The sequence below is a fragment of the Suricata suricatta genome, chromosome 9 (assembly GCF_006229205.1).
Source record: "Suricata suricatta isolate VVHF042 chromosome 9, meerkat_22Aug2017_6uvM2_HiC, whole genome shotgun sequence".
In the NCBI taxonomy this organism is placed as follows: domain Eukaryota; kingdom Metazoa; phylum Chordata; class Mammalia; order Carnivora; family Herpestidae; genus Suricata; species Suricata suricatta.
This window is the reverse complement of record NC_043708.1, coordinates 14218280-14283856: the sequence shown is the minus strand read 5'-3', so window position 1 is coordinate 14283856 and position 65577 is coordinate 14218280. Positions and strand designations below refer to the sequence as shown.

Sequence of the window (65577 nt, the reverse complement as noted above, 5' to 3'; positions counted from 1 at the left end):
AGGCTGTACGCCAGCCCCGCCACCTCGATGCTGTTCCTCTTGTGCAGGTGCGCGCGCCGCGCGGCCGTGAGCGGCTCGCTGACCTCCTGCAGGGAGTGCGCCACCGGCAGGCTGGCCTCCTGGAACGTCTGCACCGAGTGGTGCACGCGCCTGGTGATGAGGTCCGGGTTGCTGCTGCTGATGTACGGGTGGCGCGACAGGTCGGGGGTGCTGTTGGCCGGCCGCGGGGGCGGGTAGGGCGGGGGCGGGCGGTACACCTGCGTGCGCATGATGTTGGGGGCCGGGTAGTCCTGCGCCTGCAGCTGCGCGTTGGTCAGCTCGGGCACGCTGACGGCGCCCGCCACAGGCCGCCGCTCGGCGGGGTGCGGGTAGGGGGAAGGGCTGTGGAAACTGTAGTTGAGGCTGAACGGGTAGTGGGCCGATGGCGGGGAGGCGACGTGCGCGTGCTCCCGGATCTCGGGCTGGCTGTAGACCAGCGCGTCGGGCCGGCTGTAGGCGTACGAGCTGCCGATGTTGAGGTTGCGCAGCGAGCGGCTCTGCCTCTCGGCGGGCACCATGCCCCGGTTCAGCTGCTTCATGACCGTCTCGTAGTCCGGGGTCGGGCGGTACGACGGCGGGATCAGGGCGCTGTGGCGGTGCGACGGCACGTAGTCAGGCCTCATGACGTCGCTCCCGGTGATGCTGGGGTTGGAGGACATGGGCGAGGGCTGCAGGTAGGGCTGCGGGTTGTTCAGGGAGTTGGTGCTGTGCGCGCTGTACACGCTGCCGTTTCGGATCCGGCCGCTCAGGTCGATCTGGGCTCGGTCCAGGCTCGTCTGAGAGTGGCAATAGTATCCGTTCTGGTTGGTCGCAAAGAGGTTATCTGGGAAACACATTTAAAACGAAGGAGGTTTTAAAACGGGTTAAGTTGGAACAATGACGCTAGGCAGAAACTAAGATGCGCCCTGAACACTGCTGACATTGACATTGCTGGCTTTCCCCAGACTATCTGAATGACCTTGGGCACATCATTTCCTCCAGCCCAGGTGTCCTCGTCTACAGAATGGTGACAGCTCTGCCCGCTCTACGGGTGGTGCTCAGCATCTGGCCCCGGTAAAGATTAACCAAATCTAAATCCAATATTAGTGCGATTGATTATACTGTCTTTTTCTGGAAATCAAAAACGTGTTTTACTAGAGATGAAAGACTTTCTGGAACTCTGGGTGGCTGGAGGCAGAGATACTGTTCAAGGCATTGGGGCTGCTGACTGCTCCCTTCCCCTGGTGGGGGTGTGGCCTTACTGATGCTGAGCTAGTTCAAGTGGGAACCATCTATAAATACCTCCTTAGAGGAATTCTAGATATACATTTATGGGTTCTTCTAGAATGAAAACAAAAAGAGGAGAACTCTGTGGATTCTGCTTCTCCAGGTCCAACAGTGTCATCAGTTGCTGTGTACCTCACCAGGGGGCAGAAGCCAGGGAGAACCACACTAAACTAGTCACACACACCCCTGCTCTAGCCCCCACGCTCCAGTGAGACGGGGACCCAGAGCTAGCAGACTCAGGAGCGCCACCTCATCTACGGAGGCTGCATATGTGCCCGGTAGGGCTGGACAGAGGCATGTTTCTTCTGTCCAATCTGTGGTCCACCAGAAACAGCATCGCTACTGAGGGTCATTTCTCATACTTCAAAGAGGAGCAGTCAGGTCCTTCAGAGAACGTGGGCTTTGAAAAGTATTCTTTTGGGGATTCATGAGCCATGTGATGGTTGACATGACTAGTGGTTACCGAAGTGAATATACCAGTCTAGTGTGTGGACTTTCCTCACGTGGCTCAAACGCCCACTGGATTCGCCAGGCTGACACCGGTGCCTCCCCGTCCCTGCACTCTTCCCACACCTGGAATGCTTTGTGACCCTGAGTCCCTGGAGTTCCCCTTTCTCACTGGTCCTTACTCCAGCTTGTCTGCACTGGCCTGATACCTGTCTCTCCTGGTCTCCCTGCACCCCTCAAACCATCCCTTTGTGAGTCCGTGTGTGCAGAAGATGATGCTGAGAACTGATGGGGCCAAAAGATGATGGGGATCCCGGTGAGGAAAGGGGAAGGATGTATATGAAAGTCACAATTCAAGGACATGTTACACTATAAGGAGATTAAGTGTGACAGGGGTCCACGCAGGAGGAGGGAAGAATCACTCCCAGCTTGGGCTGGGTTGATGGGGACAAGGAGGAAAGACTCAAGAACGACCTCACAAAAGACACAGTATTCAAGCAGCCTCTGGGGGAGGGGAGGGTATGGGGGCGGAGGGAGGGCCTGCCTGGCTTGCAGCAGCAGCCAGTCAGCCAGTGGCTGCAGGATTCCCCTTCCTCGCCCTGGGGTGTGTGCCAGACATGGTCATATGACTAGGAGAGGTTGAGGGAAAGGGAGCAGAGGATGGAGAGCCAGTTTCCATGCCCCCTCCTCACCACCACCCTGCTCAGCCTTCCAGGTGGAAGAGGCCCTGAACACAGGGGCAGGCAGACGTGGAGCAGAGCCCTCCTGCCAGTGCTCGACAGCCAGGTGACCTGAGAAGTCGCCTTTACCGCAGAGGCCACGAGAGTTCCCACAGCCCGGCCTCGCCGACCCCAAGGAGACGGAGGCGCATGGGCAGGAGGGTACACAAGGGCGCCATGTCAGGGCGAAGGGTATTCTGGGTGACAGGGCAGCTCAGGCAAGGGCCAGGCAGGGAGACTGCAGAGTTAGGGGCCACTGCTCATGCTGTCTCTCTCCCTCCCTCTCTCTCTCTCTCTCTCTCTCTCTCTCTCTCTCTCTCTCTCTCTCTCAAAAATAAATAAAAAACATTTAAAAATAATAAAAATTTTTTAAAAAGCAGCAGGCAAGAAAGGGAAAGGAATAGTAACTCCAACCACTGTTGGAAGAGCGAGGCAAGGCAAACATATTAGGGTATCTGCAGGCCGAGGAAAAGGGCAGAGTCTCGAGGTAACTCTAACAACAGAGAAGAGCCCTTACCCAGAGGTGGGGGCGCCTGGGGGCACAGAACCAGCCGAGGGCAGGGTGCAAGGAGAGAGCAGTGAGGGAGGAATCACCCTGGGGTGCACACTCTGGGGATCCACACCCCGACGCACCGCTCCCCTCCAGCCTGTCTGCCTACCTCCCTGGGAATTCTCACCCGTGGGCATGAGGCCCGCACACCATACGCGCACAGCCCACCTCTGGTCCCTTCACACGTCACTTCTACCAGTTTCCTACGTGAGAGTCCAACCATAGCCCTCCTCTCTCCCCAGTGCCCTTCCTCATTCTGTGCCATGGCATCCACTGTCCCCCAAAACCGGAAAGCCCTTCCCAATCTCCCCAGCAGATTGGGACTCTTTCTTCACGGAACTGCACGCTCTCCTCAAAACAATCACATTCTCTCTGTATTTATTTGTGTACCAGTATCTCCTACTGTTAGATTCTAAGCTTCGTAAGACATGGAACTACTGCTCTGCGTTAACTTTCCTTGGCTTTGCTAGTAGAGCCTTGTACAGAGTAGAGAGTAAATGTCTGTGAAGGAATGCCTGACATGCGGGTGGGGAAGCAGTGCCTTAAACACATCTCACTCTAAATAAAAATTAAAAATGAAGTGTGTTTAAACCTTTACAGTGGGAAGCTCTCAGGCAGGGGAAAAAAAACACCAAAATGAGCTCGGGGTATCCGGTGCCAGAAACAAGGAAGCGCTCAAAGGTCAACGGGTGAGAGTCAGCAGGGCACAGGAGCTGGCTGAAAGGGCCTCCTAGGGGCTGAACTAGGGATCATTTGCGCATCAACATTCGATGCTGCATATCGCTACACGCTTTCGAGAGACTGAACTTAATGGCGGCTGCTTCTACGGATCCAGGATTGCTCGAAGCACAAAAACAATCTGGATGCAGCATCAGCCGAAAACTGCCCTGGCTCCAAGATCTCCAAGTCTTCCTGGATTATTCAGATTGTAATAATTCTGTCCAGGGGTGCCTCGGTAGTTCAGCAGGTTAAGCATCCGGCTTCAACATAGGTCAGGATCTCACAGTTTATGGGTTCGAGCCCCGTGTCGGGTTCTGTGCTGACAGCTCAGAGCCTGGAGCCTGCTTCAGATTCTGTATCTCCCTCTCTCTCTGACCCTCCCCTGCTCACACTGTCTCTCCCTGTCTCTCAAAAATAAATAAAAATCATAAAATTTTTTAAAAAGTAAAAAAATTCTCTATAGCATTTCAGAAACCGGGTACTTTACCTTGGGAGGAAGTGTGTGGCTCTGTATAGTGTCCATTATAATGCAGCTGGGGCTGGGGAGGCATCACGTAGGACTGAGGCTTAGGCTACGGAATGGAAAGTTGGAAACGGTTAAAACGCATTGCTACCTATGTACTATATGCCAAGTGAGTCTCTGCTGGTTTCTTTCTTTCCATTAAAAAACTTCGAAGGAAGTTAAATATATTAGGTGGAAGATAAACATGGAGACCCTACAGCTCGTACCATATTTATCACTTTCAGTGTCTCCAGAATGACAGTGCCAAGTGCCAAGCCCTGTACACTGATGTCAGACACCAGAGATCACAAGGAAACAAGCGTCTCCAAACAGTTAAGAGCAAGAAGGAACAAAGCTTTCTGAATTCTTATACAAACATGTGACTGTACAAAGCTTTTATGTAGTGTATTTAGTCTTCTCAGGCAAAATTAGCTAGCATCTTAAAGATCTAGTAACTTCTGATTACTCTTTGCTAATAGTCAAAAATTGTAAAATTTGGTTGGATCTAATATTTAAATACATGTAATAACATAAATATTACATAAATATAAGGGTCAGCCTACCACTGGTTCTTTGGCTAAAAACAATCGAATACCAGCACACTTTTGTGGTCCAAACTAAAAATTAACACTATCAAAAGCATCCTTTATTAAGGAAGATGACATCACTAAAAGAAAAAAAACAATCGTAATATTCCTTCTTTCTTACCAAGGACACCCTTGAAGATGACCTCCTCCTAATTGGGTTCACTGCAACGGTCGGAGTTTGCCTATAAAAATAAGACATGTCACTGAGACACAGAGTTTCCCTAATTCTGCCCAAGTAGATTAATAAGAAGGTAAAATGGTAAATCTGCTACCGCAAAAAGAAGACAAAACTAACCCAATCATAAATTAGAGAAAAGAAAGGAGACTCTCTTATCCTCACTTGGGGCTTCCCCCCTTTGCAGCTGCCCAGACCACCCCCTAGCCCCGCGCCCACACTCCAGGGTTTGAGCCTCCTCCTGAGGCAGCAGCATCCGCCCAGACTATCAGAGGATGAGCAGGTACATCTTTTCCTGGTCTATCCAGGTAAAATCTCTGGAATGAGTAGAAGCAGAGAGGGAAAGTGCCAAGACTTGATCACCCACAACCATCCCGCAGAAGCAAGATTCAGTACAAACGCATCTCTCCCGTGGCCCTGGGTTAGCAATGACCACCTCCACTAATGGTCCTGGGGTGACCGTCAACAGCCAGCCCAGAAGCCGGAAGCAATGGGAAAGGCCTGTAGTTAACATCTTGCTAACCACCTACTACAAACATAATCAAGAGAGAAGCTTATAACTTTGGTAACTTCATCTAGATTTCCTGGAAGGAACTAAGAGAAAAAAACAAAAAAAAGAAAATTTGGTTCAGTGGGCCTGAGGTACACTCATTTGACTTTTCTATACAAGAAATTTCTCTCTGGTTTTATTTTTTAAAATGTTTATTTATTTTGAGAGAGACAGAGACAGTGCAACTAGGGAAGGGACAGAGAGAAAAGGAGAGAGAGAGAATCCCAAGCAGGCTCCATGCTGCCAGTGCAGAGCCGGACATGGGACTCGAACTCACGAAACTGCGAGATCATGACCTGAGCTGAAACCAAGAGTTGTCAGACACTCAACTGACTGAGCCACCCAGGCGCCCTGACTGGCTTTAAATTTATTTCTTAGAAAGCAATGAAAATATTAAGAAGTATAGACTGACATTTATCAAATAATTTGAGATTTTTAACTATTCCCATCAAGTTCCATCTTTGAATAAATAATTATATCAAAAAGGAACAAGAGACAAAAAATTGTAATTGTATTACTTTTGAACAGAGGCAGGACGTTTTTGTTATTATGTGCAGTTTATTGCAAATAAGCTCTAGGAACCTAAACATACGATTTTTGGCTTTATTGATGACTTACGTAATTTTCTCCAAGCACTTTTGTAATTTTTTTAATTAAAAAAATTTGGGGGGGGGCTGCCTGGGTGGTTCAGTTGGTTAAGCGGTCGACTTCAGCTCAGGTCATGATCTCATGGTTTGTGGGTTCGAGCCCCACGCTGGGCTTTGGGCTGACCGCTCAGAGTCTGGAGCTGCTTCAGATTCTGTGTCTCCCTCTCTCTCTGCCCCTCCCCCATTCATGCTCTGTCTCTCTCTGTCCCAAAAATAAATAAACTATAAAAATATTAAAAAAAAAATTTTTATTTTTAAATTAAGCTCTATGCTCGCTGGGGCTTGAACCCACAACCCCAAGATCAAGAGTTTGCATGCTCTACTGACTGAGTCAGCCAGGAGCCTTTCAAAGCACTTTTCTTTTACTTGATGAAAAATATATGTAAATGTTTATTAACTTATTTTTAAGAGAGGGAGAGAGAAAGAAAGTGTGAGCAGGAGAGGGGCAGAGAGAGAGACGCAGACACAGAATCCAAAGCAGGCTCCAGGCTCCAAGCTGTCAGTGCAGAGCCCAGTGTGGGGCTGGAACCCGTGAATGGTGAGATCATGACCTGAACTGAAGTCGGATACTTCCCAGGTGCTCCACAAAGCACTTTTTCAAGAAAACTTTTCACAATCTGCTTCTGGCTCCAGAGCTTATGTGACATATAAATACTAATTACAAATATATTTTGTGACTTTTGGTTATAGTGTTCTAAGGACTAGTTACTAGAAAATTCAGAATCACAAGGTGAACACTCAATCCATTTAATCAGCAAAATTTACCATAATCTTAGCATCCTAACAATTTGTATCTTGTATTCAAAACCCTGAAAATTATTTTTATAATACTTTTGAGATAAAATAAAACTAGTCATTATTTCTGATTAAAAGCCCTCACCCAATTGGAGCGCCAGATGGCTCAGTCGGTTAAGTACCAAACTCTTGATTTCAGCTCAGATCATGATCTCACGGTTCGTGACTTCAAGCACTGCATCAGGCTCTGTGCTGACAGTACAGGGCCTGCTTGGTATTGTCTCCTTCTCTCTGCCCTTCCCCCACTCACTCTCTCTCAAAATAAATAAATAAATAAAACTTTAAATTAGAAAAAAAATCACCAAATTATAAAGAGGGCACTTATATTTACAACAGCATGGGTGGAGCTAGAATTTACTGTGCTAAGTGAAATAAGTCAACCAGAGAAAGACACATACCATATGATTTCACTCATATGTGGACTTTAAGAAACAAAACAGATGAACATATGGGAAGAGGGGGTGGAGAGAAGAGAGGGAAACAAACCACAGGAGACTCAATGGCTGAGAACAAACAGGGATGACGGAGGGGTGTGGGTGGGGGCTGGGCTGGATGAGTGGTGGGTACTAAGGACAGCACTTGCGATGAGCACTGAGTGTTGCACGTTAAGTGATGAATCGCTGAAGTCCACTCCTAAAACCAATACTGCACTGTCTCTTAACTAAAATTTAAATGTTAAAAAAAGGAAAAAAACTAAAAACCATCACCAAATATTGGGCCTGAATGAAACTAGGGTGGTACTGACTCAGTGACAGTGTTAGAATAAGGGATCATAAGAGCAATCTGAAAAATGGTGCCCCCAAAATAAAAACTGATTATGTGATTAAAAAGGTGATATTCCACCTCAGCAGAGAGAAGATAGGTTATTGGCACAATGAACCATTTATAAAAAGTTCAAGTCTCATATAATACCATCTAAGAAAGCACGTAACAGATGGATTTAAAAATTAAAAATTTAAATATGAAGTCATACATGAACTTACAGAAAACAAATATTCTCATATATCATAGGCTGAAGATCCATCTAAACACAAAACCAGTAAAAGAAATTACAAAGAAAAAATAACCCAAGTGCTCATCAGAACCTTAGCATCAGGTGACTACAACTGCCTTTTTACTGGTTGATTTTTTGTAATTAAATGCCTTCTGTAATAATTTCCTTTCATTATCATCAAAATGTGTTAAGGCTGTTGCTAAAGAATAAGGGTCTCTTTTCCAAAGAATATTCCATCCGCCAGAATTTACGTAACTCGACAAGCACACAATACATGTTGGGCTGCAAAAATTCTGTAGTAACCTAATCGCGGCCTCCTTGGGGTAGCGCCTGTGATGGTGCATCTGGGCACAGTGCTCGGTCTGGGGAACACTCACTAACTGCATTAGAATACCCCTTAAAATCAGCATCCAGAATCTGAAGGCATTTTGTAGCCTTGAAGTTTACTTTGCGTCTGCTTATTCTCCATCATTAGGGGTCAGCAAAACTGGCAAAACTGCATCCTTAGAAGTTCATATTTAGCCACTGTCCAAGTGGACTGAACTTTTAAGGTACTGTAAATTCAAAATTCAGAGATGAGAAGAAAGGGCTGGTAGAAGACAAGGACCTGTCCTGAGCTGCCCAGCCCTGGGCAAAAATAAAACTTAAATGTGTTGACGTACAAAATGCGGCGATGCAGAGCTGAGAGGCACAGGCAGGAACTCCCACACGCGGTATCTATTTGGGCGCCCTTGCCGGGAGCACCCAGCGGGGAGGCGACTCTGCCCACCGCAGAGGCCGCTTCTTGCGAAACACAAACAAATGGAACACGTCCTTCTCCTGCCAAACTGTCTGACCAGGCAGCCTCGCCATCGGTTCTAATAGTCTAGCTCCTCTTCCTTCCAAACGTAGTTTGCTGAGAGATCAGCCATCCTCCCTTAGTGTACAGGAGAAAATGGTGTGACTGCTGGTTAGTGTCTTCCAGACTTTGGGGGCAACTACTGGGTTGATGAAAATGAAACAGCCAAAAAACTCTTAGGGCAAAAAATCACGGGGAGGTGTGCACCGGAGAAGACAAACTAAGTACAGGCCACTAGCCCGTGTGAAATGACTGTTACTCACTGAAGCAGGGCTAAGGGCCGAACATGATCATTTCACGGAATCTGAACACCAACACCATAAGGGATGCCAGTTTTTATCTGGATTTTACAGATAGGGAAACTGATACTTAGATTAAGGGAACTGCTCTTGGTCACATGACAAATAAGCAGCAGAACCGGCACTGGAACCAGGTGGGTGTGTCAGATTATGGAGCACAGGCTCCTAGCAATTATTTGTTCCACCCGCTCCCCAACCCCAACTGATTTGTAAGCTTCGTGGAGCCAAGAGGACATAGTGGTACCAGCGCTGCCTGGCACACAGGGAAGGCCTCAAATGTCTGCCGGACAAATGAGTGACACTGTGGGAGAAGGGCCGAAGCAGATACCAATTACTGAGCACTGACAGTTGAGATTGCTTCTTTTTTCGTAAGTTTATTTATTCTGAGAGAGAAGGAGAGCTGGAGTAGAGGGGGCACAGAGAGGGGGGTGGAGAGAGAATCCCAAGCAGGCTTCACACTGACAACGCATAGCCCTACACAAGACTTGAACTCATGAACCCATGAGATCATGACCTGAGCCAAGATCAAGAGTTGGACACATAACCAACTGAGCCACCCAGGCGCCCCGAGTTCCTATTTCTAAGAGTTGTCTCAATTTTGCTGTGTGAGCTTCCTTTCTTATAGGATTATAGGAATTAGAGGGGCTGATTATAATAGGACCAATTCTGGGGTCTGGAAGAAGGTATGTGACCTAACAGACTAACAGTATCTCATTTAATTTCTAATACAACCCTAAAGGAATACTGACATTCTTCTTGTCTCATTTTTAAGGCTTGGGTGACATCAGAAGATGAATTGCTACTTAAAGTACTTTGTTTATTATTATTATTTTTTAAAGTTTTGTATTGAAAGAGAATGCACAGGTGCACATGTGAGCAGGGGAGGGGCAAAGAAAGAGGGAGAGAGAATCTGAAGTAGGTGCTGTACTGTCAGGGGAGGGGCAGAGGGAGGAAGAGACAGAATCTCAAGCAGGCAGATGCAGGGGCTCGAACTCATGAACTGTGAAATCATGACCTGAGCTGAAATCAAGAGTCTGTCACTTAACCGACTGAGCCACCCAGGCGCCCCTAAAGTACCTTGTTTAAAGGTGGAGGGAGGGAGCAAGATTGATGATGCGTCACGTCATTCTATGAATTCTAAAATATAGTCATCTGGGTCAAGTTTGGACGAATCAAAGCCATCCAAAATACCATTTTCTTATATATCAGGACTGGCTGGGGCTCAGGGGGAGGGCGGGGTGTGTGTGACACTCTAGGAGCAAAATCCTTTCTATACAAGTAAATCATCTCCTGAGCCCCCGGGGCCCCAGGCTGGCCTAGCCATCCAGAATCCTCTGGCCAATTTCAGGCCCGCTGCAGTTTCATCAGATGCCCAACTGTCGTTGACCCATGTGGACCATGAGAACAAATCTACCAATACATCAGGATCATTTATATTAAATGTGACTGAACCGCCTAGGTTGAGAACCTTAAAAGAAATGACCATCGGGGCTCCTGGGTGGCTTAGTCAGTTAAGCATCTAACTTCAGATTGGTCATGATCTCGCGGTTTGTGGGTTTGAGCCCCGCACCTGGCTCTGTACTGACAGCTTGGAGCTTGAAGCCTGCTTCAGATTCTGTGTCTCCCCTTCTCTGTGCCCCTCCCCTGCACTCTCTCTCTCTGAAAAACAAATATTAAAAAAAATTATTTTTAATGACCATAAATTATTTTCAGTTTTATCATCCATCAAAACACTAAAAGCTAAGAATTCATTTACTTCACCTGAGAGCAAGTACTGATAGTGAACTATATTAGTTTCCTACAGAACCAGGCAGGGACCCTCCATGAAAATAGCTCCTGGATATGGCCTTCCTTAAACCTACTGGATGTACAAAGATTAAAAACAAAATATGGAAAATACTCCAAACATAATTATTTTGTTTTTGAAACACTTGTATGTTTTATTTATATTGATATATGCAACTGAATGCCTTATTAATGTAGTTTTACTCATGTTTAGCAAGAAACCACAATATGACTAAACTTAAGAGATCTAAAACTGAATTTCTTTCTTTTCCATCTGAACTTTAAAATCATTAGCAGGTGGTGATTTGCAAACAAACAAACAAACAAACAAAAAACCCCAAACTCCTTTAAAAAAAGGCATTAATCACCAACCTGTATGGATGCCTACTTGGAAAAAGATTGTATTTTGCAGCTTATTCAAAATGATTGATCTGATTCTCCATTATTTTCCAGAAGAAGAATAACGAAGTAATGATGGTTCGATAGTACAAATACTCTTAAACACATGAGCAGACAGAGCGCATGTCTACTGCTTGGATCTCAGAACACTACTTCTGCATGAAAATAATGTCACACATGGCTGGCTAACCAGGCCAGCCCAGGAGAGCCCCAAATGTGACCGCCCCGGACTGGCAGCACCGCTGAGTCTGGCCACCAGGGGAAGCACTTTCACGCACAAATACATCTGGAGCCGCAGGCCAGCATCCAGAGAGGCTTCCTACAAGCACAGAGAAGGCAGGGCTCCCCCTCCCGGTCAGTTAGTGCTTTCCCACATCCCACCACCAGAGGAACAGTGGGACTCAGAACACGCCTGGGTGGTGTCCAGGGAGGAGGGGGCGGCAGGAGGTCTGGGCCAAGGGGCTAATCGTTAGCTGGTTCCCCTGTAAGGTCATCCCTGGTCATTTCCTTTCCTTTCGTGAGTCCCAAAGATGGGCCTGCCCTGTGCACGGTTATTGCTAACCAGTTTTCTTCACACCGTGGGTCCCGATAAAACCGAAAGCGCTCCGATAGTCTTCCTTCCTCCTTCCTGGCCTTAAGGGACAAATGTCCTTTTAAGACTCCCCTTCCCCCAGTTTACAATCAGTAGTAAAAGGAAATCAAGAGGAACAGGCTCTTCTCCCCTCTGACACCCATCTCTGTCTCACCCACCCAGGCTTCCATCGGTCAATAAGCCTTAGGAACGAGGTGCCTTGCCAGACACCGGGCGCTACTGGACAAGACGGACAAACCAAGTCCATGAAGAACAGCAGGCACACGGCACGCTAGCAGCCTGGTGTGGTGGTTAGAGCGGGGCCCCGGCAGGGCCCCAACACTGCGGGTCTCCGCACCTTCATCCACAAAAGGGCAGTGTTAACTGTACCAAACGGGGCTGTTGTAAAAATTAAAAGAAATAATGCTTGACACAGAGGAAGTATCTACTGAATCAGAATCAACTGGTATGAAAGTGGTACGAAACAACTAGAACTGTGAGAATGGCACCGAGGACTTAGCCAACTAAATGCATGGTGGCCTCCAGGACGGCTGCTCTTGAACTGGACCTAGAAGAACAACTAAGAATCTGCCAGAGAAGAGGAGGAAGAGAGCATTCCAGCAAGGCCTAGGGCTGCAGAGGCATCAGCACTGCAGGGACGATGGGCTCCGGGGCCAGGATCAAGGGCAGATGAGCCCAGAGGAGGATCCCGGGAGTCTTGTGCTTAATGCTGCAGCTAAGGACGGGAGGGGAAAGGGACGGGCTCAGATGCGGTTCTGGACCATAACTCCGGGAGAAGTGTCGCACCTTTTGCTCATCCATCCAGAAAACTGGCTGGAGCCGGGTGGGATGGGCCTGAGAACCAGAGGACAGGCAGCTGCAACGGGCCAGAGGACAGAGGACAGTGTAAAGAAAGCTTGTGGGGATGGAGCGAAACCTTCCAAGTCACAGTTTAGAGGTCACTCTGCTGAGAAGTCTTTCCTACGCTGGCAGTTCTGAGTTAGGTACCCTTTCTCCGAAGGGCCCCCACGACACCAAGGACGTCCCAAATCAGGCCTCTTAACATGCATTTCTTTCTTTTTTTTTTAATGTTTATTTATTTTTGATAAAGAGAGAGAGATAGACAGTGTGAGCAGGGAAGAGGCAGAGACAGAGAGAAGGAGACACAGAATCTGAAGCAGGCTCCAGGCTCTGAGCTGTCAGCATGGACCCTGACGAGGGACTCAAACTCACGAACTGTGAGATCATGACCTGAGCCGAAGTCAGACGCTTAACCACCTGAGCCACCCAGGTGTCCCTTAACATGCATTTCTATAGATTCCTTCAACAAATTCGCCAAGGCCTACTGTGGGCCAGCGCCTTGTTCAGCACAGCACTGGGAACACAGGGTTACCAAGAGAGTGTCGGCCCTCTGCACTGCTGTGGCGCCTACCTGCTGAGAGGAGATGCAGGCAGTAAACAAGTAAACAAGCAAATATGCAAATTCGGGTGGTGCCAAGTACTATGATGAAGAATAAAATAGGGCAAGGGGATACGGAGAGACAGGTAGGCAGGGAGGGGTCTGCTGGGCAGCTAGGGGCAGCCTCTCTGAAGAGGGCCTCCTCTGATCAGACAACTGACGTAGTGGGTGAATGAGGCACGAGAAGGAAAAGCATTCCAGGCAGAGGAAGGGGCAAGCGCAACGTCCCTGAAGGCAGAACATGTTCACAGAGCAGAAAGGACACCAGTGTGGCTGGGAAAGGGTGAGCAGGAGAAGGGTGTGAAGGAAAGAAGGAGGGAACCAAGCAGGGACCAGATCGTGGACAGCTTTGTACTTTCAAGTATGATGAAATTCCAGTGCAGGGTGTTAAGAAGAGTGATAGGATCTGACCCATATTAAACGAAGACCAGTCCGGCTCACTTATAGAAAGCAGGCTCCGGGCATGGCAGGCACCGAAACAGGGAGGGTGTCAGAAGGCTTACTGCAATATTCTAGGTGAGAAACCCTGACGGCTTGGCACTGAGCTGTTAGCAGAGGATGCGGTCAAAGTGGTAAGATTCCAGATATATACTGAAGGCACAGCTTGCTGATAAGTTGGGTGTGGGATGAAAAATACAAGAATCAAGTGGGAATGAAGTAGGCCTGGGGCCTGGGCATATGGGTGAACATGGAGGGCTGCCATTTCTCAAACGAGAAAGGGTAGGGAAGAGGCAGATTTGGGAGCAGGAAGAGGAAGAGCATGTCAGGAGTTTGGTTTTAGACCCAGCGAATCTGGGATGCCTCTTGGGTCCTCAAGTGCAGATGTCAGTACACAGTCGACTGTGCTGAGGGAGAGGACTGAGCTAGGAGTAAAAGCGGATGCACTTCCAGCAGACAGACTGGTAAGCCTGCCACAAGGCGAAGCCCCTGGAGAAGGAACGCAGGTGGGAAAGAGGTCTGGGGAGACTGAGAAGAAACAGCCCAGAAAGAGGAAAAGCAGGGGAGCGTGGGGTCCTGGCAGCCAAGGAGGAGCAGAGTGCAGGGGGGAAGGGGTGGCCAGAGGTTACGTGCTGCTGAGCGTCCAGCGAAAGACCGTCTGTGGTCCTGGGAGGACCACGGGATGAAGGTCTCTGCCACCGTGACAAGCAGTGTCAGTGTGTGGCGGCTAGAGGAAGCGGGGTGGAAGGAAGGAGAGGAAGCAAGTCTATACAACTCCTTGAAGAAACCTGCTATATAGGAGAGAAGAGATAGGGAGCCGTGGACAGATGGTGGGTGGAAAGAAGGTCAAGTGTCTTAAGCTATGCGTCTTATAGCCTGTTTGTATGCTGATGGGAATGATCCAGCAGAACGGGGGATGCCCGGGGGGCCCGAGAAAAATTCATCAGGAAGAGAAGGTATAAATTCTTCAAACGGCAAGACAAGCTGAATCATCTTTAATTACTCAAAATGCCAATAAAAATTTTTTCTTTTGAACTTTCAAGATATAGTGATTCTAGTAAAGAGGTAAAGAAAATCTTAGAGCCATATATCTGTAGCTATTAGCTGTCCAAAGGTAAAATGAAACCATATTTTTGAGAACTATTTTAACATGCAAAGAGTTTATGTCCTAAAATTGTTATTTTTTTAATTTTTTTTAACTTTTATTTATTTTTGAGAAACAAAGAGAGAGCATGAGTGGGGCAGGAGTAGAGACAAAGGGAGATAAAGACTCCAAAGCAGGCTCCAGGCTCTGAGCTGGCAGCACCGAGCCTGATGTGGGGCCGGAACCCACAACCGCGAGATCACGACCTGAGCCGAGGTCAGTCACTTAACCAACTGAGCCACCCAGCTGCCCCTACAATTGTTATTTTCCACAAAGCCTTTCTTTCTAGATGACAGGATACAGCTCAAGATGAAAATGTCTAACCTCATTACGTTCTACGGGCCCATGACCAGGACGTACTCACAGGCTGCGCTGATGGAGTCGGTAGAACTTGTGTCGTGCGACACAGAGTCTCCACACGTACTTCGCGGTTTCCATGTCTTCCTAGCAAACGAAATACACGTACAGTAAGTGAAAACACGCTTACCACTCGACACAGAGTTTGTGTGAGAACAACACATGGCCCAAGAATACATTAGGCCAAAGTCACTTTTAACAGGGGCGCCCGGCGGCTCCGTTGGCCAAGTGTCTGACTTCAGCTCAGGCTATGATCAAGCGGCCCATGGGTTCGAACCCCGCGTCGGGCTCTGTGCTGACAGCTCAGGGCCTGGAGCCTGCTTCAGAGTCTGCGTCTCCCTCTCCCTCGCTGTGCCCCTCCCCCGCTCGTGTTCTGTCTCTCTCTCTGCCTCAAAACTAAACTAAACTAAATAAATAAATAACAAAAACAAAGTCACTTAACACCTGACCCTTTCATTTTCTAGTGCTGCGCCTAACATATAAAGGCTATAATTACGATTTAAATTAGGAAGACCAAAAAAAAAATTGTAAAGGTATGACTCAGGCTGAACAGTTTCAGATGACTTAAAAATTTAAAAATTATGAAACTGCCAACTTTTATTTTGATAATTAGATACTCAAAGACAATTTTAAAAAAACATTTGACTTAGTGACTCAGCATTGCCTTTGTCAGGAGAGCAAAGCAGTTAACTGTGAAATAATATTTGACTTAGCAATGGAAATTAAGATGTTAGTGCTCACTTTCTCCCCTATTTACTCCCTTTAAAGATCACCACACAAGGTAGTATTTATGCAAGGCCTGCCTCATTCAACAATGGTTATTGAGCAACTACTTTTTGCCAAGTGCTATTGCGCAAAATGTTATAAAATTTTGTTTTCTGAAAGTACTAAATATTATAATTTTATTTTTTTTAATGTTTATTCATTTTTGAGAGACAGAGAGAGAGATAGAGAGGGCAAGGAAATGTGAGCAGGTGAGGGGCAGAAAGGGAGGGAGCAGAGGATCTGAACCAGGCTCTATGTGGACAGCCCAATGCGGGGCTCAAACTCACAAACCATGAGATCATGATGTGAGCCGAAGTCGGATGCTCAACCGATTGATCCACCCAGGTGCCCTAAATATAATTTTAATGCCACCTCCCTCCCCAAACATGCACCCAGAAATGCTAACTTGTTAACTTCTAGGGAAAACCTTGCAGGCAGATTCCTCGTGTTTACTCACAGTTTGAAACTGGATGGTCTCCTCTTTACTGGCCAGCTCTAATGCAAAAAAGGACTTATTGTGCGACATGTGAGCAATATCATGCCACCTACAGAACAACAAATAGAAAATAGCAACGTGAGTGTCACCAGAAGATGGAACATACGATTTTTCCTTCTCGCGTTGGATGTGTAAGTTAATATTTGTTAATCATTTTAGGAAGAAAACAGTTGGGGCGCCTGGGTGGCTCAGTCAGTTAAGCATCTGGCTTCTGCTCAGATCATGATCTCACAGTTTGTGGGTTCAAGCCCTGCGTTGGGCTCTGTGCTGACAGGTAACTCAGAGCCTGGAGCCTGTTTTGGATTCTGTGTCTCCTTCCCTCTCTGACCCTCCCCTGCTTGTGCTGTCTCTGTCTCTCAAAAATTAAAAAAAAAAATTAAAAAAAACATTAAAAAAAGAAAGAAAACAGTTGTTTTAATCAGCTGGCATGCATCTTCTCTTTGAAGTCACAACAGCTGGTAGCACAAAGTAAATACACGTAGACGAGGTGAAGGCAAACAGTACTTGAAACGTTAAGATTGATCTATCCTCCTCTGCCAAGTTAGTTCGATCAAAGAGCCCTCTCTGAGCCAGTTGGCAAAGCCTCCTTCATTCATCCAACAAACATCCATTATAACAATGCCCGGAACTGTGTTAGGGATGCGAAGATCAGGGGGGTTCAGCGCTTCCCTCAAAGAAGCACAGGTGGAGGGTGGGGATGAGAGAGAGAACAGAGACGCAAGCAAATACCATTAAGTTTTGCAGGTCACAGGCACAAAGGTGGAGGAGGGGCGCTCTGAAAAGCGTCAGGGTGAAACAACGGTCAAATGCTGGGAACTCCAAGAGTGAACTCCTCTGGGCGTACTCACCAAGTTTCAAACTCCGATCCTGTATTTGCTAACTGTATTTTACCATAGCTTAGATTTTATAAATGAGTATTTTATTTTATTACATAACATGTAATTTTATAAAAGGGAAAAATGGATCAGAAAGAAAAATTTTACCCCTCTTCATCCTTCTCCATTACATTAGATTTATTTATCTTAAATTTATTTGTTTTTTTTTTTTTTGAGAGCGAGAGAGAGACAGAGGATGCAAGTGAGTGAAAGGCAGAGAGAAAAAGAGAATCCCACAAGTGAGGGAGGGAGGGAGGGAGGGAGGGAGAGAGAGAGAGAGAGAAGTGGGGCTCAAGTTCACCCAATGTGGGACTGGAACTCCTGAACCGTGAGATACAGCCTGAGCCCAAGTCAGATGCTTTAGGACTGGTCCACCCAGGTACCCTATCTTAAATTTATTTAAATAAGTAAAATTAATGTGTAGTGATTCAGTGTTTAATTGTTAAACCTAAGGAATATCAGCATCATATTAAAGAAGGCTGTTTTATTTTTTTTAATGTTTTATTTATTTTTGATACAGAGAGAGACAGAGCATGAAAGGGGGAGGGGCAGAGAGAGAAGGGGACACAGAACCGGAAGCAGGCTCCAGGCTCTGAGCTGTCAGCACAGAGCCTGACGCGGGGCTCGAACCCACGAACATGAGATCTGACCTGAGCCGAAGTCGGACGCTTAACCGACTGAGCCACCCAGGCGCCCTTAAAGAAGTCTGTTTTAAAAATCCTATCTAGTGAGATGAAAGAAGCTGGCTGGATGCCTCTAGTTTTCACAGGGCCCCTCTGGCGCCGTCAGCGTCCTGCCCTATTAGTGCAGTCCAGATCCTTTTCTGCCCCTGGACCCCCAACTCACATGTCAGGAGCCTCAAATGAGCAAGTTAGGCCACGAGAGCAACTGTGAAAGGGGAGCGCTAACGGACGGAGGGCAGTGCGGTCTGGGAGCGGGTACCTGCTCCCCACATCAGGTACACCCTCCATGGTCATCATTGCCACAGAGAATTCGGAGCCCCAAAGGCAGCAGTAAAAAAAAAAAGGAAATAAAGGGAGAAACATCAGCTTACCAAAAAAAAAAAAAAAAATCTTCAAAGGCAAAAGTAATTCTCAAGAAGAAATAGAATGGTTTTCAGAGAGATTGAATGGTGGGGAATTAAGTTCCTTTTAATAAAAGAATCCACTTCACGCAGAGGTTGAGAGCCCACACTTTAAGTGGAGAAGCTGAGTTCTTGGCTACGATGGTTAATAACTGGGTGACCTTAGATCACTCCATTTTTCCAGGATTTAATTAAACCATGTGGAAAGCGGTGGTAGTACCGTCTGCTCAGAGTGGTGAAGATCACATGAAAAAATACACAGCACTCAGCCCAGCACCTGGTTAACGGCAAGCACTCAATAAATAGTAAACACGAAGGAACCCAGAACCAAAAATGACATAATGTTTTACTGCTCTATAAAAACAATATAAACTTTTAAATTATCATCAAGAATAGAATCAAAGTGGGGCGCCTGGGTAGCTCAGTCGGTTAAGCGACCAACTTCAGCTCAGCTCATGATCTCACGGTTCATGAGTTTGAGCCCAGCATCGGGCTCTGGGCTGACAGCTCGGAGCCTGGCACCTGCTTTGGATTCTGTGTCTCCCTCTCTCTCTGCCACTCCCCTAATTGCACTCTATTCTTCTCTCTCAAAAATAAGAACCATTAAAAAAAAAAAAACAGACTCAAAGTAAATAGAAAATAAAATCTCAGTAAAATTGGAAATATTTCTATGAAATGACACTTTGGATTTTCTAGGGTATGAATTTTAAGGAATGAAAAGGCAGGAATTGAACAACATGGTCTAATTTTCTATATTTAAGATATGAATTCAAACACAGAATACTGAAATATTGAAAGGGAAATTTAAACCACCTGCAATTTCATTGTTTGAGGTTGGCTGCTATTGGCTATAGATCCTCCTTCCTATATATATTCTAAGATTTCCACAAATGAAAAGCGGCACATTTTTATAATCAGGAAAAAAAATGAACATTATAAAAAGTGCCTGAACGTTCCTTAACCAAAAAAAAATTTTTTTTTTGCTTAGATGCTGGTATTTTAGGAATTTTAGTACATAACTAGAATCTGAGAAAGGCTCTGACTTTCCACAAAAAAACAGTTCTAGAATCTAGAGCTGAAATTAAAAACTCACACCAGGGGTACCTGGGTGGCTCAGTCTGTGGAGCGCCAACTTTGGCTCAGGTCATGATCTCACAGTTTAGGAGTTCGAGCCCCATGTCGGGCTCTGTGCTGACAGCTCAGAGCCTGGAGCCTGCTTGGATCCTGTGTCTCTCTCTCTCTCGCTACCCCTCCCCTGCTCATGCTGTCTCTCTCAAAAATAAAAATAAATTAAAAAAAACAAAGCACGTCAAAACAAAGAACAGCCTCCATTTGGTAAGAAAAGGGTCACACACCTTTAAGCATTTCCTAAGCAGGCCATTACTATAAGCACTGTTTTCCACACATTTGGTTTTGAAGAAAGTGGCTTATAAAAGAACCACTGTAGTCAGGTGTTATCTATTCTAGGAGGAGCTTATTTTCATTTCCTAATGAGACCCGTGGAGAGATCTGTGGGCAATGTTACTAGTATACGTACTAAAATCTATCACCAAGAGGAGCGGCAGAAAGTGCACAGGAGGATGTAAACAAAGTACCTAAATATCACAGGAGGCCTTCCATTCTTGTGCTTCACAAAGATGCCTTCGAGACATGCTCCAATGGATATGTCACTGCCTTGGCTATCCTGAAAGGAGAAAGCACAGAAAGAAGCACTCGGGCAGCAGGTGCAGGAGAAGCGTGACAACGACCCCGGCTCAGAAGATGCTCAGAAGACCTACATGGAGGGTGAAGTCTGAAAGGTCTAAAGGAACCACCTTGTCAAATAGGTACGAAAACAGGACGAGTTGGGCTCCATAAGGAACTCATTTTCAAGAGCATTTCAAAGAACTAATTGCAAAACAGGAATGTGTTTTACTAAGAAACTTTGGTCACAGGACCTCAGCTTTCGAGTTTCCAGACTGGCATGCCTCCCACCTCTGCACCACCTCTATCCCAGGGCCCCCACTGTCCTCTCGGAGCTCCCAAGATCCACTGGGAGAGCCCCAGCCTGCGGCCGTGCTCACCTTCGCCGGGTAGCTCTCTTCTCCGTAGCCGTCCATCCTCTCTACCTCCTGCATGTACAGCATTTCAGCATCGGGCGCCGTGAGCCTTCTGCAACCCAAAGGATGGGAGGTTGATCACAGAACCAAGAATGGGGGTGGGGAGGAGGCTTTGCTAAAAAACCTACATAATCAGTTTGGCATAAGACGTTTGCAAACATTTCAAACTTTTAAGTGTATCAGAAATTACTTCTACCGATCCATCAACGTCGACTGAAAGTCAACTACACGCACAGCACTGTACTGAACGCTGAGGGTTCTAAGCATCCTATCCCTGTACTTCAGGCAGGCCAGGGGGACATGGAGAGTCAAACTCCCTAAAATATCTTCACTAGAAGTTGGAATTCTTTTGAAACCACTAAGTGACTGCTTATCATCCAAAATATCGGCCAATACTAAGCATTGTGTGCTAAATGCCAAGTGGTAAGTGTAGGAAATAGAGGTTAGAAGATGGTAATCCTTTTCTGGTGGCAGAATTAAACAAGAGTGGGCAGTAAGGCAATGCAGGTAAAGAAGGTAACTCAATTGCATGGAGATCTGTCCTTGCCCCCACCGGCCTCATCTCTGCTCCTCATCCATAAGGCACCCCACACTGCAGCCAAGCCATGATGTTCCCTCCTGTCAGCCTCTGCACGTGCTGATCCGTCCTCCTGGCACACGTGTCACTCACCTGTGCACCTGATCAGTCCCTGACAGCCTCTGAGTCAGTGTACGCATCACTCCTTTGTCACCTGCTGTGATATCCCTGAGTCTAAGTCAGATGCCGCCGCTCCATCCATGCAGACCCACCACATCCTACACAACACCTCCCCACTGCACCCACATCACACTGTTAGTATACAATGACTATTCCAATCGGTCGCCCCACCCACCCCTTAAGGATCCAAAGCAGGGAATACATTCTTTGATGGCAGGTAATTGCTCTATTTATATTTCTGCCACAGCACCCAGTCTCATACAGAATAAAAGTACTAAACTATCTTTAAAAAATTTTTTTATGTTTTGTTTTTTTTTTGAGAGAGAGAGAGAGAGAGAGAGAGAGAGCGAGCAGGGGAGGGACAGAGAGAGAGGGAGAGACAGAATCGGAAGATAGGCTCCAGGCTCTGAGCTAGCTATCAGCACAGAGCCCGACACCCATGAGCTGTGAGATCATGACCTGAGCCCAAGTCAGATGCTCAACCGACTGAGCCCCCCAGGCACCCCTAAACTATCTTTTAAAAAGATGCACAAATGAGTGCATGAAAGTAACGAAAGACAGGGTGACGAGTACCTGAGGGATAAATTCTGCTGGTGGAAAAGAAAAGGTTCATTTGCGACAGCAAAAAGTGAAGCCAGAAAGGCAGGGCGGGATCAGCTTGTAGGAAGCCTTTACTCCCAGGGCTAATAAACCCAGGCTAGTGGAAAGCCAGAAGAGACTCACGAGCACTAGGGAAGGCAAGTGGGAGAGATGAAAAGAATGTGGTATTTTAGGAAGACTGATCTCTAGTGAGCAACTGTATGGATACAAGTGGAGAGAGACTAAAAGCAAAAGGTTATATTTAATGGGAGGGGATGAATGATAGGTTATGATTGGATACATCTGGGTTCAAATCCCGTCTCTACCACATGTAACTTTGGACAAGTTATTTAGTCTTTGTGAGCTTGGTTTTTTTAATCTGTAAAAACAGGATATCATTTACCCTAAAGAGTGGAGATAAGAGCGTAATGTTATCTGACATAACTGCAACCGGGTGGCATTGGGTTGACAGTAAGATCTAGCATTCTCTGGGGGAGGATTTTTCTTTCTTTCTTTTTTTAAAATTTTTAATGTTTATTTTTGAGACAGAGAGAGACAGAGGGTGAGTGGGGGAAGGGCAGAGACAGTAAGAGACACAGGATCTGAAGCAGGCTCCAGGCTCTGAGCTGTCAGCACGGAACTGGATGTGGGGCTTGAACTCACAAACGGCAAGATCATGACCTGAGCTGAAGTTGGACGCTTAACTGACTGAGCCACACAGGTGCCCCATGGGTGAGGAGTATTCTTACAGATGACACATACAGATTCACTACCCAACAAGGCCATTACCTACCCCGATGCATGGCCCAGGGCAAGAAGCTCAGCTCTTGGTACAGATTCCCCAGAAGACAGAGATAAGGCTTCCGAAGGGGAAGGAAAGGGGAGGCAAACCCTACACAGGCGGCACCATAACAGGAAACAAGTCTCCCTAGTCTTGCACTGACTTGACGAGGTCACCACCGAAAGCTTTACTATGTGGCGTGAAGAAGTGGCCCCCTCGCCTTCAGTGACTGGCTGGTTTCAATGTTCTCAGCTTCCTCACTGACAGCCAGGGACGGTAAGCGAATTAGTACGGGGAAGGGCTTAGAACAGCACTTGGCACACGGAGTGTGAGGGGACGCTGGCTCCCCAGAGCCAGCAGGAAAGCTCCAAGCTTCACTGTGTCCATACGTATTTCATAGTCAACCCGGCTTGGCTTCCATACGATTGCCATTTCTTAATTCTTAGTGTTACCTGTATTTCTGATGCAGCAAGGCCACTTTCTGGGTTGCTTCCTCCAATACTTTCTCATCTTGTAACCACCCCTGAAGAAAACACACTGCAGTGAGTATGTAAACAAGCCACTGAAATTTCTTAAGAAGAATCACCGCTACTGTTTGTGACTCCTGTCACTAGCAGGCAAAACTCGGACTAGTATCGGCATGTGGGACATTTGCTCAAGCATGTGATCAAGATCTTTCTAAGGAATGAAGTAGCTTGTGCTCAGGGGCAAAAACACCTGCCCTGCCTCTCAGTTCATCCCAGAGAAAAGTCCCAGCTGAGTTATTTCAGGTTGGCAACATCATCCACCAGCCAGTTCTGAGTCCAGCACAACATCTCGTGTATTCCCCAGCTGGCTGTGTAGACACTCAGATGAGCATCATACCACCTCCCATAGTCGTTCCAATGTGGGTTTCCTGTCAATTACATCAGCAGTGACTTTCAAAAGCAGACAGCAGTGCCTTTTTGCCATCTGCATTTTATACTGCTGCTGAGAAGCCGGATTCATTCCCACATAACTGTGAAGTTTCGAGCCTTCGGTTAAAAGCAAAACATCTGTGTGGTTCCTCAGAAGATGGAAGTGAATCCCTCTCTTAGACTCACACCCAAACACAAAACAAATCTCTCTGGCTGCAGCCCAGGGACTGCATACTCTTCATTTCTGTGCATTTACAACAACCACTAAGACTACAAGGAAAGCACTTCCACTTGAGTTGTTTCTAAGAGGTGACTGGTTTTTTTAAAATACTATTCCAGCCCAGTAAATCTACTGTATGGACTTCGTTTCAGGGATTATTAAAGGATATGGAAATAAACTATTTATAAAAAGCGCAATGTTGAAAGAGTCTTACCACAGGAAACAAGGCAAATTTCTGAAGAAAGTCCTGGGATTCATACTGATCAAAGTCACCGAAATCGGCTGTACAAAATGACAAATATTCACATCAGTTATGTTTAATTTGCACAGGAAACATACAAGACTAAATTCAATATGCAGTATATGGATGGTATGCTTTTGACTTAGAGGTCAAATGTGCCTTCCAGCTGTAAAGTGCATATTTTAAAATGTGTTTTTAAAAATATTAATGGGGGGTGCCTAGGTGGCTCAGGTGGTTAACTGTCTGACCTTGGCTCAGGTCATGATCTCACAGTTTGTGAGTTCGATCCTGGCACTGGACTCAGCTCAGAGCCTAGAGCCTGCCTCAGATTCTGTGAGAATCCTTCTTTCTCTACCCCTCCCCTGCTCATACTCTGTTTCTCTCTCTCTCTTAAAAATAATAAATAAAACATTAAACACATATGTTATTTATTATTTAATATTATATATTAGATTCATTAATCTTAACTTGGAAAAATGCCTACTAATAAAGGGAAAAAATAAGTTACAAACTAAATGTATTATGACCTCTTTTTTATGATTAATAAATAAAACCTACCCTGTAATCACATGTGCTTATTTATGCACTGGAAGATGTCAGGAAGAAACCAAACTGTTCATAGCAGTGATCACCTCTAGGAAATGGAATTAGATCAGCTGAATATGTTATAGCAAGATGCGCCTGCTTAGAAACTTTTAATTGTTAAAAAAAAAAAAACGATAGTTCAGCAAAGACCTTTTGAAAACTCACGTTTTAAAAAAAATGTTTATTTAATTTTAGGGCAGAGAGAGACAGAGCACAAGAGGGGAAGGGACAGAGAGAGAGGGAGACACAGAATCCTAAAAAGCAGGCTCCAAGCTCTAAGCTGTCAGCACAGAGCCCAATGTGGGGCTCGAACTCACGAGCCGTGAGATCATGACCTGAGCCAAAGTCGGACACTCAACTTGACTGAGCCACCCAGGCGCCCCATGAAAAACTCTCAAAGTCAAAGATGACATTTAGGAAGATTCAAAGTACCTGGAAAAGGAATATGGCTCCATGTGTATCAGGCATTTGTTTGTCTAAAAATGATGCATGTCTCCATGCCTGCTAATATCTGAAAGAACTTTATTAATGATTCTTCCAATTAAGTTTCAATTCCCAAGATCAAATGCCAGTTATCACTTGAAATAATGCCCCATCATAAATCTTCCCAAAGTATATACATGCATGTAAATACATGCGATTAGACATGGGATATAGGACAGAATGACACAGTTCAAAAACACTTGTGAAATGCAAAGCTTAATCTGCTATGATTGACAATGCTCTAGAATCTAGGACAACTGCTTAAGAAACCAAATAAATGACGTCTGCTAAAAGCCTACGTGTTAACATAACTTCATCAGCCTCATTGTTTGGCTAATCTTTCTTCCTACAATGTTAGCCAGTTACAGATCAAGTCCTTCTATTGCAGGAACACACGGCATATTAAATGCTGTGTGTGTGTGTGTGTGTGTGTGTGTGTGTGTGTGCGCACGCGCGCACGTGTGCGCACACGTGCACACTTTCTGTTTTTGGTCTGTTTGCTCTGTTGACAGACAAACATGCTTCACCTCCAGAAGTCTCACATTTCATGGAAGTTATCCAAATTCACTTTTTCCTGCAAGAAAACTAATTTCACTAACATATAAACACCACTATAGGAAGTCAGTTATATTAAGAATCCTTTGTTGTTTTTGTTATAACACACATTTAAAAAAAAATTTTTTTTTTTTAGTAATCTCCACACCCAACGTGGGGCTCAAACTTACAACCCTGAGATCAAGAGTCACAGGCTCCACTGACTGAACAAGTCAGGTACCCCTGCTACAACAAACATTCGAATCTGATGCATCCATTACATCATCAATTGCCATCATTTACCTTGAACAGCTAAGCCGGCTAGCTGAATTGCTTGTTCTAATGTACAAGGAATGTTTCCTTCCAAGATATCTTTCTTCAGCTGCAGATAATACTGATACCTACAAAAAATGTCAATTTAAAAAAGTCAATATTAATATTACCTCCAATTGAAACAATGCATTTTACAATAATTTGGTAGAGGAGCAAAAACTAGTCAAAGAAAACCTGAACCCCAGATGATTTAAAAAAATGATAAGAATGTTCTTGACCATACTACACCTACACACACATATACGTGCATGCACATGTGCGCATGCACACGTGCATGTGCACACACAATGTAATCAATTTGTTGAATCACTTATCCTTAATTGTAGTTATTTCAAAGCTACAACCCCCCAGAAGACAACTGGTCACTTTTCCAATGCCCTGTAAAACAGTTCCTAAGTTTTGCTCTGTTTAATTGGAGAAACAGAGAATCCATGCCGCTTGACTAGGGGCGCCTGGGGGGCTCAGTCGGTTAAGCACTTAACTTCAGCTCAGGTCATGATCTCACAGTTTGTGAGTTCAAGCCCTGCATCGCGCTCTATGCTGACAGCTCAGAGCCTGGAGCCTGCTTCAGATTCTGTGTCTCCCTCTCTCTCTGACCCTCCCCTGCTCATGCTCGGGTTCTTTCCCTCTCAAAAAATAAATAAAAAAATGAAAACAAACAACCTTGACTAGTTGGAAGGAGAAATCAAGGAATTGATCCCATTTAAAATCATACCAAAACCCATAAAATATCTAGGAATAAACCTAACCAAAGAGGTGAAAAAACCTATACAATGAAAACTATAGAAAGCTTATGAAAGAAATTGAAAAAGACACACACACACAAAAATGGAAAAACATTCCATGCTCATGGATTTGAAGAATACTGTTAAAATGTCAACACTATCCTGTTGGGGCCCAGTAGGCCAAAAAACCTCCAGAAGAGGGACCCTGGACGGCACTGCCTCTGGGGCACAGGAGAATCTATATAAGTGACCGTTGACGGCTATGCCTCCGGGGCGCAGGTGAACTATTTGGGAAGTTGCGGAACAAGTCAAAAGACTGTGAAACAACATTTGGCTTCCTGGGCTGCACGTGTGGCTTCTGTTTAACCTGTCTATGATCTTCTCGTTGCTTTGCAAAAGCAAAAACGGCATATACTTTTAAGTTTTGAATCAACTTGGGTCAGTTAGTGACACCAGCTTTCCCTTACATTATTTCTGTTCCCAGATCATTGCCTGCTGTTGGGGGCAAACACAATCCTCTGTCTAAAATTAACTGTTTGGATAATAAGCTTCATGCCCAGACATAACTGCTAAAGGGCCTTGAAGAAAAGAAAATTCTTTGAGAGACAGACTCCCTCATTCCTGTTTTTTTACTTCTGTTCTCACGGCTGTTCTCTCTCCTGTGATAAAAATGATCCTTCCCAGAACATGTTTTTACTCTTTCAAGGACCATAAGCTATGTAATCATTAAAGAAAAAATGTAATCACCTATGGTATATAAGACACTGGCTATCTTAGTAAAGTGTGGCTTTACCACCATTCACATTGTCTGTCTTCTTTCTTATAGATATGGCTCCGACACCAACCCCCTACTCAGGGACCTTTCGACTGGGGTGTGTGGGCTGGTCCCCCGCACTACCCAAAGCAATCTACATAGTCAATGCAATCCCTATCAAAGTAACACCGGCATTCTTCACAGAGGTAGAATAAACAATCCTAAAATTTGTATGGAACCAGAAAAGACCCCGATTAGCCAAAGCAATCCGGAAAAAGAAAACCAAAGCAGGAGGCATCACAATCCCGGACTCCAAACTGTACTACAAAGCTGTCATCATCAAGACAGTATGGTACTGGCACAAAAACACTCAGATCAATGGAACAGAATAGGAAACCCAGAAATGGACCCACAAACATATGGCCAACTAATCTTTGACAAAGCAGGAAAGAATATTCAATGGAAAAAGGCAGTCTCTTCAGCAAATGGTGCTGGGAAAACTGGAGAGTGACATGTAGAAGAATGAACCTACACCACTCTCTTACACCATACACAAAAACAAATCCCAAATGGATGAAAGATCTAAACATAAGTCAGAAAGCCATTGAAATCCTATTGGAGAAAACAATCAACAACTTCTTTGACCTTGGCCGCAGCACCTTTTTTTCAAGTTTTTAAAAATTTATTTATTGAGAGAGAGAGAGAGAGAGAGAACCAGGGGGAAGGGCAGAGAGAGAGGGGAACAAAGGATCCGAAGCGGGCTCCATGCTGACAGCAGAGATCCAGCAGACAGCCTGATGCAGGGCTCAAACCCACCAACTGTGAGATCATGACCTGTGCTGAAGACAGCCGACAGAGTCACCCAGGTGCCCCTTGGCCACAGCAAAATCTTACTTGACATGTCTCCAGAGGCCAGGGAAACAAAAGCAAAAATGAACAATTGGGACTTCATCAAGATAAAAAGCTGCACAGTGAAAGAAATAACTAGCAAAAGTAACAGACAACCAACAGCATGGGAGAAGATACTTGCAAATGAAATATCAGATAAAGGGTTCTTATCCAAAATCTATGAAGAACTTACCAAACTCAACACCTAAAAAAACTAAATAATCCAGTAAAGAATCGGGCAAAAGACATGAATAGACACTTTTCCAAAGAAGACATCAAGATGGCTAACAGACACATGAAAAGATGCTCAACAATCACTCATCATCAGCGAAATACAAATCAAAGCCACAATGAGACGCCGCCTCACACCTGTCAGAATGGCTAACATTAACAACTCAGGCAACAACACACGTTGGCGAGGATGCTGAGAAAGAGGAACCCTTCAGCACTGCTGGTCGGAATGCAAACTGGTGCAGCAACTGTGGCAAACAGTATGGAGGCTCCTCAAAAAATGAACAGAGGCGCCCTACAACACGGCAACTGCACTCCTAGGTGTTTATCCAAAGGACACAGGCGTGCCGCTTCACAGAAGCACATGCACCCCAACGTTTATAGCAGCACTAGTGACAAGAGGCCAAGTGTGGAAAGGGCCCAAATATGCATCAACTGATGAATGGATAAAGAAGATGCAGTATCATCCCCATTTAACATGCTCAACAAAACGAGCAATAATGCCTTAATGGCCCCCAACATCCAGTCCACATACAATTTTTGTGACATTCAAAAAACATTTTTTTAAAGATTTTACTGAAGTAATCTCTACATCCAACATGGGGCTCAAACTTCCAACCCCGAAATCAAAAGTTGCACTCTACCAACTGAGCTAGCCAGGTACCCTTCAAAAATGTATTTTTACACGTTTTGTAATTTTATTTATTTATTTTTTATTTGGTGAAAAGATTTAGCCAGCTGGACGCGCTTAGATGATCCCAGTCGTGGTGGCAGCATCCAAAGCATCGTAGTCAGGAGCCAGTCGAACATAAGCTTTCTTTTCTCCATCGGGCCTGCTCAGGGTGTTGACCTTGGCCACGCCAATGTCATAGAGCTTCTTCACAGCCTGTTTGAGCTGGTGCTTGTTGGCCTTGACATCCACAATGAACACAAGAGTGTTGTTATCTTCTATTTTCTTCATGGCTGACTCGGTTGTCAGCGGGAACTTGATGATGGCATAGTGGTCAAGCTTGTTTCTCCTGGGGGTGCTCTTTCGAGGATATTTGGGCTGCTTTCGGAGACGCAGAGTCTTGGGCCGTCGGAATGTAGGTGACGTGCGGATCTTCTTTTTGTTATGACTATGGACGCCTTTCAGTACTGCTTTCTTGGCCTTCAAAGCCTTTGCTTTGGCTTCGGCTTTGGGAGGGGCAGGGACTTCCTTCTTCGCCTTCAGCGCCATCTTCGTGAACGGGTGTAATTTTAATTTTAATTTAATGTGTCTTTATTTTAGAATGAGAAACAGAGCATAAGTCGGGGAGGGGTCGAGAGAGAGGGAGACACAGAATCTGAAGCATGCTCCAGGCTCTGAGCTGTCAGCAGAGCCCAACGCAGGGCTCAAACTCATGAACCACAGAATCATGATGTGAGCCTACATCAGACACTTATCACACTGAGCCACCCAGGTGCCCCTATAGCAAATCTAAACAGGCCCACAGATTATACTAAATTAACTTAAAAATTATTTTAGAAATAGAGAGAGCACAAGCAGAGAGAGGGACAGAGAGAGAGAATCTCAAGCAGTCTCCACGCTCAGTGCAGAGCCTGATTCAGGGCTCTATCCCAGGCTCCTGGGATCATGACCTGAGCCAAGATCAGAGTCTAATGCTCAACCAACTGAGCCATCCAGGTGCCCTAACTGGATTGACGTTTCTAAATCTCTCTTAAACTTTAATAAGAAAAATTCCTTATCTTTATTTTCATGTTATTTGTATTCAAAATGGTGTGATGTGTCAAGTAGAATTCCCTACAATCTGGGTTTATCTGACTGCATTCTTGTAGGGTCATTTAACATGTGCATCTATCCTCAATTTCTCATGTGTACTGCTGAATTTAGAGCAGTGTTGTCTAAAAGAACTTTCTGCAGTGATAAAGATGATGGATGTCCCTGCTACCCAATATGGTAGCTTTAATCACATGTGGCTACTGAGTACTTAAAATGTGGCTAGGGTAGTGTGACTCAGGAACTGAGAAAGGCCCCTTAAAGGAACATGAATCAGGGGCGCCAGGGTGAATCAGTCGGTCAAGCGTCCGACTCTTGATTTCTGCTCAGGTCAAGTCTCATGGTTCTGGAGTTTGAGTCCACATTGGGCTCTACACTGACAGCACAGGGCCTACCTGGGATTCATTCTCTCTCTCTCTCTCTCTCTCTCTCTCTTTCTCCCCCCCCCCCCCACTCCTTCCCCACTCACATCTTCTCTCTCTCTCAAAATAAATAAGTAAAATTAAAAAAAAAAAAAGAACGTGAATCAGCGTTGAGTGGAACCAGCTGTACCCTTTTGCTGTTGGAATACGAATATGATAGATAGAACTTCTCTACAATTATTTGACAAGGAGATTCCCCAGTGAACGGAAAGAACACACTGAGGATGTCAGTACAGAAAGAAAGAGCATGAGTCCCTGAAGACTTAGTGGAGCAGTAGAAGCTCTGCATGGCTGACCTCTGGACTTACTTAACAAGTGAAAGATATTTGGGGTTTTTGGTCACATGTTGCCAAACTTAATCCTTACGGGTATGACTTCTCTACCAGGTTCTCCTACACCTAATCAATGCGCGCTCCTACGGACTGAATCTACCAGGTCTTAGTCCTTCCTACAGCAAATGCCTCTGTTGAGGTCCACATTCTAAACTAATGTCTGGATTGTGGCATATGCATTCCTAACTGGTCTCCTAACCATACAGTCTTGCCACCTCTAAGCTACCTTTCGTAATGGGTGATGTTGGTAAAATACCAATGTCATCATTCCATCCCATTAAAATTCAAAATTGTCTTTCCCCATTGTACCATGACCTTATGACTAGGACATTCCTATTTTTCAAATCTCCTCTCCCCTCTCTAGGTAATATTTGAAATTTCCTGAAAACAAGAGGCTTTCATTCTCTCCTCTACTCTGCACAAGCTATTCCCTATAATTGGAAAATTCCTTCTAAAGTCAAGTGCAAAGTCAACTTCTTTACCTTGCCGGTTCTTGTTCCCCTCACCCCACCCCTAGAAATCTTCTGTTTTAATGAAAACATTTATCACCATAATATACTATAATTGTTTATTTACAGGGGCTGCTGGTTCCAGACTCCAGTCACTCCTCAGAACAGTATTAAAGCCTAGACCCTTGTATATTCGCCTCCCACAGAGTTCTGACATCATACCATATTACACCTTCACTAAATGTTTACATGAATGAGTCAGTGATCAGTTGCTGTTTTTCCTCCTGGCTTCTACTTCTCTTGTCAACATTTCTATCTCAAGTCAGTTTTACAGTCAGTGCATGTTTATTATCCCGACTAACTGATTCTTGCTTCTTAGGTTTCCTATCGTCTTCTGATAATTAACTGGCAAGCTCCGTACTGAGAGAGAACATTACACAAGCACAGGGCAGTACCAGGTTCCTAGTATCAACAGCGCACTGTGTTAGACACTGTGAGAAAGGTAAAGCTAAAATAACCTTTTAGGTTTAAAATCCAAGAAAGAGATAAGATATGTACACAAATAACTATAATGAAGGGCTGTAGCAACTGCCATTTTAACACAAGTACAAGCACACTGCAGGACAGTCTGGAGAAGGCAAAAGCTCACTCCAGGCCAAGGGTCGCAGAAACTTCATGGAGGAGGTGCCTTTTGAACTGAAATTTAGAAGACGAACAGGATTCCAGTATGTAAATAAGGATGATCTAGGACCCAAAGATGAAAAGGCACGCGGCGCGTTCGGGGCAGTGGAAGTAGTCCAGCTTGGCTGAAAAGTAGTGTTATGAGGGGTTCAAAAGATGAGGGAGTAATAGATTTTTGGAGAGCTTTCAAAGGCAGACTCACGAATCCAAATTTTGTTCCTTGTTTTTTATTCAAGGAAAAAAAAGTAATTCCTCCATCCCACTCCTTAACAGGACCTTCCCTGTCTGCCTCTGTCCTTTCTAAGTGCACTCATGGCCTCTTCGACCCTGGACATGGTCCCCCTCCCAACTATCTGCAGACTATAGCTTCTGAAGTCAAAGAACTGTAAGAACCCCTCTGCACATTTCCCTGAGGGATGAAGACAGATGCTGTGACTTTTTAAAATTTCCTCTCTCATTTCAGTGTTAACAAAGATTAGAAACAAATCGACAAAAACGTTGAAGGAAACATCACAAGAGGAAGAGTTCACAGCCAGGATAAAAACATCATCTTAGCCTTTAATCACTCCTCTGTGCCTCGTGAAACCATAATTCATGCAGCAAGCAGTAAAATACTCTGACACACTGCATACCAAAACGTCCATGTAATAATGTGGCTAAATACGTGGGCAGGAGGGCAATGTTTAGTCTCATCTCCCAACTTTAACCTTGGTGTCACTTTTTTAATCTCATTAGATTATTTCCTAAAAACAAAGAGCATGTTATTCCTCACCTGGTAATCTCTTGCTGCAGCTGTGAAACTGAAGGCACGTAGAACACCACTCCGAAATAGACGGTAGGTTCCAATGCGTATTTATCCAGCTGCTTCTTGAGAGGCTTTTCCAAATCTACCCAACGGCGCTGATTTTGCTTGTTGTGGTACCAGAGGCTGAAGTAAGTGATCTGGAAAGAGGAAAGTCACTGAAGGAGGCGGAAACGTACAAGAGAACTTCTGTTCTTTTTTTTTTGTTAACGTTTTGTATTCATTTTTGAGAGAGAGACAGAGACAGAGCATGAGTGGGGAAGGGGCACAGACAGATGGAGACAGAATCTGAATCAGGCTCCAGGCTCTGAGCTGTCAACACCACTGACATGGGGCTCAAACCTGTGAACCTTGAGATCATGACCTGAGCTGAATTCAGACACTCAACCACCTGAGCCACCCAGGCGCCCTCTATTCTTCTAATTGCTCTCATCCATAACCTGGGGCCAAGTGAGAGCAGACTCCTATTGCTTCTCTTCTCAAAAAGGGACACCATAGCAAAACCTGAAGAAAAGAAGCAAGACCCATATAGGTAAATATACAGATCCAAGCAGAAAATAAAGGTGAAAAGTCAACTACCCTTGCAGACTATTTCTTGAACTAGGCACAGAAAAATGGATTCATGGCCTAGACATCAGAATGTAGCAGGAGCTACACATTTTACAGAGTTTTTAACAACTCATATGCTGAAAAAATGTTTAGTTTTAAAATTATCAAAATACTAAATTTATCATATGATTTTGTAAGTACAATGGGTTATATCCAGAAGAATTCTGACTACATAGTGGTAATCCAACTTTTCACCACTCTTGAATCTGGCTTCTAAAAGTAAATTATTCATATATTATAAATTCTAGAACTACAGATGAAATTGCAACTCTTATTTACCCCCAAAAGTTTATCAGATACAAATTTAAAGAAATTGTAATGCTCTGGAAGTAAATTCATTCTCTCTCTCTCTCTCTCTCTCTCTCTCTCTCTCTCTCTCTCACAAAAAGCTATACCTAAATCAATAAGATAACTTAAGTATATTGCTCAAAGGCTTAAAAAAATGCCCAGGTATTAGCATTTAAATCTTACTTGCTGTGTAATGAAACTGTTCAGGGAAATCAGTATTAACTCTGGGCTTGGTCAACCTGAGAGGTTATTAATGCATGCAGGCGTTGAAATGACAGCCTCAGGCACTGCTAATGTTTATGTCAAAATCATTTTACAGATCCAGGCAACTGGAAAAATCTCCTGCTTTGTTCTAGGGTCTAGAGCAGAACTTCCTATGATAACGTATATGTTCTATCTCCAATATAACAGCCACCAGCTGGATGTGGGCTATCACGCACCAGGAGTGTGGTTAGTGCAGCCAGGAAACTCGATTTTTAATGTTATTTAATTTTAACTGACTTAAACAGCTGCAAACATCTAGTGGCACTGTATTGACAAATACAGCTTTAAAGCAACAATAAAACAAGAAATAGTATCATCAGGCTATTTCTTTAACTTGTAATCTTCATTCGAATAAAAAAGTGGATTTTTAATTTATAGGGGAAAAGAATAACTACACAAATATGCACTTGATATTCATTTCCTCTTAGAGTTTTATTTTCCCCCCCAAGGGAAGACCCTATACCTTTAAAATGAATCTACTAATCAAATTAACTCAACAAAATTGAGGAATTTGTCCATTTCCCCTTTATACTAAAAAAGCTAGAATATTGCAGGAATTCAATATATTTTGTGGAAAGAGTGCTCGATTGCTTGTTTGTTGCCACCCAAGCCATCACGTATGAATGAAACATTTTGAACATTTACTATGTGCCACGTTCTGTCTCAAGAACTACAACAATATCATAGATTGAATCACTACCATTACCTTCTGAAGGAGACAGTGTGTGTGTGTGTGTGTGTGTGTGTGTGTGTGTGTGTGTGTGTCTGTGTATGAGAAACTGTAAAGCCAGTGTTTGTCCAAGTATCACCCCTGGATCACTTCTAGCAGAATTACCTGGAGAGCTTCTTGGGCCCTACAGAGCTATTACACTCCCAGTAATTCCTGCGTCCTTGATCAAGTGTGAAAACCACTGCAGGATACCACACTGCCCCTCAACGTTATGCAAGAGATAAAGTATGTAAAACCTATCCTTGAAAAGCTGCATAGAAATCACAATACTGAAAATCCAAACCCACTTTAATATAGAAGCAAGTCTGAGTCTTATTGTGAATTGCTTTTGGAAGTTATAATTGTTTATAAAATGAATTACATGTTGTCTGTAAGAACAGAATATCACATTTCTAGAAGATGGGTACTATTCCTTCTTTCTTTTGAACTACAACTAACAGAAAAGAAAAATCTCATTTCACAGGAAGAAATCAATGCTTAAAGTCTGAAGTCCTGGGTTTAATTTCTAACACTGCCACTTGCTAACTGGGAAATGGAAAAGTCAATCAGACCAATTCTGTGTTCTCAAGAGTAAAAGAAGGTAATAATAAGTGTAAAAAATACCTCCTTCACACCTCCATCATAGGGACTGAGTGTAAAACTTAAATCGATACATTCTGCCACTAGAAAACCACTGTATTTTTAGAAGATTAGTTAGGGGTTCCTGGGTGGCTCAGCAGGTTAAGCGTCCAACTCTTGATTTAGGCTCTGGTCAAGATCTCAGGGTTCCTGAGTTAAAGCCTCCATTGGGCTCTGTGCTGACAGTGGGAAGCCTGCTTGGGATTTTCTCTCTCCCTTTCTCTCTGCCCCTCCCCCACTCATGTGCTCCTGCCCTTTCTCTCTCTCAAAATAAGTAAACTTAAAAAAAAAATAATTTTGTTTCCCCACTCTGCTAAACACCAGTAAAATAAATTATACACCTCCTCCCAAAATAATTTTCTAATTTCTTACATTTACATTGACTGATTACAACACATTTTCTTAACTATATTTACATTTTATGTTTTATGTTAGAAATGAGCTGAATGTGCCATGTTTGGTCTATAACACATACTACTGCTATGCACTTAATTCCACATATACTTATGTTTTGCCATAAACCGGAAAGGTGGGTATCCTTTAGAATCTAAAACTATTTGGGTCATAATAGTATGTGACTTTAAACCAAAATTAAAAGGTTTTAAAAATACTCTTTGTATATACTACTTTTCCCTTTAAATACAGTTGGACTTGAACACTCCAAACACAAATATTTAAATAGTTATAAAACTGTCGATTTACTTATAGGGGTGCCTAGCTGGCTCAGTTGGTAAAGCTTTGATCTTGGAATCTTGGAATCATGAGTTCAAGCCCCACATTGGACATTGGAGCCTCCTTCAAAAAGCAAACAAACTTGGGGCACCTGGGTAGCTCAGTTGGTTGAGCTCTAACTTCGGCTCAGGTCATGATCTCACGGGTCATGGGTTTATGCCCCGCGCTGGGCTCTGTGCTGACTGCTGGCTCAGAACCTGGAGCCTCCTTCGGATTCTGTGTCTTTCTCTCTCTGCCCCTCCCCTCCTTATGCTCTGTCTATCAAAAATAAATAAAATGTACAAAAATAATAATAATAAATAAAAATAAAAAACAGAACAAAAAAAAGCAATAGGTTTACTATATAATTTGTGGCTGGTACCTTCTGTGAATTTATCATGATATAATTTTAAAACAAAACCTGTATAAGCTGCTAGCATTCTAAAAAAGGTACATTCTAAAAGAAGGAAGCTAATTCTAAAATGTGCTAAGTTTATTTTAGCAATGCATTGATTACTCATGCCACATAGAAAATCAAATGGAAAGAGAAATACATTTATAAAATTGCACCATGATTAGTTTTTTATGCTTTATATATCTTATAAAGGAGTAGCAAGGAGTTTAATTGTGCACACAGCTGAAAATAACCTACATAGAAAATTATTTGCTGATTAGCTATTATATTTGTAGGAGAGTCAAAGATTTTGGACATTTGAACATTAACTGATTATATGCTTTGGTACTTGCCCCAGTATTCAAGGTTTATCTTATGAAGTAGTTAACCCTAGTCAAAATCAAGTTTTTATCTTGTTAAATACTTCCAAAGAGGTATTATATTTCTAAAATTGCTGCTAGAAGTGTTTACATACATGTGGGTAACTAAAATCTCATAACACCATAATCTTTAGATTCAATGCTTCCTTAGAATTTATATACATACGTAATGAAATAACAACATCTGATTGCATAGGATTTTATAAATATAATATAGTTTTTTTCTAAGATGGATAGGTAGAGTTTGAATAACAAAATGTTATAATAAAATCTTTATCAGGCATAGAGTTTTCTATGTAAGTCCATTTTGGAGGCTTTGTCTTAGATAACAATCTTGAGCATTTGGATAATTAGCTTTCCAAAATAATTCTAAATCCATCCAAAACACAAAGTGGGGTGGAGTGGGGTGATCAAGGAGGAGGAGAGAACACTCTCCATCTCATCTACAGGCCAGCATTATCCTGATCGCCAAGCCAGACAAAAACACCATCAGAAAAGAAAGCTACAGACCAATAACGTTTATACGTATAGATGTAAAAACCCTCAACAAAATACTGGTGAACTGAATCCAACAGCATATTAAATGGATCATATGCCATGACCAACTGGGATTTATCCCAGAAATGCAAGAGTAGTTCAACACATAAAGAAAACCAATGTAACATATTATGACCATGAAGGGAAAATACATATTCATCTAAAGTGACACAGAAAAAGCATTTGACAAATTCAACACCCTCTCCCAGTAAAAATACTAAGAAAAACTAAGAATATAAAAGAACTTCTCAACATCAAAAGCAATTTATGAAAAACCCACAGCTAACATCATACTCAGATGATGTTAAAGACTAAAAACTTCTTCCCTAAGATCAGGAACAAAACACATATGCCCATGTTCACCAATGCTATTCAGCATTGCACTAGAAATTCTAGCCAGAGTGATTATGTAAGGAAATGAAATAAAGGCATTTAAACTGGAATGGTAAAAGGAAAACTATCTCTGTGTACACAAGACATGATCCTATACATTTTAAAAAATCCCCAAAACGCCCCCACAAAAAAGAAAAGGTTCATCAGAGCTAATAAACTCAGCAAAATTCTAAGGTGTAAGATCAACATGCATAGATCAGTATGTGATTCTAACATACAAGGAATGGAAAGCTCAAAAGGGAATTAAAAAACAATTTCATTTATATTAGCATCCAAAAGAATAAAAAATTTAGAAATAAAGTTAACCAAGGAGGCTGAAAAACTTGTATTGTGAACAAAGAAAACACTGCTGAAATAAATCATTACTATTTTTTAATAGACTCTATGCACAAAGTGGGGCCTGAACTCAGGACCCTGAGATCAAGAATCACATGCTTTACTGACTGAGCCTGCCGGGCACCCCTTTTTAAGGTTTCATTTTATTTTAATTTTTTATTTATTTGTGAGAGAGAGAGAGAGAGCATGCGAGCGAGCAAGAACGCGAGCATGACCGGGAGAGGGGCAGAGAGAGACGGAGACACAGAAACCACTTGACTCCAGGTTCCAAGCTGTGGGTACAGAGCCTAAAGTGGGACTTGAACTCACGAAGCATGAGATCATGACCTGAGCTGAAGTCAGATGCTTAACTGACAAAGCCACTCAGGTGCCCTAAAGATTTTATTTTTAAGTAATCATAATTAATTAAGTACTCCCAATGTGGGGCTCAAATTTATAACCGTGAGATCAAGAGATGCATACTCTACTGAGCCAGCCAGGCACCCCTTCACTGTTGAAAGAAACTAATGACAAGATATCCTGTGTTCATAGACTAGAACATTAGCTATTTTAAGATGACAAGACTACTCTAAGTGATCTACAGATTCAAATGCAATCCCTATGAAAAGTTCAATACCCTTTTTCACAGAAAAAGCCAATTCTTGAGTTCATATGGAATTACAAAGGGTCTCAAATAGCCAAAACAATAATGAAAAAGAACAAAGTGGGAGGACTTACACTTTCTGACTTTAAAACTTACTACAAAAGCTACCTAAATCAAAATAGTGAGGTACTTATATAAGAGAGACATACAGATAAATGTTATAAAATTGAGTCCAGAAATAAACCCATCATCAATGATCAACTGGTTTTCAACAAGAGTGTCAAGACCATTCAGTGGAGAAAGGACAGTCTCTTCAACAAATGGTTCTAAGTCAACTGAAGATCAACATGCAATATACAAAAATTTCTCAAACTGAATCAACAACTAAGAAAGTCTTTAGAATTTCTTTTGAAGAATAAAGAGGTAACTCTTCATGACTTTGAATTTGGAAATGGATTCTTAGATATGACACAAAAGCATGTGCATCAAAGGAAAAAACCGGATACATTTATTTGACTTTAACAAAATTTAAAACTGTGTATATGAGGGGCACCTGGGTGGTTCAGTCAGTTGAGCGTCTGGCTGCGGCTTAGGTCATGATCCCACGGTTCATGGGTTTGAGCCCCGCGTCAGGCTCTGTGCTGACAGCTAGCTTAGAGCCTAGAGCCTGTCTTCAGATTCTGTGTCTCCCTCTCTCTGACCCTCCCCTGCTCATGCTGTCTCTTTCTGTCTCTCAAAAATAAATAAAACATTAAAAAAAAAAACGGTGTATATGAAAGGACCAAATCAATAAAGTAAAAAGACAACTATAGAAGAAAATACTTGCAAATCATATATCTGAAAAGGGTCTAAGTATCTGAATATATTAAGAATTGTTGCACAACATTAAAAAGACAGACAACTTGATCAAAAAAATAGGCAAAGGACTTGAAGATATTTTTCCAAAGAACGTATACAAATGACCAATAAGCACATGCAAAGATGCCTCACATTATTAGTTATTTGGGAAATGCAAATCATAACTGCAATAAGATACTACTTCACAGTAGTTATCAGTTAATTGCTCAGCTAGGAGGAAAATTATTATATGTTGCTTGCCTTAGTCGCATTAGAATGTATCTAGTTTACTCATCTCTCCCTTGACGGGGTGCAATCACGCCTCCAGGACAGGGAAGGGGGACAGGCCGCTCCTGACACTAATCAGCAAAGCACTCTGAGGTTTGGTGCCCAAGCAGAACTGATAGTTACAAGAGGGTAGATATTGGTCGCTGCCTGGTGACAAGACACTGTGCAAACTTGCCATACCCTCACCAGGAATTTTCACTCAACCGGTGAGTTCAGGGCTCCCAACATCTCCCTCTCTTTTATTTTTTTACTTTTCAAATGTTTAAATATATCAAGTTCATTTCACTTGAAAACGTCTAAGGAAAAAAATAAGCCAGAAATAGGTGAATCTAGCCATGAGTTATTATTTTTTATTTCCCAATACCTATGCTTGGATCAAGATTTTGTACAGTTAGACAATTCTCAGAAATCTCAACTATTGGAACATAACTGAATAACACAGAGTAGGCAAAAATTTGTCTGTGTAATTAAAAATATATGTTGAAGTCACAATTTTCAAGTCTATGTCCTCAACAAGGAAATGTCTTCTGTCTCTTTTATGAACTTTTTTTTTCATTTTTTTAAAAAGTTTATTTCTTTAATCTCTTTACCCAGTATGGCGCTTGAACTCACAACCTTGAGATCAATTAGAGTAGCACACTCCTCATCTGAGCCAGTCAGGCACCCCTGAACTTTTCCTTCTTATTTCATGAATATTTTTAATGAGTTAAGTGAATTGGTTATCCAATTCAAACTAGGTTAAAAGATGACAAACTAAAGGGAAAAGTGCTTTGGGCGCCTGGGTGGCTTAGTCAGTTAAATGTCAGACTACTGATTTCAGCTCAGGTCATGATCTCACGGTTTGTGAGACTGAGCCCCATGTCGAGCTCTGTACTGACAGCACAGAGACTGCTTGGGATTCTCTCTCTCTCCCTCTCTCTCTCCTCCCCCACTCACGTTCTTTATCTCAAAATAAACACGTTTTTTTAAAAAAAAAGGAAAAAGGGCTTATTAAATAGCATGTTAGAAGCAGCAGGAAATGATGGGTAATACTTTTTTCCAGCAAGAGAAAACACATATATACACAAAAAACACTTTAAAAAGAAGTGGGTGGCTCAGTAGATTGAGTGTCCAACTTCGGCTCAGGTCATGATCTCACAGTTCGTGAGCTCGAGCGCCGCATTGGGCTCTGTGCTGACCGCTCAGAGCCTAGAGCCTGCTTCAGATTCTGTATCTCCCCCTCTCTCTGCACCCCCCCCCCATGATCATGCTCTGTCTCTCTCTCTCTCAGTGATAAACATTAAAAAAAAAAAAAGAAGTTAAAAAAGAATCACAAAAGCACTGTAGTCTAAAGTTATTTATCAAAGGAACAAATGACTTTTTTTTTAATTTTTTTATGTCTTTTATTTATTTTTGAGAGACAGAGAGAGACAGCGTGAGCAGGGGAGGGTCAGAGAGAGAGGGAGACACAGAATCTGAAGCAGGCTCCAGGCTCTGAGCTAGCTGTCAGCACAGAGCCCGACACAGGGCTTGAACCCACGAACTGTGAGATCATGACCTGAGCCGAAGCTGGCCGCTTAACCGACTAAGCCACCCAGGCACCCCAACAAATGACTCTTGAACATTAGTCATGTATTTAACCACAACCACTTTTGTTTTTTTGTTTAAGATGAATAGAGAAGTTTATAAATCCTTCCAGAGACTGGCATAAAAATAGTTGTTTGGACAAAAGAATAAATCTTGGTTATTAGACAAAGTTATTTTGCTTCATTTCCCCAAAGCGATCAGCAAAATAACTTATTATATACACAACTTCACATGACTTTTGCCAGTTTAATTGCTGTTTCATTACTTCATTTGTAAGTTCAACTACATTTCTCAAAGCCATGAAGGAGATTCCAACTTTTGCTGTTTTGGTACCTGCTGTTATGTTTAGGTTTTCTCTAGGGGGCCATGCCTGCAATTCCAATAGTGGCCACTAGCTCAGTGTTGTATCAAAAGTACTAGACTGAAGTCACAAGGCTACACCTCTGAGTCCTGACTCCGTCCCTCACCAGCTCCGGACTAAGTCATTTCCTCAGTGAGTCTGCTTCCTCACAGGGAAAAGAACACGCACCCTGCCTTCTTCAGAAAGTTGTGGTGAACTTTGTAAGTTATCACTTTGCTGATAAAACTTAAAAGCACTCTTGTGATATTTGCTCTGATTACGTAAACTTGGCAGATAGAATCTCTTCAGGTGTGCCTGAGAAAATAGAATGAAACTTGCTTGAGTCAAGCATCCTTCTTCCTTGAAAATATGACCGACCGAATAATAGCCAAATTTCTTCCTTTATTTAAAGTAGGATATTGAGAAAGAAAGAAATATAAAAACCTTGCTACAGACAGGTGCCACGTGCCTTAAATTTCAACTCTTACTGTCAGTCGTTTCTTGGTCTGCGAGTTTTCCCAGAATCATGTGGCTTCTTTTCCTTTCTTTTTTTTTTTTTTCCATGTGTCTTCCTTTGAGTCCAAGTCTTCTGGGTTATGCATGTCCTGTCTTATTTACAGTCTTGGTTTAATTGTGATAAAAATTTCCCCATAAACCAGCTTTAATTATTGGCTTTTGGTTCCTGACTCCCATTGTTCCTTATCTAACTCCCCAGTACCTTTCCTGATAAGAAACTACCTCCAAGTAGATTCTCTTTCTCCATGGTCTGTCTACTCTCACTGGTGATGCAGCAAGCTGACCTGCCCTGTGGGCAACTCATTCCAGTAACTAAGCCTCTAAACCACTGAATCTTCTGGCATCCTCTAGATCAGTGCTCGATTATCACCAAGTGCATTTTTGTGAGCCTTCTCCCACTGTCAGACATTTTTACATTCTTTCTTTCCTATTTTGTTCTGAACGCATCAGTAGTTTCCATAAAGTTATTTAATAATTTCTCCATAGCTATTTAAAATTTTTCACAGCTCCTCCACTAAAATGGTGCAGATAATTGTGCCTATGTAAACTACAGTAAAAACAAAAGTTACACTTAGAATACTTGCCTTTTCAGAAACAATATGGCCGACTTCCTTTAAATGAACTAAGGTGATTTGATAATTGTAAGCTTTTCATTCAGAGGAAACGATAGTTTACAAATTTTTGAGCTTGGGGGGCATCTGGGTAGTTCAATTGGTTAGGCATCCAATCCCTGATTTCAGCTCTGGTCATGATCTCATGGTTCAAGGGGTTGAGCCCCTCATTGGGCTCCACGCTGACAATACTGAGCCTGCTTGGGATTCTCTCTCTCTCTCTCTCTCTCTCTCTCTCTCTCTCTCTCTCTCTCAAAATAAATAAATAAATAAATAAAACAAAAAAAATTTTTGAGCTTGGGTGAAGTGTCCCCCAAATCACAGTCACCTAAAGGGACACGAGCTATTATAAGCAGGTCCACATCTTGTCAGAATGTAAACCCTTTCCCTAATCCCCAAGCCATTTCTTGTCTAATTATTTTAAGAGTCTTTTAGTTGTACTATTTTTAAAGCAGAGCAAAGGGACACACGATTTAGCAGGAGGGGTTTTTAAGCCACTGATGCACTGAGTTTGATAAAAGTTAATCCCACATAAAATGGCAACTATAATTTTATCCCGATGCTTTTCTTAGATGAGGCAGAAGTCAGAAGACTTTTCATCAGGAAAGTGACGAGAAGAGATCACTCTAGATAAAGCCTATCCAAGGCAGAGATCATCTAACAAGAGTAGTTAACAAGTATTAACCTAATTCAAGCCCGGAGTTTACCTCTCCACTGAGTGTGCCATAAATAATGAAGCATTGTACCTCTTCCTTTTGACAGATGGTATGGTAGTCATGGTACCTCAAGCAGACAGTGTTTTTTCCCTTGTCTTTAATCCATTTTCTTCTGTCCTTGGTCAAATAATATATTACCTACTTTACAGTCAAAGTGATAACACACAGTATCACTATACTCCAGAACTCACGAGGACTAAGAAAACAGCATTCAAAAGTACATTTTGATCTTCTAACTACACTCACATTTTAAGTAAACTGAAGTCCAAGTAACTGAATTCCTCAAATGGCCAGATTTTTGTTGCTGTTGTTGTAGCATTTAACTTTTTAGGAAAAGAGTCAAATCATACACCAATTTCAGGGATATACTGAAAGAAAGTCCAACGCATGAATTAGGATCACTATTTACACAGCTGATCGGTGATAACTTCAAAAAAATTTTTTTTAATGTTTATTTTTGAGAAAGATAGAGTGTGAGTGGGGGAGATGCAGAGAGAGAGAAAAAGATAGAATCCAAAGCAGGCTCCAGGCTCGGAGGTGCCAGCACAGAGCCTGACACAGGGCTCGAGCCCAAAAACCGTGAGTTCGTGACCTGAGCTGAAGTTGGACACTTAACCGACTAAGCCGGCCAGGCGCCCCTGATAACTTTTCTATTTGCTATCCTGGACAATAAGATGCTATGAAGAATACAATGATCCCCAAACACAGTAAGATCATTCTTCAAAAAATACACTATCCTGTGGGATGCTTGGGTGGCTCAGTCAGAAAGGTATGCAACTCGGGGCGCCTGGGTGGCTCAGTCGGTTGAGCCTCCGACTTCGGCTCAGGTCCTGATCTCACAGTTCGTGGGTTCGAGCCCCGCATCGGGCTCTGTGCTGACAGCTGGCTCGGAGCCTGGAGCCTGCTTCCCATTCTGTGTCTCCTTCTCTCTCTGCCCCTCCCCCTCTCATGCTCTGTCTCTCTCTGTATCAAAAATAAATAAAACATTTAAAAAAAAATTTAAAAAAAGAAAGGTATGCAACTCAATCTTAGGATCCTGAGTTTAAGCCTCATGTTGGGTGTAGGGATTACTGAAAATTAACAAACTTTAAAAAAATGTATACTGTACTGTAAAAGAAAAATGGACTAATGTCTTAGATTCATCTATTCATTCAGTGAATACTGACTGAACACCTACTATGTGTCAAACACTGTTGTGGGAACAAACGAATATAATTCCTACCCTCATGCAGCTTACATTCCAGTAGGGCGACAAAGACAAGCAAATACAGGGAGGCCGGATACTGATAAGTGCTATGGAGAAAGATACTCAATTATAAAATTAAAACAAGTATCAACATGTCCTTAGAGTGAACTAAGATTATTAGGAATTTTTAGTATTTACAAAATTTTACTACCCAAGAGGGACAGAAATAACTGAGGTGTTACTGCACACAGTTTCAACAGAGGCAAAGCTAATGTGCTCTACTCCACACTCGTCCGTAAAAGCTTGTTTTGTTCAGGACCCACACAAACTGAGGGGAAGCCGGAATCTATCATTTTAGTTAACCTGTTCTGTTACAGGGCTCTTTCTCGTATCTCATTCCAACAAATGAATGAGATTAATTTTCTCTTTCTAAATTTGGGACTTCTGAGGCAATGTAACTTAATTCACAAATACCTACGTTTTTGGGCAACTGACAAATACTAGCTATTCTCTTCTTATTGAGAAGAGAGTTAAAAGACTAATTTGGCTCAGATTCTAGTTTTTATGTATCAATTAGTTCCCAGGGGGAACATAGTTTTAATATTTTCCTGAACTCCTCTTAATTATTTCTTCTGTCTCGCCAGACAGTGAGTAGCGTGAGCAGTATTTTTAGAAGCTGTAACTGCACAACATAAAAGCCAAAAGGAAGAGCACGAATGAGCATATTTATGAATGGCTGCTTATTTTTCCGACATTTTGTCAGGTTGAAATCATAATTGTTTCCTGTTACCTAGATATGGTTGTGATGTGGGGAGAGAGGAACCATGGAGAGATAAAGATAATTAACTTTTAGAACTGTAAATGAATGAATATGGGCCTAAATACATTTTAACAAAGAATTGAGTCAATGTTAATTTCTATTACCTGAAAGAATATTACCCAACTATTTTCCACTGCCTTAAAAAAAAAATACAAGAGCTCCACTGTTCTTAACTTAATGTTACCATGAAAGGTCTGAAGATTATAAAACCAAGAAAATTGCTTTTGTGGTTAAAATCCTGAACAGAGGCACATGAAGAAACTCACAGACTTCTGTTATTAAAAGCCATACTTGGTGGGGCGCCTGGGTGGCTCAGTCTGTTAAGCCTCTGACTTTGGTTCAGGTCATGATCTCAGGGTTCATGAGTTCAAGCCCCACATTGGGCTCTCTGCTGTCAGCATGGAGCCCACTTTGGATCCTCTGTCTCCCTCTCTCTCTGCCCCTCCCCATCTTGTGCTATCTCATGCTCTCTCTCGAAAATAAAAATAAACATTAAAAAAAGACAAATAAAAAGGCTATATTTGTTCTCCTCATTAATCAAAGTTCGAAAATCATGATTTTATCATACATGAAGTAATTGTTTTCTCCACATATTTTACAAGGTGGTTTTCTAGTTTCAACAAATACTTCTTCCATATACAGAAATGCTCCAAGGAAAGAGTAAAACTGTTTCCTTTTTTTTTAGTATGGGAAAGTGATTTTCCCCTTCTTTATTAATAAGGTTTCCCTTAACAAAGGCCACACTTACAGGTTTAATAGATTTCCTTTTAAACTATGTTCCTCATTGAGAACCAAGGCACAAAGGGTACCTACCAAGGTAAAAGTGCATAACTCAGAAATACACACTCAATATTTCTCAATTGTTTAAGTACCATAATGCCATTTGCAGTTTATTCTATGTGGTGCTATTTTGGGGCGTCTGGGTGGCTCAGCTAAGCGTCTGGCTTTGGCTCAGGTCCTGCTACCACAGTTCATGAGTTTGAACCCCAAGCCCTGCATTGGCTCCATGTTGACATGTCAGTGCAGAGCCTGATCGGGATTCTCTCTCTCCCCCTCTTCCCTCCCTCTCCCACACTTGCCCACGTGCACACCTGTGTTCTCTCTCTGAAAAATAAATAAATAAACTTAAAAACAACAACAACGACAAATGAAATAGAGTAACAATTTCCAGGGGCCCTGTCCTCGCGCTCACAGTCACAGACTGCAGGATGCTAACCCTGCGGCGGGCAGCGAATGCTGCACCAGGTGGAAATACAGCAGCGGGCGCAGGAGCTACACCGCAGTGATTTAGCTCCATCAGGAAAGGCAGCGGGCGCTTCAGTGGACACACTGGCTCTAACACTTTTGGTTTGGATGCAGATTTGAACTCTAGGAGCCCCCAAGTTCAACCAACAGCAGTGCAACCAGATACTGCTTTGGAAAATCGCTCAGCAGAGAATTCTCCTGGGGGGTATTTCATCAGCCTGACACTTCCAACTCTGCCAGGGAACGGGCTCACCAAAGGCTCCCTACCAAACAGCTCTGCCCTCAGTGTTTCATTCAGACATTCCCGGGGAGGTCCTGCTGGCCTAATTAGGATTCATGCTCCTTCTCAGGCTTATCTTTCTGGGCCTGATGCAACTTCAAAAACATATTTTAAGCAAAAAAATAAATTGTAGTCATTAAAATAAATAACAAATATCCCAAGAGTACTGGAAACAACCTCCATTAGATCTGGGAGGCTGCACAGAGCAGAGCTGTCCTTAGGGGCATGAACTCCATGGCAGGCCACCTGTCACCTGCCCAAAGTCACAGACTGGGGAGAGCACTGCCCCTCAAAGAGGAGCCAGAAAAACTGCTCTGGTTGTGGTTCTGCCCTGGCTCCACGAGCAAGTCACTGAACACCCGTGTTACCCATCTGTGAAACGGAGAGGAGCAGTCGTGCCTCACGCCTAGGATTGCTGAGGATCAAAATAAGCAAAAACATTCCAAGCGTCTCACACATAATAAGTGCTCAAGTCATATCAGCTCCTATTATCACAGTTTTCAAGTCCTCTTGAACAGTATGAAATTTCATATTGCATCTTCCTTAGCGTATAGGAAATTCGATACTTGGCTCTTTCCTTCACTAACAGGTTCTGTCTTTGGTAACTTTTCCTTCTCTTTCTCTCCCTTTAAATAAACTAGAGTAAAATACCAACATTTGAATTGCTTCTCCTTAGGAAAATGACAATGGCTCAATAGAAAGGTAGTGTGGTGTGGAGGGGAAAATAGTAAACCAAGAGCGAAGGCCTCAATACCAGTTGGGGGCCGTCACCGCTAGTGGGCCCAGCCAGGGACTAAGACTAGAGCAGTGTACAGTGAATTCTGCATTCTAGCAGTGGGTGACATACAAATATTGTATAATTTTAGATACAGCCTTCCTTATTATTAAACATGCTTCGTTTTTATGTTATCATACTGTCAGAAAGAATTTATGAGTTCTTTTTTTTAAGCTGCCACGCAAACTAGACTTGACTTCAAAATAGGGGCCAGTAATAAAAACAAAGACAAGTCAAATATATTCTATCTAATATGGCCTGTAAGTGCAAAATACAGGTAAATGAGAACTAAGGTTATTTTCTAGATTATTCACACCAACATCTGGAAGAGAAACGATATTACAATGGCCACCTTAATTCTCAGTAGGGTGGCTCTGAACTTAAATAGATCATGATAGCACCTCAAGTCATATTTCTCCAATCCCTTTTCTCCTCAGTAAATTATTTCCACTAATGTGAATTTAAATGATGAAAAGGAAAATGGAAGTGGCTAACTCTACGCTAAAAATCAGAGTTGCCGATTAACAAGTATTCTGCATCAGGACCTTGGTCTGGACACTGGCCATCTTTGGTCCACTCTATCACTGGGAGAAAGAAGGAAGTCAATTACACTTAGGGATAAACTAAACATATTCAAAGCATCTAGTACAGTGCCTGGCATCGAGTCAGTCCCCAGTAAATAGCTATCATTCTTACTATCATGTACTACCTTATCACACATGAAATAACTCGGTTTTCTTGGGTCACACGGGTAGTGACCCAAGGGATGTGAACCCAAGTGAACCCAAGTTCCTCTGGCACCAAAACTCCACCTTGTTGCCTACAGCACCCCACTTTGCCACCTGCAGTTGAATCTAATGGTACAAAGTTCAAAAATTCACTTAACATTGAAATTAATTTGTCAAGTCAAAGTCTGAGCCATCCACATAACTGTAACATAACCGAACAATGGCAAATTGTTTTTATATTCACAAAGAAAATGAACTACAGTCAGCCAGCACGAAATTACTTGTTACACTTCCTTAGCCTGCTCAGTTAAAGCTCATACAAAATAACGTAATTACTCTGTCCTATTAATAAATCTGAACGCTGCATACATTTTAGTCATCTCATTTGGGCAATCTACTGCAGAAGAGTGCATAAACCCTGCGTGGAAAAGTTAGTTCTTTCTTTTTATTTTTCATTTCTTAATTTTTGAGAGACAGAGAGAGACAGCATGAGCAGGGGAGGGTCAGAGAGAGAGGGAGACACAGGATCTGAAGCAGGCTCCGGCTCTGAGCTAGCTGTCAGCACAGAGCCCAACATAAGGCTCAAACCCACGAACTGTGAGATCATGAGCTGAGCCGAAGCCGGCCATTCAACTGACTGAGCCACCCAGGCGCCCCGGAAAAGTTAGTTCTAATACATGTTGCTACTTCTCATACAGGATTTGTGACATGCATAGTTTCTTCTGGTGAAATCAGCATCGTACGCTAACTCTTGGTTGCCTCTGGATATCCTGTCAGTTCACTGGCAAATAAATCTAAGTGACATTTATTTATGAACAAACTGAAGAGTCAAACAGGAAAATATTTCCTAAACCAGCATACGGTTAAGAAAGTGATACCTAGCTAAGGTCTTGTTAATAGAAAAAAAAATCTCACAATGTTCAGGGGGGGTGAGTTTCTGACAAAAAGAATGAAGTATGGGCTCACCAACTGACCAGTGAATTTGGTCACTGCATAAATAGAAGTATGAGTCATCCATTCCTTCACCGAAAAACTGTCATACCTTTTGTTGAGGTGGGCACGAAGGTGCTGTCTGGTAAGGAAACTGATGATGTGGGTCTACCATCAGAGGAAGGAAGGAATTGCCACTCACAACTCCTCTTCCTCCATGAAAGGACCTTTTCCCTGAAGAGTAAGATGTCCGTGGGGGGCCTGGCTGGCTCAGTCACAAAGCATGTGACTCTTGGGGTGCCTGGGTGGCTCAGCCGGTTGAGCGTCCAACTTGGGCTCAGGTCATATCTTGCGGTTCCTGGGTTCAAGCTCTGCGTCAGGTTCTGGGCTGAGAGCTAGCTCAGAGCCTGGAGCCTGTCTTCAGATTCTGTGTCTCCCACTCTATCTGACCCTCCCCTGCTCATGCCGTCTCTCTCTCTCTCAAAAAAAACAAAACAAAACAAAACATATAATTGCTGAGTTTAAAAAAAAAAGCATGTGACTTTTTTGCATTTTTAAAAATTTTTTTGAAGTTTATTTATTATTGAGACAGAGAGAAACAGAGCATTACTGGGGGAAGGGCAGAGACAGAGAGGGAGACAGAATCAGAAGCAGGCTCCAGGCTCTGAGCTGTCAGCACAGCCCGACGCAGGGCTTGAACCCATGAGCTGTGAAATCATGATCTGAGCTTATGGTCGGACGCTTAACTGACTGAGCCACCCAGGCGCCCCTAAAAGCATGTGACTCTTGATCTCTGGGTTGTGAGTTCAAGCACCACAGTAGGTATAAAGACTATCTAAAAATAAAATCCTTAAGGGCACATGGCTGGCTTAGTGGTTGGGTGTATGTGACTCTTTTTTTTTAATGTTTATTTTATTTTTGAGAGAGAGAGAGAGACAGAGCATGAGCAGGGGAGGGACAGAGAGAGGGAGACCATCCGAAGCAGGCTCCAGACTCTGAGCTGTCAGTACAGAGCCTGACGCCAGGCTTGAACTCACAAACCATGAGACCATGACCTGAGCCAAAGCTGGATGCTTAACCGACTGAGCCACCCAGAGGCCTGTGGAGTGTGTGACTCTTGATTGCAGGGTTATAGGTTTGAGCCCCACATTGGGTAGATTATTTATAATCTTTAAAAAAATAAAATAAAATGGGGCACCTGGGTGCCTCGGTCAATTGGGCGACTGACTCTTGATTTCAGCTCACATTACGATCTCATGGTTCGTAGGGTCGAGCCCGGCATCAGGTTCTGCACTGACAGCTGGGAGCCTGCTTAGGATTCTCTCTCTCCCTCTCTCTCTCTCTTCCCCTTGCCAGCTCGCATGAGCACTTTTTCTCTCTTGCTCTCAAATAAATAAACATTTAAAAGAATATAATAAAATAAAATCTAAAAAAATAAAATAAAATAAAATCTGGAAAAAAAAAAAAAGAGTAAGATGTCCCAGTGAGGAAATAAATACCTCAATTGGCCTTTCCTGAGATCTGGAGAGAAAAGCCATTCAGAAGGGGCATATGTGGGCACAGGCAGGGAGGGGTATACTTTAGAGGCAAATTATTCTCTTAAAAAGATACAAAGGTCTTGAATTGTTCACAAATCCTCCATCCTACCAACACCTTCATCAGATTACAGTAGAAAGATCCTGCACAGAGCAGGGGAAAACTCCCTCATCTGTAAGAGGCTTCTAGGCCCACAGCCTGGCTCACGAATGGACTGGGGAAGGCAGTATCCCTGAACCACCTGAAACTGTCTGCAAAAGTCTGCATTTTCTCCACAGTCTCAAAGGGGCCCATGACTCACATCACTTTAAAAGTCAAAGTTCAGGCAGAAGTGTCACAGGTACATACTCAAAATCTGACTCTTCTACTTACTTATGATCACCCCGATTAGCGGAGCAAATCACTCAATGTTTCAGAACTTCAGTTTTGACATTTTAAAATGGAAAAGATATGGGGTGTCTGGGTGGCTCAGTTGGTTAAGCCTCCGATTTTGGCTCAGGTCATGATCTCACCTTCGTGGGTTCAAGTCCCACATCGGGCTCTGTGCTGACAGCTCAGAGCCTGGAGCCTGCTTCAGATTCTGTGTCTCCCTCTCTCTCTTCCCGCTCATGCTCTGTCTCTTTCTATCTCAAAAATAAATAAAACATTTAAAAAAATGGAAAAGATAATGCCTAACTCCATGTGAGGATTAAATGTGATAAGGACTAGTAAACTTCCAGCACCATAATGCTCATCCACTCAGGAGGCCAGCAGAAAGCTACTAAAACTTCTTGTCTTATAAGGAATGAAATTTGAAACTTTATACACCAAGGACAATGACAGGACTTAGTGAGAGCCCCCAAAACACTATCAGTTCCCTACATCCACGGTCTCATAACTCAACTCACAAACCTCCCCACATGAATAAACTCCTGCTGAATTCCATACAGCCATGGCATTTGTGGCAGATTGCTGGGTAAAAGAGATTCAAGGACATCTCTAATGTCTCTGAAGTGGAAAATCCAATACTGGGAGAAAAACATCTCAGACTACTAGCTCTTAAATTTATTAGAAATTAAATGAAAATGGAATACTTCATTTCTTTAAGTAAACAGGTTTCCAAATCTGCAATAACTTGTGTGATATGTTACCGATGTTAAAATGCATAACATCTCCATGTTTGTATTTACAGTTCCTCTACTTATTTACATAGCTGGTTCTCTTTTTTTATAAGTTTATTTATTTATTTTTTTTTTTTAGTAATCTCTCTACCCAATGTGAGGCTTGAAGCCACAACCCCTGAGAGATCAAGAGTCGCACCCTCTTCTGAATGAGTCATCCAGGAGCCTCTAAATGGCTACTTCTTAATTATCTAGACCAAATGAGAAAAATAACAGAAAATATAAAAATTAGAAAAACTCTTGCTCATTTTAATCAATTTTGGACTTTGGAAAGCTCGCTTTATCTAGGTAGAGAGGCCAACCTAAGATTTCGATTTGTTTCAGATCGTCCAATAGATTTAATCAAAAATATTTACTGATACTTGTCTATACAACAATTTTATCTGATTTATAACCTACATAACTGAATGAATATTCAGCCCAAAAGGCTGAAAAGTTTGCAGGTATGATACTTTCACCTTACACATGTTTCAGTTATTTTTAGGGTCCAACTGAAAACAGCTAGTACAGAAGGAAATACACACGAAATTCTTGAGGTCTACTCAGATAGCAGTCAAGATAAGGTCAGTGGATATTTGAAATGCCTAAGACGCTAATTTAAAATAAAACACTCTGATTGCCAAGAACACTTTCTAAAGTTGTGCTTGAGAGGAAAGGTTTGCATTATACACTTGATGCCTCTCTATAACAACAAATCCCTTAGCCAAAAATTTCCTCATCAGCCAGAAAACATTATGGGAAGAACCTATTCAAAAAAGGCTGACATTCCCTTGATACAGCAATCATACCTCAGAGAGTCCCTACAGCCTGACTGTTTTCTGACTGTTTCAGAAGAAGCCCTAAAGTAAAAAAGAAACAAAATTCTAAAGAAAAAGGTGTTTTTCTTCCATGTTCAAAGCTTTGTAAATGTTTAACTGTCTCCAGATAATAAAATCATACAGCAAATGAAAGTTGACTTAACTGAGCGGCTCTCTATGCTTATCAGTGTAAATTCAAAATAAGAACCTTAGGTTTATTTTTTTAATTTAAAATGTTTTATTTATTTTTAGAGAGAGACACAGAGAGACAGAGTGCAAGCAGGGGAGGGGCAGAGGGAGAGCGGGACAGAATCCACAGCAGGCTCCAGGCTCTGAGCGGCAGCACAGAGCCCAATGCGGAGCTCGAACCCATGAACCGTGAGACCATGACCTGAGCCAAAGTCGGAAGCTTAACCAACTGAGCCACATGAGCACCCCAAGAACCTTAATTTTAAACTAAGTAAACATTTATTCAGCAACTAAGTACTGTAAGGTACAAGACATTATTTCAGACAATGGTGACATTTAATAGTCCTTTGCTGATAGAGCTTACATTCTGAAGAATAAAAACTTGTTGTATGTGTGATGTACTTTGAATACAAGTTTTAAAATTTTTTCTGAAGACCTGTGATAAACCATTACAGAGTAACCAAATATCAAAGCCTTTAATTATAATCTTAAAAGGAGAGGTCACAGGAAGAACTTGTAAATTTTGCTCAATTTTTCCAGATTCAACAAAATGCTTTGGAGGTAATTTTAACGATGGCTTAGTATTGATCTCAAGTTCAAAACTAGTTATGTACATAGACCACATATATAGACAACAATGAGGAAACTCCTTCCCCTATACATACCCAAAACACTCAAAAATAGCCAAAAGAAACCTCTAAAATTTGTTATAAAACTGACACATAATGTATCATAGCAAAAACATGGAGAACTTCTCTATAAAAGGCTTCTAGAAAGCGCGCCTGGCTGGCTTAGTTGGCAGCGCACCTGACTCTTGATCTCGGATCATGAGTTGGAGCCCCATGTTGGGAGAACAGATTATTTAATAAATAAAAGTTTTTTTTAAAAAGCTTCCAGGGTTAGGGCACCTGGCTGTCTCAGTCCCTACGGTATGTAACTCCTGATCTCACGTCCTTAGTTTGAGCCCCATGTTGGGAGTGGAGATCACGTAAATAAAACAAAACAAACAACAACAACAAAAGGCTTCCCAGGTATTTTAAGTTACTGGTTTCCTAACTGGAGACTTGAAAATCTTAAAACAAAAACAAAAACAAAACAAAACCACATGTAAATTTAAGCTGAATAAGGACTTCATAATAAAGGAAGGGATCCTGTGCAAGAAATAATACTAGGGGGTGCTGGGGGGGGGGGGGGCTCAGTTGGTTAAGCGTCCAACTCTTGACTTGAGCTCAGGTCATGATCTCAGGGTTTTATGAGTTTGAGCCCCAAATCGGGCTCTACACTGACTGTGCAGAGCCTGCTTGGAATTCCCTCTCTCTGACTCTCCCCTCCTCACATTCTCTTTGTCTCTAAATACATATACAAACTTAAAAAAAAATAGTAGTAGGCAATGAATCTAATTAAAACCCATGATAATATAATAAAAATAGGATTATCAAAAATAGGGGGCGGAAGGGGGCAGGGGGAAGATAGGGGGGCCAGAGGCAGTGACACTGGACAAATTAATTTCAACTGGCATGGAAAAAGAGGTTCAAATATGACTGCTAAATTACAATGGTTCCTTAAAATTTTAATAGTCTGGTAACATAAAAAGTGTGATTATGAGGGCATCTGTGTGGCTTAGTTGGTTTAGACTCTGACTCTTAATTTCGTCTCAGGTCATGATCCCAGGGTTGTAGGATCCAGCTCCTCTCAGTGTGGAGCCTGCTTAAGATTCTCTCTCTTCTCCTTAAGAGTCTCTCTCTCCTCCTTTGCCCCCCTCTCACTCAAAAAAGCATAAATGAAGGGGCGCGTGGGTGGTTCAGTCGGTTAAGCATCCGACTTAAGCTCAGATTATGTATGACCTCATGGCTTTTGAGTTTGAGCCCCGCATTAGGCTTTGTGCTGACAGCTCAGAGCCTAGAGAGATGGTTCAGATTCTGTGTCTCCCTCTCTCTCTGTCCCTCCCGTGTTCATACTCTGTTTCTCAAAAATAAATAAATGTTAAAAAAAATTTTTAAATAAATAAATATGTTTAAAAAATATATAATTACCAATGGCCACTATCCTTGTTTTTACTATAAGGACATTTTATTTTATTTATTTATTTTAATAAAAGGATGATCTAGATTTTTTATTTTTTTTATGTTTATTTATTATTGAGACAGAGAGAAACAGAGCAAGAGTAGGGGAGGGGCAGAGAGAGAGGGAGACACAGAATCCAAAGCAGGTTCCAGGCCCTGAGCTGTCAGCACAGAGCCCGACACGGGGCTCGAACTCACACGCCATGAGATCATGATCTGAGCCAAAGTTGGACACCACCACCCAGGCACCCCTATAAGGACATTTTATGAGTAAACATTGCTTCTTGCATTTACTAAGAGAATATAAGATATTAACAAAGTAATTAATCTGAAAGAGCAGTTGGTTAGTCACCACAACATGGAAATGGGAGTCATAAACAACAGTAAAGTCACACTCACTGATTGTTTCTCTTACACTAAGTCCTCTGTATGATGTTTTTCATTTAACACTAAATCCTCACAACCGACATCAAATATATACTATTACTGTTATTCCCAATCTACCAATGAAAACCTGGGGACTTGAAAAACACCAAGTCCAGGGACACCTGGGTGGCTCAGTTGGTTAAGCATATGACTTCAGCTCAGGTCATGATCTCACGGTTTGTGGATTTGAGCTCTGCGTCAGGCTCTGAGCTGTCAGCACAGAGCCTGGAGCCTGTCTTCAGATTCTGTTTTCTTCTCTGACTCTCCCCTGCTCACACTGTCTCTATCTCAAAAATAAATAAAACACTAAAAAAAATTAATAAAAAAAAGAAAAATACCAAGTCCAAATGTAATTGGACAAAAATCACTTTTTTAAAAATGTTTTTATTGTGAAAGTTTCTTTTTCATTTTCGCATGGCCTTTTTTCAGATAAAACATTTGAATCTCTATGAACTGCTGTAAGTGAAGGAAAGATGCATAAAGTGGACAGGATGTTTGACTTAGTTATGTGATGATGTGATGTGTTGCTTGGACAGGATCACAGAACTGATGGGTCACATGACTGACAAGTAGCAGCACGGGGGGTTCAAGCTCAAGGTTTTCTGATGCAACTTGCGAATGTCTTAATAACTCGGTTAAACAGATTAAAAAAGGCAGTGTCCACCTAAGCACTGCTCAGAAAGGGTGCCCAGACTCAAAGGAGCTTGTCTGGTCCCAGGGGCCAGCACCATTCCCCGTATGAAGATGGTAAAGCTTTCAGGTAGCTTCCTTCTCTGGTTCCAGTCTCACCAACTGGCTCCTGTGTGGCTGCCTAGAGGGAGAACATGGCCTGGCCAGGGCCCCTGGTCGCTCCATATCTCGTGGTAAATTACTACATTTGCATCCTGCTTTTACATATCTTTCTCAGTGAGGTGGGGTAATGCCAGTCTCACTCCCTGAGAAGATAGGTGTTTGTTTTGTTTTGTTTTGTTCTTTAAGGGCAGGGGAGGAAAGGAAGCGGAAGAAAGAATCTTAAGCAGGCTCTACACTCAACATGGAGCCCCAGCTGAGGCTTGATCTCAAGATCCTGGAATCATGACCTGAGCCAAAATCAAGAGTCCGCTCAACTGACTATAAGCCACTCAGGAACCCCAAGACAATAGGTTTTTAAACTGAAGCACCTTACTCTAAACTACGCTGATTCCGTTGAGGTAGCATGGCCCCATGGGAGTGGCCGTCCTCAGGTGACACCCTCTTGCCTCACCACATCCACCAAACCTCTATAATGTATACCCTCCAAACTGGAAAGTTCCCTAATTCCCCTTCTTTTTTTTATTAAAAAAATTGTTTTTATGGCTTTATTTAATTTTGAGAGACAGAGACAGAGAGTGAGTGGGGGAAGGACAGAGAGAGAGGGAGATACAGAATCTGAAGCAGGCTCCAGGCTCTGAGCTGGCAGCACAAAATCTGATAAGGGGCTCGAACCCATGAGCCGTGAGATCATGACCTGAGCCAAAGTCCGACGCTTAACTGACTGAGCCACCCAGGTGTCGCCCTAATTCCCCTTCAGTTCTACAAAGGATTTCATAGCCTTTCCTGAAAACATGTTATGAAACTCTGAGTGAGAGGCAGAGAATTTCAGTGAGACTGTTGCTACATTTTCCTATAGGGATAATGTTCTACTATTTTTAGAAGTCACTTTCCACAGCTCAAATATGGTGAATTTAGAAAAAGTTAATCTAAGTTAACTAAGTTGGAAATAAGCACATTAACCTTTCCATCTGTAGTTTCTCGAGGTATTATAAAATGTATCTTAGACATTCAAAAAAAATATGAAGACTAACAAACATAAACCCACGCATCCAGCTTAAGAAAGAAAATACTACAGGGGCCCCTGGGAGGCTCAATCGGCTTAGTGTCTGACTTCGGCTCAGTCCGTGGGTTTGAGCCCCATGTCCGTCTCTGTGCTAACAGCTCAGAGCATGGAGCCTGCTTCAGATGCTGCATCTCCCTCTGTGTCTGCCCCTCCTCCACTCACACTGTGTGTCTCTCTCTCTCTCTCTCAAAAGTAAATAAACATTTAAAAAAGAAAGAAAGAAAGCACTACAGATACAGCCGAAGCCTCTGCATAGTGTTCTAATGGTTCTGTGTAGTCCCTGTAATTGTCATTACAGAAGTAAAATAACCAAGCAAGTAAAGACTTCTTCTCCCTGAATTTAAATCTGGTGAACAGCAGAGCTTACCAGCCAAATCTATACACTGTAATTCTGGGTCCGTTTGATGAGAGAATAGTGCCAGATAACAAACACCAACAGTGGTACGCACCTCCTAAGTGATGTATGGACACAAAGTCAGAACAGGTGTTACCCTGACTCAGAGTCTTTCTGAAGGGTCATTCGGTCATTCGGTAAGATTAGGCTGAGGCTTGAGCCATCTGTTTATATGCTACAGAGGAGAGCTTCTAGAGCTTTGAAAGGAAGAGTTTGTTCTACAAACGAACTTCCTAACCATGACTGTCATTAAATATTGGAAATGCTGGGATGGTCTCTCCAAGGGCAAGACCTTTCCTAGGGCCCATGCCCATTCCCTCTCAAAGCACTGCACTCTTCTTGTTAAAATTAGTCTCGTGTAACCACAGCTGTATGAAGTTGCTTGTTCCTGAGTATGGTAACCCCAAACAAGCGATGGTCTTTTCTCCGGACTTTTTTGACTAACAGAAAAGGAAAGCAATGCCTGTGGGTTCAGCTCAGCCTGTTTTTATTGAGCACATTCCATCCCTGGTACTTTGCGTACAGAAAGAAATTAACTGTAGTTTATTTACTGATTCTTAAGTTGATTCTGTAGTGGCTGTACGCAGACCTGGTGCATGAGGAAGAAGTGACAGGAAAAAGGAACCAAAATTTAAAAAAAGGAAAAATGGGTGAAGGAAGGAATATACATATATAAGTGTATATATAAATATAAATAATGAATGTAAGCAAACAGGGCTAGTCACTGAGGCCGGCTCTCCTGGTTTACTTTCTCCTTCTTGGACTGCTCCATTTCAGCTTCTTCCTAAGGCTCTGCTTCCTCTATTGAACCTGGAAGGGTCTGCTAGGTCTTCTCGTTCTGTCCTAGGAGGCCTCACGCCCTCTCCCAGCTTTGATGAAATGATCTAGGATGGGGATTCCCAAGTCTCTTCCCCGCAGCTGAGCTCCAAGCTCGCGCATGCCTCTCCCTGCTCAACATCTCCAAGTAGCGTCTTTTTAAAATTTTTTTTTAATTTACATCCAAGTGAGTTAACATATAGTGCAAGGATTTAAGAAGTAGAACCTGCTGATTCATCCCCTATGTATAACACCCAGTGTTCATCCCAACAAGTATCTTCCTCAATGCCCCAGGCCCATTTAGCCATCCCCCCACCCACAATCCATCCAGCAACCCTCAGTTTGTTCTCTATATTTAAGAGTCTCTTCTGTTTTGTCCCCCTCCCCTGTTTTTATATGATTTTTGTTTCCCTCCCCCTAGGTTCATCTGTTTTGTATCTTAAATTCCACATAAGAGTGAAATCATATGATATTTGTCCTTCTATGACTAATTCCACTTAGCAACCAACTGGACCCCTGGCTAGCCCTTCTCTACACTTGGTAGGTAGGTCCTGAATATCTCCAGATTCTACCCACCTCTCTCCATCTCCATCCAAATCCAAGTGACTACCGTCTGTACAACTACTCATTGCTACTCGTTCTCCAGAGGACCCACCCTTCACAAAAACAATCATAACCAAATCCCTGCTTAAAATCCTTCACTCGTGGGGTGCCTGGATGACTCAGAGGGGCATGTGACCCTTGATCTTGGGGTCGTGAGTTCAAGCCTCATGTTGGGTGTAGAGATTACTTAAAAATAAATAGATAGATAGATAGATAGATAGATAGATAGACAGACAGATAGATAGACAAATAAATGAAATCCTTCACCCAACTTTCCTACTCCTTCCAGGTAGAAAACCTGCCTCGTGTCTTTGGCCTGAAATTCCTTTGTTGGAAGTCTTTTCCAGCCCTTCACCACCCTGGACCATCCTCTTGCCTCTGCTGCCTCTCCCTGTTGCCTACAGCACCCTCTACTTTCCCCAGCGCAACATGGATCAGCCTATATTCTTACTGGTATCAACACCAGGGTGAGCTCCCAATATATATGCTCAAGACACTAAACGGGTCTTTTATATCGAACAATCAAATGATTCTGAATAGTCACCAGGAGCAGTTTATCTCTTCCTAACTTTTTATGAACTGTGACAATGAGATCTCCAGTTAGGAATATAACCTGGGTGTTTACACGGAATAACCAGTTCACCATCCTCCTCTTACCCCCAAACCAAGCAACCAAAGAGCTATCATTATCAGCACAGAGTCTAATGCAGGGCTCGAACCCATGAGCTGTGAGATCAAAGCCTGAGCCAAAGTCAGACACTTAACCCAGGTGCCCATCTGTTTTTTTTTAATGTTTTATTTATTTTGAGAGAGAGAGAGCACGTGCAAATAGGGGAGGGGCAGAGAGAGAGGAGGACAAAGGATCTGAAGGAGGCACCATGTTGACAGGCTGAAAGCAGCAAGCCAGATGTGGGGCCTGAATTCGAGACCTTTGAGATCATGACCGGTGACAAAGTCGGATGCTCAACCACTGAGCCACTCAGGCGCCCCACAGAGCATTTTATTTTATTTTATTATTTTTTTTTCCACAGAGCATTTTAAATTTGAGACATGATGTGAATCCGTGAGGACTCCACAACTTCTTACAGATGAGACTAGCGATTTCCTGGGCAAACCTCCCTATGATAACTATAACAGACTATATAAGAGCTTTGGCTCTGGGGTGCCTGGCAGAACATGCGGACTCTTGATCCTGAGGTTGTGGGTTCCAGCCCCACAATGGGTGTAGAGATTACTAAAGGAAGAAATAAACTTAGGGGGAAAAAATTACAAAGTTTAAAAAGAAAAAGAGCTTTGACTATATTTGCACTTTAAATCACACAAACACTGTGAGCATCAGGCACCACTGTTATCCCCATGGTTCAGATGAGGGAACCAGGGCCCAGAGAGGGCACATAACTCATCCAGGGTTAAACAACCAGTTGGTGGGGAAACCAGAATTCAACCTCAGGGGATCTGTCTTTACAGCTGCGGCATAGTCATGGCAAAACAGTCACTGCATGTTGAATGAATAAAGTCAGTAAAGTGTACTAGATCAGGATGACCCATTTGGGGTATTAGAAAATGGGTGCTTGGAAAATCCTAAACGCATTACAATCTGATTTTGGACTGCATTTTGAGGAAACAAATATAAGCACCTTCAAAACTCAGGCACTGTTAAATATCTCACGGGGCACGCTCAAAAAAAAACCCTTTGCTCTACTCCTTCCTCACAGGGATGGGGGCTTGGGGGCTCAGACATCGAGGCCAGGGACCTACTTTGAAAGCACTGAGCCAGGTGCACTCACACGGGAAAGAAGGGGCAAAAGCCAGGCTGGAGAAGCAGGCAGCCTTTGGGGTTGGGGGAGTGGGGTAGGGGTGGGGTCTCACCTCCCGCAGCTCCAGTCTTTGGGCCACAGCCTCCAGGCTCTCCTGGCCAGTGCTCTCCACGGACAGCGTGAACTCCACAAACTCGTTATTGAGCAGCTGGATCCGGGCAACCAGGCAGCTCTTGCTGGACACCGTGTAGCGCCGGGTGCGTTTTAGTTTCAATCCGAATGGCAGTGGCATCTTCTTCTCCCTTCGAGCGTGGAGAGGTTGAAGAGGGAAAAGCACCGTCCCAATCCGGTGGCGGCGACAGCGGGAGAAAGCGATCGTCTCCGGGCCGCAGGAGCTCTGCACAGTCTCAGGCCGCTCACCCAGCGGCGGATGCCGCCATCAAAAAGCAACGCAGTCCCCAAAGGCCGGGCGAAGAGGGCATCCACGCCAGTGCTGAGGAAAGAGAAACACCAGTGACGTAGGCAACAGCAACTTCTGCACTGAGTTTTCACAAAAATACAAATCAATAAGGTTGCATCTGAAGAAGCAACCTTCCCTCTCTTCTGGAAAAAGATGGCAGGAACAGGATTTGGGAGGCAGTGAGGAAGTTTCCCAACACACCGCGTTAGCCCCCGGGTCAGACTCCACCCCTCATTCAATCCTACAAATAGTAATAACCATCTACGGCTATCTACAGGATTAAATGAGATAATGGTTGGTACTGAGGCGCCCTCAAATTTAGTAGCTCGCATTAGTGTATCTAAGTTAAAAGGGTTTTTTTTTTTAATAGACCGCTTTTTGGCTCCCCCCACCCCAACACCAACACCCGATGTCAGGGTTCTTTTAGCCCTTAAGGGAGATAACTGTGGAACACCTCCAAAAGCGCTAAGTAAAAGTCTAAACGCCACTGGACAAATTAACCCTGAACCCAAATGGGAGGAATAATGTCCTGTAACGTAGGGCAGCCGCAAGGTTCAAGCGAGGTGAAACACTTAACAAGCATTTAGAGGGTCGTTTGTAGTGTATAAACATTTACGTCACCAAATCCATTTATTTATAAACAAGGCAAAGACCCTACAGAGGTTGGTTATCCGAAGACCACCAGAAGCATGGAAATTCTAAAAAGGGTGGCCCCTGCTTCAGTCCGGATGGGGACGCCCAAAGACGCGGTGGGCCTTCGCCTAAGCGGGGCCTCGGGCCAGAAGACGAGGCGGGCGAGGCCTTAAACGCCATTCTGAATTAACAAGTGGCGGACGCGGCTCAGCAAGCCCACGAGGCCCGGAACCAGGCTGAGAACTCAGGGTCGGACTCCCCCCGCGTCCTCCAAACAGCAAAGCAGGCGGCGTTGCCTGGCCAACGCGCAGCCTCAGGAGCCCCGGAACCCTCCGTCGGCGACCACGTTTCCGGACGGACTCGCTAGGAAAGGACTGGTCCCGCCGCTCCCGGAGGGAATGTTTAAAGAACCCAGCTCCGGCCCCAGGAGAGGTTGGAGAAGTCTGGGTGTGGTGTCCGTCTGGTTCCCGATTTGAAGCCTCAGGACACTCTTCCTCCCAACCCCCCCAGCGCGATTTACATTTTTAAACACACCTGTGGACGGTGACCCCAGGCTGGAACAAAATGAGCGTGAGCGGCGGCTGGGTTTTTTCCCCTCCCCAAAAGGGTCAACAAAATCCCGGGACGGTTCCTACCCTTTGTTTTCTACAGAGTGGAGAGGCCCCCGAGGACGAAACGTTTAGATTGGCCGCGGCTCGCAACCCTGAACTTGGGCGGCGGGACCAGGCGGAGGGGCAAGGTCCACCCCCAATCCTCTCCTCTGGCAGACACGGAACGCACGCCTCGAAAGAAGCGGCTTTCTCAGCTTCAACACTGGGATGGGCTGAACTGGGAATCGATCCCAGATTCCTCATTCCCAGTCCTCCGCTCTTTTCCATTTTCCTGACTGCGTCTCTGTTTCAGAGGTGATGGGCACACAGGGCTGGGGTATGGCCGAGCTAGAGATTAGGGTTTAGCCATTTCACTAGGCTTCGCCAAAGTTAACATTTAGAATTCCATTCCGCAAAAGTGTATTGCGTTTCGGAGGACAAGGCAGTGTCGTGGACAGTGTGAGAAATCTAAGACGAACCCTAAGCCGTCGCCGCCCTTAAGGAGATTACATGCATGCTATATTTATGTACATGGCTGTATCTCTAGAAAGGACTCAGCCACGGTTTTCTCTTTCTGTTTTCTGTTGTTTGTGCTTTGGTTTGGTTTTTGTCTTTGTAATTCTGGTTATACCGAGGTAGTCAAATAAAAGGGAAAAACAAGAAATAGATGAGAAAGGGCAAAGGGAAAAAAACTGGGACTACATAAAGTGCTGTTTTAAACAACATTTTTTCCCACAAGTATATTCTATAGGTAAAGGCACCATACTAAGGGGGGAAGTACAAACATAAAAAGATATGGTCTCTCCTGCAGTTTTCAATGCTTCCTACCTCAGGATATAAACTAAACGGATAGTTGAGGCAAAATGGAAAAAAAAAATCAAGAAATTAGAATTTCAAATAATAAACCTTTAACTAAAAATTGCCTGATGGGCCATCAGTGTTTGTATAATAAAAAAAAGTTTTTGTTAAAGTTTAGATGTACATAACATGTCACATATACTACATAAATACCTTTCGTGAGATGAGGTGGTGGATTTGAATTTTATATACAAGTTACAGTAACGGAAAGTAAGACAAATTAAGCAGTGTGATGAAGAGACAAGATATTGCATATACAGAGAGGAAAGGTTAGTATTTGTATTGAGTGTTCAAATATGGTAGACTCATTACAAAGACAGACCTATGCCTTGAAGACAGTAGATATTACTCTATATAATTTAATTATTAACTTAAAGCTCTGATTAAGCAGATGCAGAATAAAACTTTCAGTTGTCCCTGAGATTTGAAATGTACAGCATCAGAGATCAAGAGAAACCAATGTTTTTTATTTTGGTAGATGTTATCATCGGAAAAGTTGAGGGGTCAATGTGGGCGTGGATGTGGATGTCAGGTACCTTCCTCCCCAAGATCTATCCACAAGAATAGCTTGCTTTTTGCTTATTTATAGAAAACCTACTATGTTAAAATAATGCTGCTTAATAATTTAGAAAATTATCAATGATTAATACATTTTAATTTTCAGTTACGTACAGTATTCACTAGCAAATGGAGTAGAAATTGAAGTTGCTTTTGGGGGGTTTCAAGTGTAAAATAAAATGCAGTAATTTGAAAGGTCTGGAATTATAACTTCTCTATTAAACAAATAATTCAAAATTCGCTTTTGAAGGAAAAACTAGGAAATACTCTCTCTACAAAACCATTCTGTTATGTAATAATGGCTACATGTTAAATTATTTTCCACTTTTCAAAAGGTAGTCTATTTGTGAATTCATCTTAATGTTTTACATCCTCTTCAAACATTTTTCAAATACACTGTCACTCTGAATACTGTCGTTTCCACCCTTGCTGCTAAGATCCTTCCCACATGAAATTTTGCCAATGACACTTAAAGTAAAAGAATCGCTAAGAGAGTATATGACATCTTTAGAGCAATACGTAAATCTACAGCATTAAATCAAACAGGTGTCTCACGGACTTAGGCGTAGATACTCGAGAATACAATACCCTAGAAACAAAACAGTCAACTATTATCAGAGTAAAATGACTGTCATATCCCAAAGTTAAAAAAATCTGTCAGCAACGAATTAGGCATACTGCGGTTGTCACTTAGAGCACACGGAGTGTTTTGAATATTTGCGAGTACGCTATTATTATAAGGCTTTCTCAGCAAAAAAGAAAATAAGACGCGTATGCCAAGAGCACGCCAATCTAATCAGGATTTGCAGAAATCAATCACAAGTCGGAATTTGCAGACCCAAGAATTCTTTTTTCCAGAGTAAACACTCTACTCCAAAACCAAGTCATCACCAAACAATCCTTCCCTACTCGCCTTCTCGCCAAAGTTACCCAGCACATTTCGCACTTAATATACTGAGAGGCAAAATATGCCTAAGACTTTTAAAACCTTGATCCAGAATTCAGCTGCAACAGTCAGCCGCGTTCAGATTAGAAGTTCAGGTCCCCCTTTAAAAATGAACCCAACTAGATCACGGAGAACCTGGAAAGGGAAGACTTTTCTCTTTGTTACGCTTCTGCGACGGTCTGGGAATGGGGACCCATCGTCCGGGACTCCAGGGCTGGGCGACGCGCTCCGGGGTCCCCGCCGGCGGACACACCCCACCGCTC

General features: G+C 43.1%; 1 protein-coding gene across 2 annotated transcripts; it reads right to left on the bottom strand.

Moving 5' to 3' along the window:
- Positions 1–15160: 15160 nt before the first annotated feature.
- LOC115302116 (60S ribosomal protein L23a-like) lies at positions 15161–61741 on the bottom strand. Of its 2 annotated transcripts, XM_029952115.1 has the most exons (9): positions 61382–61741; positions 32963–33132; positions 25920–26017; positions 23988–24055; positions 23110–23180; positions 20565–20652; positions 20097–20185; positions 16504–16591; positions 15161–15368 (listed from the first exon to the last, which is right to left on the bottom strand). In XM_029952115.1, the coding sequence occupies exons 1-9, from the start codon at positions 61559–61561 to the stop codon at positions 15285–15287; spliced, it is 936 nt and encodes a 311-aa protein (XP_029807975.1). In that variant the 5' UTR covers positions 61562–61741; the 3' UTR covers positions 15161–15284. The 2 variants fall into 2 exon arrangements, with proteins under 2 accessions (XP_029807975.1, XP_029807976.1); XM_029952116.1 differs by lacking the exons at positions 15161–15368; positions 16504–16591; positions 20097–20185; ... (2 more) ...; positions 23988–24055; positions 25920–26017 and adding an exon at positions 29287–29806 and having other exon boundaries at positions 61382–61646.
- Positions 61742–65577: the final 3836 nt, after the last annotated feature.

Bases quoted from the DNA above. Each gene is read 5' to 3' on its own strand.
- LOC115302116 (XM_029952115.1), bottom strand. From the start codon at position 61,561: ATGCCACTGCCATTCGGATTGAAACTAAAACGCACCCGGCGCTACACG. The intron at 26,018-32,962 runs GTGAGGAATAAC...CATTTTTTGTAG, and splicing joins CTGCAGCAAGAGATTACCAG to GTATCAGTATTATCTGCAGC. The intron at 23,181-23,987 runs GTAAGACTCTTT...TGTTTTCTTCAG, and splicing joins AATTTGCCTTGTTTCCTGTG to GGGTGGTTACAAGATGAGAA.